The sequence below is a fragment of the Ptychodera flava genome, chromosome 10 (assembly GCF_041260155.1).
Source record: "Ptychodera flava strain L36383 chromosome 10, AS_Pfla_20210202, whole genome shotgun sequence".
Taxonomy (NCBI): Eukaryota; Metazoa; Hemichordata; class Enteropneusta; family Ptychoderidae; genus Ptychodera; species Ptychodera flava.
In genome coordinates this window covers 32,761,811-32,833,899 of record NC_091937.1, presented here as the reverse complement: position 1 = coordinate 32,833,899, position 72,089 = coordinate 32,761,811, and the positions used below count along the sequence as shown (strand labels likewise).

The 72,089-nt window shown below is 40.3% G+C and overlaps 2 protein-coding genes across 4 annotated transcripts; both read right to left on the bottom strand.

Annotated features, from left to right (window-relative positions):
- Nucleotides 1-11,741: 11,741 nt before the first annotated feature.
- LOC139142548 (frizzled-10-A-like) lies at nt 11,742-15,230 on the bottom strand. Its single transcript, XM_070712509.1, is given in 4 exon segments — nt 11,742-13,428; nt 13,431-14,273; nt 14,276-14,329; nt 14,332-15,230. Coding segments are annotated over 4 exon segments (1,710 nt in total). The 5' UTR covers nt 14,672-15,230; the 3' UTR covers nt 11,742-12,955.
- A 28,613-nt stretch (nt 15,231-43,843) lies between these two features.
- On the bottom strand, nt 43,844-65,574 carry LOC139142544 (5'-nucleotidase-like). Of its 3 annotated transcripts, XM_070712506.1 has the most exons (9): nt 58,021-58,470; nt 53,047-53,263; nt 51,380-51,565; nt 50,650-50,862; nt 49,600-49,848; nt 47,851-48,006; nt 46,891-47,091; nt 46,408-46,512; nt 43,844-44,253 (listed from the first exon to the last, which is right to left on the bottom strand). In XM_070712506.1, exons 1-9 carry the CDS (start codon nt 58,345-58,347, stop codon nt 44,246-44,248), a joined length of 1,662 nt encoding a protein of 553 aa, XP_070568607.1. In that variant the 5' UTR covers nt 58,348-58,470; the 3' UTR covers nt 43,844-44,245. The 3 variants fall into 3 exon arrangements, with proteins under 3 accessions (XP_070568607.1, XP_070568606.1, XP_070568605.1); XM_070712505.1 differs by lacking the exons at nt 43,844-44,253; nt 58,021-58,470 and adding an exon at nt 65,110-65,574 and having other exon boundaries at nt 45,443-46,512; XM_070712504.1 differs by lacking the exon at nt 43,844-44,253 and having other exon boundaries at nt 45,443-46,512; nt 58,021-58,493.
- Nucleotides 65,575-72,089: the final 6,515 nt, after the last annotated feature.

Sequence of the window (72,089 nt, the reverse complement as noted above, 5' to 3'; positions counted from 1 at the left end):
CTCGTCGAAATGTATGTTTCGAAAGTTCATGAATGGAAAATATGATAATTTCAAACGAACCACACTGCGGCGTCGCCTACTTGTTCTAACTCTAAAGGGGCCGGGGAACAATCAAAATCCTTGATCAAAACGGGGATTGCAACGGAATGCCGCCGTCTTCAGTAAGTTCAAACATTTATTCATGTAGAGGGGCTTTTGATAAGCAAGCCGTGCAACGCAACGACTGAAACTCGAGGCGCAAATGGAAAGGCCAGGGTCAATTGACATCGGTGTTTTTTGAGGCGGTACATTACCGTACCCATGGATGTAGGTGAGAGACCTCCATGTCGTACCATACACCGTAGATCAATGACGGGCTCCGCTAATGCAGGTGTGCGGGCGTTACTGAACGCTCCTTGTCATCACTGTCACGGTCAACTGAAACCCACAGCAAACAGAAGAGCATCTAATATCCCCCTTTGTTTGTCTACGCGTCCGCCCTTGGGAACACTCCCGGCGACGAGTACTCGCCCAGGCCGTCGCTAGGCGAAGCACAGCGAAACGACCACCTAGCACCTAATTTTCAACGCTACCGTAATAAACTATCGCGTGGAAAAGAGGTATGGAGTGCCCTCTCTGTTATTACCGATGTGGTTCTTTGGTCGTGAAGGGGGTTATCCGTCACACGCGGTTCAAATTATATCACAAAACAACTTTAACAATCTCGAAAAGTGACCAAAATGGCTCTCTTCACAATGGAGGAGTAATAGCGAGCGGTACACCAAACCTTCATTTAAATTCGAAGCCGAGTATGCGAACTGACTCGTGAACAGAACACGCATGATCAGTGAATGCGCAGGTTTACGGGTCAGTAATCCTGACTGGTCGGGGGCAGTTCAGTACGAGAAGCCCCTTCTCCTCAATGCTGCACGTTTGCAAACAACCTACAGGGCGTATTCATGCACAATTTACAAAAAAGGACACCACGAAAGTCGTAAAACTGTGGAAACCCTCCTGGCGTCAACACAAAAGGCAAGGCTGTGTCTCCTTGACTGAACTTTGCCGGTAGCCGGTAGATTAGTCGCGCAACACAGGAAGCCAACTAAGTAAGCCACAAGGACGTGATGAAAAAATGACCGATGACATTTTTCCTTTATTTCAAGCAATGCAGTAATGTAGTAATTTCTTCGCTATGCCCAACAGGGCACCCGAGAGACGAAGCAAGCCCGTTAGTGAAAATCTGGTGTTTTCTGTGTTGGAGAGTGTGTTGGTTTGCTTTTGACATTGGTTCTGCCTCAAAGGCGCGTAATAACTCAATTGTTCCCAGCAATCCTGTGGCGTAGTGATATTTCCATGATAATGTTCCTATGTGCTCTCGTCTCCTGAAAGCAGCTGAGAAGTCGGTTTTGTACATATCTTTCGTTTCAATATTACCTAAAGAGGCATTTTGATCGATATCTTAAAACTTGCTCGGGGAGCAGGGGACAAAACATTGAGCCAACATCAGTCCTGCTCACTAACACACAAACTTGCGGTACTTCACAGCACGGTTATTCTGTACACAACATATGCCTTAGGTGTCGAAGTTATTTAAGGTCGTTTCGTTTATGCGAAAACATTGCATTTACTAGACACACAAATCAAGTGACCAAGAACCTGCAACCTGTACAGTGAAACCATTCAGCTGTAACAAGGATGTGCGTTTCTCGCTGTAAAAGTCAGAGTTTGTTCCCCCTTTTGCACATCCCCTCGGCTCGCTCGCTTTTTGCCCTGCCAGGTCTGTTTCTTTCTTCTCCTAGGGTATACACACTGGGTATAGTATGCTGATACATCGCAGTACGAAGTGTACGCCGAAAAGAGCTCCCACACCATCATGTGTGAGGAACCAACCCCCCTCCCCAGTGCACGGAAACCTTCAAGCATGCCCAGAACGCTGTTGTCGTCCGCAGTAACATCCCATGCCGAGTATTTTTTGAGCTCTTATTCTAGCAAAGATCGGAGACTAAGTTTCAGAACGGCCAAGAAATGGATACGCAGGCCTACCTCCAGCAGCTGCCACTAGTGCGATAGCGCAATAACCTGGTGCTTTGTATGGACGTGCCCTGAAAGTGAAAACAGATCTCGCGAAATCCGTCCGCCTTACGTCCTGATTACAACATTTCACTTCGCACCAGTCCTATACGCTTCCAGCGTGGTTTTGGCCCTCAAAGTATCTAGGTTGAACACACGTGCTGAGTACACAACGGCAAGAAAATGATCAGGCCAGGCGCGATATCATTCCATTCGATGGAAAACCAATCTCATGATCTCTGGTGAGAAGTATCTACCCTGGGCGCTACTTTAAACGCACGCTGCGATCTCCAAGCGCACATCCGACTTTTATTTTTGCGCCTCATCGGGTATATTTACAGAATCACAGTTCCCTGGCTTACACGGTGGAGAACTAAATTTGATTCTATCTGCCGACCTTTGAGCTCAATAAGTGGAAGGTCATAACCTCATCAATACGGCAACAGGTGATAGTCATTTGTGCTCATGTTAAGTTAATAACCATGTTGTTTGGAAAAGATCGACTAAAACAGTAGGGGCGGGTAGAGCACTGATTGATTAGCGTGGTGCTGTCATAAAGGTAATTGCTCCGAGATACCATCGTATGACAGTTCCAACGTTCTCTGAAACACTCTTTAAAAATCTCGTCGAAATACATTTTCTTTACGAGAAAGCAACAACGTCACTCGGCTAAATTCATGATTCAAGCATAAACTGTGATTTATTTGACTGACTGGTGTAAATTACTTTTAGCGTAATTGAATTTATCCGTTTTGATATGAAGTTAAATAGCACCTTTTATTATCCCGTCAATGTATTGACGGCCTGCGACCTCTAACCCCGTGACGTAAAGTGTCCAGCGACTGTCACAGAACCCGCTTCTTCGACATTGGAGACGTGGGGACTTTATCTGGAAATGTAATTTATAACCAAATTTCATTAGATCTGATTGGCGATAACTCCACGTTGATATCAGGTGTCGTGTTGAAAATTGCCATTTTCTGATGTCCTTGGTTTGATTTGCCTAGGATAGCTTTCCTCACTGCTGATCCGAGTTTTATTTTGTTCAGTTTTCTTGCCCTGTTGCATGTCTCTATGCTGGCATCAGTTACCCTATCCCGTGTTAGAAACCTGGTATGGATAAATTATTTTGTCACGATTTAACGGTACTTATACTCGTTGAGGTGTCACCAATTATATATATATATATATATATATATATATATATATATATATATATATATATATATATATATATATATATATATATATATATATAGTATTATATATATATATATATATATATATATATATATATATATATATATATATATATATATATATATATATGCGTGTGGCCCCATTCTCTCTCTCCTCTCTCTCTCTCTCTCTCTCTCTCTCTCTCTCTCTCTCTCTCTCTCTCTCTCTCTCTCTCTCTCTCTCTCGTGTATGCGTAGGCCCACTAGTTTCATTGTACGAAATAAAAAGACGCATAACGCAGAGCACTGTCGGCCACGCATGCCCAGTACTCCGAACACTGCAGTGGCATTCATTCTATCTGTCTATCTGGTCCCGTCCAATCATCGTGGAGATTTTGTCGCTTCTCAGCTGAGGATGAACGTTTCGAGGAGAGAGATAATACCAGCTCTTGCGGATCAATGGGAAATGGAATGGCGACTCAGTTCAGCGGCACTGGCAAATACGCCTCGTCTAGTTGAGGGCCAAAACGCGCGTTGCACAGTATTATGCGCAAATAAATCAAAATGCGGTCGCGAAGAACGCGCTGTCTGTCCCAGCGTAACAGAAATAATGTCATGTTTTGCTTTAGTCTCGGATTTGAGGGCTTCATTTTAAATCTCTGAAGTGAAAGATCACCCCCTTTGTCAATTCTCTGGAGGTTGCTAAAAATATTATCCCCTTGACGTGGGTGAGACGAAGCTGTTGTGCGACAGCGCGTCTGCTGGCCTTCAGAATTAAAGCGACCTTCAGTGTACAGATTAGCCAGAACATATATGTAGATAAGCCTTCTCCCGGGGGATTTTTCGTTTTTAAAAATGCATTGAATTTCTACTTAGCTGTATAGCAGAGGTCTACGTTTGCTCGTTCTTATAAGCCTCGCTGCACCAGTAGTGTGTGAGTGTGCGTATGGCTTTAATTCTTCACGCTTTCCGATGATTGAAAAAATTTCAAATTTCGGCTTCGCGAAGCAAGTGAATATTTCTTCTATCAAAGTATTAAGGCCATAATAACTAGGACGAGAACGAATAATACCCGACGCAAGCAATCTGTATGCATGGGTCTTCGTATTTTCTATATATTTTAAAACGGTCTACTCAAACAACCGAAAAAAAAGACTAGAAAAATTTCCCCACGTTCGAAAGCGGGTCAAAGTTCGCGGGGTCAGCCTGGATCTTCATAACGACACAAAAGATGCAGTTTAAAATTCAAACTTGCATCAGCGCAGATGGCAACATGCATGGCAATAAATCACTGGGGGCTAGAGAATTGTAAGGTTTCCGTGGGGGCTTCGGCATTGTCGGTGCTCAGCACACATTCCAGTCCTGATTGAGGTATAAATCTCTCCCGGTCTTATTGTCTATACGCCCTGGAGGATCGCGCCAAATTTACGACTCCTTGAAGAAGAGTGCACCATGAAAGACTACTCTAAAATCAACGCGTTCGGCTCCGGCGATCGATAGCATTAACACAATCTTTTTATTTTCAATTTTCATGTTATAATATCAGTAAATATCATGTTTCCTGACGATGATGTAGCATCAGTGTGGATTGGTCGACACTTGTGCAAGGCATACTACCATCAGACGCGTCCAAGGGGAAGATATTTTCGATGAATATATGAATATACAATTTAACATTTCGTTTCCCAGTGAATTTGCATTATCTCCGAAATTTGTTCACGCGTAGCCTGAATAAACGTGGTGCCAGTGTTCCACGGCCATCACCAGATTACCGCCAAAATGTGATGGATTAAATCTTCGGAAAATTTACCTAAAAATGTCTTTAATTCATTTCTTTCTGTGATAGATACAAAAGAAAGCTTATTATTTTGACTTTATATCTAAAATAAACCCTTCGCATGACAGTGTGGCAGAGAAGACGAAACGCATCCCGAAAATTTGCTCCAGTCAAAATTGGACGGGTAGGTGACTGTTTACAAAGGGGTCAAGTCCGTTCAGTATTCAGGTAACGTAGACAGAATCCAACATATGCTTGGTGTGGTGACGTTTTAAGACTCGTAAAGTCGGATCGCAGTGAATTAATTTCTGTCGGCATCTTTTCCCGATCGCCGCTGTTGATACGCATCAAATAAGACATTAAAGCCCGACGTCCATAAGCCGATTTACGCTGGCAGCCCTTTGCGAACCACTCATTCTGACCCCACGAGCTTTCTGCAATTACCCGCGCTATTTTCAGCGCCAATATTACTGCCAGCCAAATTCGTTACCTAGATCACTGCGGTCAAATTAGGTTTTCGCGTTCGGTTCTAGTTGGTACTTGCCCGCCGTAGTCATGGAGCTGAGGCTCGACAATAACAGGCAGTGTAGGCTGTTGAATGTTCTCAATCGACTTGGCGAAAAGCCTGGAACACTGAAACAAAGTAAGGGCGGAGTATCTGCAAACTATAGGGAATGGGGCAGAGCGTAGCAGAGCGAAGGTTCTCAGCCCACTATGACACGCAAACGCATTAAACATTGTCAGCTCCAGTGTTTAACAAGCACGTCTTTATCTATTGGGCACACAACATCTTTCTCATCTCTCCAATTTTCTGCCTGGCGTACGTTACAAAATTGTGCGCCGACGAGCCCTGTATTGACAATCCAATTTTCGATTCTTCGGCGCGCATTCAATCAGCTAATTAAGCAAGCGAGCTGTGTGGCAGAATCGCCTCTTTATTTAATTTCCAGGAAGTCGGGTTCTCCTCGGAGCCACGTTAGAAATCCGTCGCAGCTGCCGGCCCGCCATGGGCAAGATCGATTGAACCACGGCACAGAAACTATAGTTCAGCTAAAAGTCACTTCGGGACAACCTCGCTACCCTTTTAAATAAATAAAAGAGCCCATAAAATGAAGTAACAGCCAGCTCACTTGTTAGTCACAATGCTTGGTCCCTGCTCATACATATTACATGTAATATTGGCCTTCTGTCCAACTTTTTCGCAATAATTGATGAAATGAGTCTGATGTATTAATTTAGTTTTAGTCAAAATCATTGATAGGAAAACTGGCACACTTCAAATCAGTCACCGTGTTTTTCTTTCTTTTTCTTTTGTAACTTTGGGCGACTTCTCGATATCTGCTCGTCCACTGGGGCAGTCAACTATCAGAAATCTGACAACACGCTCTCAAACACGCGATATCAAGTTGCGCGAGCTCGTAATATGGGCGAGTATATGGATGAAATTACCGGCATTTTCTCTCCACCTCGCGACAGGACTGGTTTCATTCTCCCATGTGGTCCGCCATTTGGAAACATGTCGCCGTGTGAGTTGGTCGAAGTTGACACTGCAAACTGTATCATATCTGTTTACCGACATTCCTTAGTCGAGTGTCGGAACATTATAGGCCTTCCCAGCAGCATGAATCATTACACACAAACTACCACTTCAACCTTGACAAGTCAAATCTTTATCCACCAAAAAACTGTTAATCTTTGTCGGGAAGACACATTCTTTCTTTCAAGGATACGACCTGTCTGTACGGCATTCGCAGTCGAACCTAAACGAGTATACCCTTTAGAAGTTAGTGTGTTGAAGTTGCAATTCATCGAATCCACTTAGCTAGACTGGCGGGGACAGCAGCGTTAATCTCTCGTGTCCTCAAATAAACTCCCGAAAACCTGGCGGCATACAGCTGCAGCTGTACAGCCGACATGGGGAAGTTGGCTTGATTATACTGTAAATATAGTCATTTGAAAGATCAAGGTCAGGTGGCGACGACGCGCCGTACGTGCGAAGGATCCCGTCTAAAACAAACGATTACCAAGCGACACAATGGCAAGACCCGAGATGTCGGTGCGATAACGCCGCAGCGCTTAAAAACACGGAGCTTCACTTCGAGGTCGTTTCTCGTGTCTTGCAAATTGAAGCGTATTTGTTGATACACTTTCTCTTTCTTGGGTCCCTGTTTGTGCTCTTAGCTTCTGTCTATTTAACTAGCTACTTGATCTATGTATACAGCGAATCTCAAATATTAGCTGCTAAGCACAGCGAACAAGATGTACAACAATGGCCGTGTTTACTGACGACAATGTTTTTCAACCACTGATCACGTTCGCTGTAAGAACATGAAAATGTAACCTACGCGCCGAATGTCGCACTTATTAGAAGTACATTGTGGCGTGTATGTTGTACTAAAACGTACACACTCAAAACGAGATTACAGGCTTTTTCGGCGAATTGGAATGACGTCATCATTTGCAACTATCGCCGTGAGTGCCATGGTCGTGATAAACGATTTCTGGCAGAGTTCAGGGAAGTTTAAGTGTTTGGTAAATAAAACGAATATTCTCGTAAACGGGTTTACTGCTTTCAACTGCTCATAAACTAAAATAGCTAACCTTAATAATGATTTGACACCGACCAAAAGAGAAATAAGACATCGAAAGATTTCCCAAAAGTTTACCGATCTCAAGATTGATGAATGGATTTTATCTAGGCATATAACTTTATTTATCTGTTGATGGTACCAATTTATATCTGAGCATGATGTGTTTGCGCCCTTCTCATAAAAATGAGGACCAAACAGTCGCTTGCTATATCATCACGCGAAGAAGACTAGTTTCTCGACATTCAAGTCCGTAATTGGACGCGCCATGCCAGAATATTGGTGGCGACCATGACGTCATGAGATTCGTTGGTGCGTTAATAAGTTGTTCCACAGTGTATCTTCTTCACAGGAAGTAGTTTCCAGTCGCTGACAAATGATAGTCTCCTTCTATTATACTCAAATTCACTTTCTTAATGTCGTTCGGACTGGCGTCAGCGTGTTTGGAGTCACAGACTTCCGTTTATTGCGCGCTATACAGAGACAAATTTGCATTTACGTACGCCATATCGCTGTCTAATCATTGCCAATTAATTAAAATAATACAGCATGCGCGGCATATACGATAATTAAATTTGTCAATTATAAATTAATTTTGTTTGCCCTCTTAGACCCTCCCGACCATGATATGGCGGACAGCTTATTAATATCCCACCAGGGAGTACACCATTTGGCTATGTTCCAAGACGACGGTTTCTCAATTGGTATAGCGTGATTGATCGCCCAGAGTTTTTCTTTCAAAATTTTCGTCACTTTGATGGATCGCTCCGAACCCGTTGTCTTTGGGATTTCCTGAACACTCACCATGTATATAGTTCATCTGTAGACCTGACATATGGTTGCTCATTGGCATGCAGTATGACGAATGACAATTATGTCCGAAAAATTGTAATTGTTTTCCAAGGCTACAGTGGCATGCTGCTACGACCGACTGGAGTTCATTTTGAAACCAAACTCGCGGGAAGGCACTGCAGCAGCTGTGACTGGGTACACTTGTCGGGCGTGAACCACTAGAGAAAAATACCTACTCTATTTTCCATGAGCAGGGTACATTGTTCAGTTGCTAGGCACGCCATACGCTGGGTTATTAGAATTGGCATACAATTAAGCATTAGGCAGATTTCAAAATAAATTAAAACAGAATATATTATCCTGCCTCTAATAACTATGAATATTAGTTACTAGGCATGTTGCAGAGCCACCTGAACTCGGGCGTTTCAATGTCTTTCCACCGGGCATGAACCTTTCGTACATTTACCGAAATTAGAAGGAAACGCTAAAGGTCACCACTGCTGGTAACACTGTGCAGAAAAATTTGGAACCTGTTTAAATTACGAGAGACCCCTGTCATATACAGCATGACTAAAGGTGACCGGGGCCGTCGCACGCAGAATCCGCCATTCCCTACAACTGTGACCAATGACAAAACTGCCATTGAAGAACGCATTGCGTGTGATATGTGATTTATTTGCCAGCGTTGGCGAATAAACATAACAATAAAAAAATATGAGCCGGAGCCATTGTAGCGGACTCGGGACTCGGGAGGTTGGCAAACCGACGTCCCAAATTCAACGACCGCCGCCATGAAGTTAAGATCGATAACGCCTGTGCACATCCAATTGACGTGTAATATATCGCGTATCAAAATATTTATCTTTTCAACTTGGACATTTATTTGCAGTTACCCTATTCGGCACGGGGGATTCAATGAACAGCGAGACCAAAGGGCAAAGATTATAACAACTGATAAAGCCGATGTATGCAACACGAGGCGAGGCTACCTGAACGACCTGTTAGATATCTTAACACGCATATGTACAAGGGATTATGACTACCGAAATATGTCGCGATTTTTCTATCGTGATTTGACGCCATGTGGGATTACAAAAAATGTGTAGTGTTCCACCCTTATTCGACCGTTCGTACACATTTGTCAAACACCTCCATTGTTCACAAGCAACAGTTTTTCAGTGCTGTATCAATAACTTTCACGGTGGACGGAGGCATGGCGGGTAAAATTCGACAACATGCTCTCGGGAAGTTAGGCAAAACTGTGCTAGACACGGGATGGCAAAGAAAAGTTATTTACTATATATATCGATAGAGGCTCGGGTTGAATAGCATACCCACAACTTATACCAGGCACTTCCTAAAATAGATGAACAATCACAGTTCAACAACCTGCACAAAACAAGTGATTATATAGAGAATATCATAGGCTAAAAATTCACACATTTTACCATCAACTGTTGCAAAAATAATATATCATATTCGGGAATTGAATAACTCTACTCCTAAAACATGAAATGCCAATATTTGCGATTTGAACTTTCCACTCTTAATTTAGATGACAAATGTTGAAAATCTACATGATAATAACTGCACAATCTTACATTGAAAATTATAAGCCCATAAACAGATCAAAAGCCACGAAAATGCTCAGTTATACGTCCTCAGACGCACAGGTACTTCTGTTTCATGTTTCGAAAGCTAACGATCCTGTTGCTTCATAAAAAATAAACCTGCAGACATTAAGTTTTGTGTGGAGAACCAGTCGTGTTACTGAACTCTCCGAGCAATTTTGGTATGCTTTGGCCTACAGCCGAACTGGGTGTGCAACTTAAAGTTCATTCCCCAATTGCCAGCAATTGCAACTAAACGACTCCATAAAATCCAGCCCCCAAATTCCAATTCTAATAAATGTACGCAGTTACACTAGCAGCAAACTATCGTAAATTTGATTCGAAGAAAATGCCAGGGAATCAAATTACCGGACGAGAATTTTTATAGTTTATACCTATGTCGTAATTTCGACTTACTCTTGTCGGTCAGCCTGGCTTTCCATCCTCACGACCGCCATCTTGGATATGACGCACACGACAGGACCGAGGAAATATGACACAATATACGACTTCTCGCGACAAAAAAACCCCGCGCTTTTCGTTTCACAATGTTCCGCTTACGGTCGCCTGTGGCGCCGCCAAACGACATCGTTCAGGTAATAGTTATTAACTACTTTGACTGGTAGGACGAAAAACGCGGAAACATACAATCACACATAAAACCCCCATAAAAGTTTCCTAATAAAGTGAATATATCCTAAAAGCCAGCTAATGCAAGGATGCATTCCGAACTCGTATATCATGAGGATTATTTCATAAAAAACAATCTCCCTTTTACGGCGATAGAATAAATGGAGTCGGGACCGTCTTGACAGATTACGTGAATAGAAAGACAAACACGCTTGCTGAAAAGCCAACATTAATTTGTCACATTACACTGCGCACAGTCTACGAATCTCACTCGAACCGTATTAGCGAGGTTACATAATTAACTCCTGCCTTGCTTCGACTTTCACCAAACATTAGTGATTTTGGATGGAACGATTGTTTTTAAACTCTAGAATCACCGGTCAGGTTTTGTTTTTAGCCACAATGCTAGCAATAGCACTACGTTTCACAACTTAAAACATTCCACCCTTTTCACAGCAGCACCGACGACAAAATTTGGTTACGTGGGGTTTGCTAGACAACTATTAAACCGGTCCTGTGGAACACAGCCTTTCTACCGCCGAGCTTTTTTACGAGGGACTGGCGAAAAACACAGCCATTAGTCATGTAACGGCGGCGACTTGGCCTTTTGAGTCTTCCACCCAACAATTCAATGAAAACTCCCAGAAGACCTATCAGAGTATGGCGGTGTGTTTTTCTCGCCACTAAAAGCAACTCGCAAACAGCCCAGAGTGCCACAACCAATTTCGAATCACTCTCTCAAAACGCTAACGCCTTTACCGTTTACAGTCGGAGGGAGTTCTTTTCTACATCTGTGGAGGAAAAATACGAACTCTTTCATGACGAAACATTTTTTGTGACCTTACTATATCCAAGTTACACCTATTAACGCGACAGTGAGGTATTTAAAAGATATAGTAGTCACTGAAAATAAGCTATCGCGATCATTTTACGCACACTCCTGAAGTTTACACCGCCCAAATGAATCCCCAGGTATACTGCCATTGACTGAAAGATGCGGCCGGCTGAGGGGAGGGGGTAAAAGGTTTGAGGCTGTAAAGGTTTTTAAAGACAGGCACATTACAATCGCACGTATCATGCGAAACAGTGGCGAATAAAATGCAGAGAAATAGCCACGTTATATACACCATCGGGTTGTTTTATTGCGTGAGCGGCGAACTATCAACATAGCAAGCCATACGGCTATTCACAATTCATGTCCTCACAACTCTTGAGGCAAAAAATTTTCACAACACATTTTTGATTGTTACCTGAAAATACTAATAAAGCTTGCCTCTGCCAATTTAAGAATATTTTTGATTGACTCAACACGGAAATTTGAGAATCTTTTGATATACAATATATATAATATGTAACGCATTTATTTCACTGGTACAACGGAGGTACAGTGAATAGACCCTAACGTTATAAAAACGCCGCCGATATAAATAACTAGGGCTAAACAATGGGGTCAGCTCTAGGAATGTAAAATGGGAGCTTTGAATCCCGCTTCAAACAAACACAGGACATAACTTGGTGAACTTTCGTAACTTTGAACAACATTTTCAAACTGCCGGCAAACACGAATGGTGCCAAGACTCAACAAAGGATATGAACAAAACTTGGAAAAACTCATGTTTTTTTTTCTCTGTTATGCCAGTACCAGCATTCAGTGGAACGATTTGGACAGTAGGTGAATTGTGAAGTCCGGTGAATACGTTTATCAGTGTATAACAGGTCCAGTGTTTAACTATTAACTTTATGTGTTTACACTGGCAGCCTAATACTTTAAAGTCTGTAGAGCGTTTGAGGTTTATTTGTCGTGGAACACCGAAAATATTTCCCTTATTCTCCGCCAAACCAAATAAAACTCTGGCTTTTTATGACTTACACGGACGTCTCTGAACGAAAAAAGCAGTCTCTTTCTTGTTCGCTTTAACAGTTTTTTGGAGACAAGTTCCCTCGTCCTTCAGTGCATTTTCCGTCTGACTGGCGTTCCTTGCTAGCTTGTTGAAGGGTGACACAAACTGTTTCCGTTTCCCTTGATCGGCGAAGCCGTTGTTCAAGATTCCTTTGGCACTCTCCGCGGACAAAAGACTCCTGTTTGGCATGTTTCTTAAGGGACTGCAGGCTCTCATTCAAATCAGCACCGGCTTTGCGATGTCCTATCCAAGGCTACTGACTCCGCCGCTGATTTAGGTTCAAAAGTCACGGGCGGCGCTATCATCGCGGCTTCCATCCCATCCCACACGTATGCCCAGTTGTGATTTGCTTCATATACATGGCGGTGGCGAGACAATCTCTTGAATCGAATCAATTTTTTTGCGATCGAACGACAATAGTCATGCCGCGTCAGACGGCAGTGTTGGGTCTTGCTGGGGTGTACGACGTGCCTTTACTGGAGACGTACTTGGCCCTGGGTGGGGAATGCGGTACCATGGGCACTTTGTAATTCATGTTCACTTTTTTGCGGTGAAAGCGCCTTTTAAAAAACTTCTGCCACGAATTGACTGTTTTTGAACTCCATATCCACATCCCGCTTGTGATCCCGACCACCAGGAGCATGAAGATCTTGACCACCAACACGGGCACGCTGGGAATGGACTGGATCAGTGTACATTCCTCGTCCACACAGGGATTGTCTTTGGCCAGCTCTTCCCAGTTGTCCATGTTTATATACTGGTAAAAATAAGTGGCAATAACACACGTTGCAGGCACAGTGTAAAGTACGGAAAATATCCCGATTCGTACCATGAGCCTCTCGAGCTTCTCGATGTTCTTGCCGCCGATCTTCATCACCTTGCGGATGCGGAAGAGGTAGACAACCCGGCGAGGATGAACGACGTCCCGATGACGAAGTAGCCGGACAGCGGTATGATGACGAAGCCCAGCAATGCCTTGTAGTCCTGATTTCCAACATAGCACATACCAGTTAGCTCATCGCCGTCGACTCGCCTCATGATTAACACCACAATAGTCTTAATGGCCGGTACTGCCCATGCTACCAGGTGAAAATAGCTGCTATGTGCGGCAATGGCTTCGTAGCCCCATTTCATGCCAGCGGCCAGAAACCATGTGAGCGTTAAGATGACCCACCAAATGGAGCTGGCCATATAGAAATAGTACTGTATAAGAAACACTAAGGTGCAACCCGTGCTTTCTAGACCTTCTTGAATTCTATATTTCACCCCATTGTTTGTCTCATCGCATGAAATAGCCTCCGGTCCTACCACCAATCTCACAATGTAGGCTATAGAATACACAAAGTAGCACATTGACAGGAAAATAATCGGGCGCTCTGGGTACTTAAAGCGAGCTCTGTCCACGCAGAAAGTTAATACTGTTGCAACTGCCGAGGCACAGCACAAAACACCCCATATACCAAGCCACGTTTCGGCGAAATCCTTGTCCGAACGCCGGTAAAACACGTCCACGTCGCACCTGGGTGCGCATTTGGCCGTTTTCTCGGCGTACACCCACCTTTCACTGTTGAAGCTACACGGGTCCTCCAGTTGGCCGTGCGTGGTCGATTCTTCGCCCGGTCGCAGAGGAAGGCCCCCTTCGTTCGTTCGCCAAATTGGCGGCTCGACGTTGGGATCTCGCGGCGCGAACGTGCCCGAGTTTCCGTTGTCGCTGGTGTTCGGAGCCACCATGCACAGCCACGCCGGTCGTCCTTTTCGGGCAGCAGACTACAATCCAACGAATCCGGCCAGCGAAAATTGAAACTTCCATGATAGGGCTACACAGCCGCCTCGCGTCCTCGCACATCGGCCGACAAGCCGGGATCGGCATGTCGAAATCCTCCGAACACATCGGCGCATACAGCGAGCACAGGAAAAATTTAAGATGCGACGCACAGCCGTATTCGACGAGGGGCGAAAACTCATGAACTTCGATGGCGGCTTCGCTTTGATCGCTGTGGCCCATCATATTAGGCATACGAGTGAGGTTGTATCCAATTCCCATACACATGGGTATCGTGATTCGCTCGCACCGACTGGCGGAGTCCACGGTAGCTGCAGCGATCACACACAACAAACACAGTAACGGTAATAGTTTTTGTTCCATGGTGAGGTTGCTGGTACCATTCAGCTCGCCACGGCGAGCTGCTTGTGAAGGAAAACACTGTTATGCCCAGCGAGAAACAGCACGACGCTCTCGACTCACTACGTAGTACAGGAGATCATGCCAGCGCTATGTAGCTGACACCTCTTTACATAATACATACTGTAATATATACCACTGCCACAATGAGTCCAGCTATACCGTGTAAACAGCTCCAAATACCACCGTCAAATCCTTACAATATAGTTAACGGGTTAAGATTTCGGGGAGACCTCCTTCACAGAGTACACAGAACGCAGAAATGGCCTAAATCGGTTGGGACTACTTTCTGCGGTGGCACGGATCTCAAGTTGTGGAAGTGCTTAGGCTTGTGGGCGGAGCACTTATAATGTGACGTATCGTATTAACTTTGAATCGCGTTAATACCGCCTCGGTTGTCAATCATTACCCGAGCTCGGCTCTTTCGTCCTTCCAGTACGACTCACGCACATTTTGTAAGTTTTCACCGAAGTACGAGGCAAAAAAGCAGAGGCTTCGGGGATATCCGGGTCCCAGCTCTCATGGCTAACGAGCTCGTTCAAGGCTGCCTTAGCCATGCATATAGATTAAAGCCACTTGTATCAGTTTTACCCCCGTGAAAAGAAGATGTTGAAAGAGCCAAAAAAACAATAGCCGCCTTTGTGCTGAAAGGGCGGCCTGTCTTATCTACCCAACAAGCTGACAATACTGTTCTTCTCAAGCTATTGTCATTGTAATTACAAACTTCTTACCTACTTATTTCGGCTTTGAATTTTAAAGTGTGGCCAACTGTGGCACTTAAAACGATACCCCCTTCTTCACCGTGTCAAGTGGCCGCATATTCCGTTTCGTATGTTTGGAAATAACATCAGACAGAAAACTTTTTTTTCTGCCGGGGCCACTTGACAGTGACTCGTAAAAAGGACCCTCCGTTCTGGAGTCAATTGCGGAGTGGTGTTGTTTTATGATTGTTTTGCAAATTCTCCGACAATTTGCGAAATGGCGCTAACATTGACAGAAACAACAGACGTGGACAAAACAGCGACGGCCGCTCAGGGCCACCGTCTCGCGCGTCTGCCAGCTGAAATAATCACAGTTTATTTGGGTACGTAAAGAGGGACACCGGCGAATAAAGGCAGACAATTACAGATTCTGTCACGACGTAGCAATAAACTTCTGACCCCGCTGTGACTGTCTGACTTCTGACCCCTGTTTGCAGTGACCTTTCCGACTTTCTACGACTTGCCAAAACAGTAAAAATCGACCGTGACAATTACAAAGTCTTTTAATGGGATTTACTGTTAAAGCTTGATTGCTGCTTGACTGACACTTAAAGTAGTTCCACTGTTTGTTGCGTCAACAAGGCAGTCAACAATGCAAGGGGTTGACCATTTGGTGTCATTTAGGCTTGGCGGATTTTTTCCTATTACCAGCTTCTCCACGGAACCCGTGTTTTTATTCCTGAATAAGAAAGCGGATTTTCACACCGCTCAGTTTTATCAGGTATTAAATAGTTTGTATTCCAAGCAAAAGTGTGACCAACTCACTGAATCATTACAAGAAACGACATCAACTAAAGACAAGACCTGCCCCTCCAGACGTTTTTACTTCGCTATCTCGAAAGCGTACATTACCGACAAGAATTCAGTCTCTGACCGAATACTAATTCCACCATTGTGACTGAACAACATTGGCCATGGACGTAACTTGTTCTTTATTTCCAGGCAGAGCATGTTTCATGACCTTTTAATGCGAGAACTTGAATGTGACCCCAATCAGATTTCGCAAGGCACTATGGGGGTGGCCGTTGGCTCAACCCGTCCACCACATATACAAGTGTGCTTTCAAATAATCGCATTTAGGAACTAGATATTTCCTACTTTGCTACCACCGCGAAAACAAACGCTGACAACATGCCTCTGTGTAACTTTATGTTACTTTCAAAACACATGGAAAGTTTGTCGTCATCGTAAACGAAAAAATGGCTCTTCAGACTGATAACTGGGTATTCGTATTGATTTAGTACAGTATATACGGCGATTGCAAACAATATAAACAAGTGATTTTGCATATAAAAAAATCACATTTCTAAACTGAATGAACAACTAATTATATTGTAAGGTCTGTAGGCGTTGCTTGTTATCATGGGTATTTTATTACATAAACTTCTTCAATTTTGCTCTTAATGTTTGACGTATCAGAGTGATGCCATCTTGTTCTAGCATAAGCTCAAAGGGCGCGCTGAATAATTAGATCAGATGCCGATACAACGTCGCGCCCTGAGGGCGCGCTAATAAATAAAGGGACATGTCATAATCAAGTTTTCTTCCTACGGTTGCGTCTATAAATAAAATGAAACAATAAGTTATTAACTGCTGATGTGACCTTATTTTTCTCTTCTGTGTGTCTTCGCCACATCTTTTTATTGCCCGCGACTGATCCCCCGAAGAATTCCCGGCAAATGAATTTTCTCACCAAAGAAACTTCCATTTTCGCAAGCATATGAAATCGACGGCCAATACGTGTGATCTGCAACTTTCTCCTTTTCCCAACCCCAGAAAATCGCACATGCGCACTGGATGGCGTCGACGCGACACTCTGAGATACAGTCAGTGAACCGTTATTACCTAAAACAAACAAGCAAACAAATCATAGCACATCTTCTTGTAACTAGAGGGGTTAATACTCTAGCGTATATCATGTAGAATTCTATTTTATTTTTTCCTTGTCGACAATTCACTATGTTTACACGAGCACTCGACTGCACGGATATCGCTCGGAGGAGAGTAAGCTTGAAATGTGTCAGGTTTCAATAATCCCCAAAGGTGAGGACTGATCTTTAAATCTTTAAGTCTGCTTTTCAGACATTTTCATTCGCCAAAACGGGCCACAAATATTGTATTTTTTTTAGCGCTTACTCCCGCCCTCTTACTGTATCTTTATATGATCAGTAAATTTCTGAGAAACAATATTGAACTAATGTGGTTTTTTTCAGTGAAACAGATTTGCAGTGATTGCACTATCAAATCATCGGGAAATTTACCACTTCGTAATCTAGAACATTTCTAGTAAATTCCTCTTAGAGGTAGATTCATACAGAAAAAGATGAAAACAAGGAATTTTTTACAAAACATTTCTATGTTGTAATGCATAGGGTCATCTTGCAGAAAAAACCATGAAATTTCACCCTCTTCTGTGCTCAGGAAGCAACAAGCAATAGGTGCACTGCTTTGACGTCATTTTCCCGCCAAATTAAGGTCAGACTTAATATACTTAGGCCTACCTCTTTTAAACACACGAATTGTCCTTAAACCAACATTTTTAATCGTTTCTGAGTTTATTTCAGATGAAAATGTGACAAAAACCAACTCGTCGGTGTCCGTGTTGTCTCCAACGTAGTGCAAGGAAAGTATCGCAGTGTCCAAGCACAACATTTTCTCTAAACCAGGTTATAATATTCTGTGCATGCATTCATGTGTTCAAGTGTTCAAGGCATTGCGCTATCCGACAGACAGACAGACAGACAGATAGACAGACAGACAGATAGAGACAGACAGAGACAGAGGCAGTGAGAGTAAGATATATACGCAGCGACAGACAGACAGCAATATACAGCAGTCAGACAAACATGTTACTTATGCTATTATTATATTCAACTGTTGTGTAATGTAAGGTGTGTGAGTACCAGAGTATCAGTGCTCGGAATGTCCGCCTTTGAACAGTGTTGAATAATCGCAATATTTCCTGTACCGCGGACCGAGTAATGGTATAGAATGGCGTTCTATCATCCCTGATTCCGGTGATGAAAGGCATGAAAACTTTAAAGAATCCGCTAATTAGATATCATACCAGACGTCATTGTGTAGTTTTAAATCCTATTGTTTTCTTTATCTGTAAGAGTAATTCAGTGATCGGAAGACGTTCAAGGCCAATCACTGTTCGATAGGTCGGCTAAATCAACCACACTCAAAGGCCCCCTCCTACACAGGAAATTTAATTATCTTAACAGAGTTTCATCAATGCCGCGAACTTCGGAAAAGATTTGTGACCATCCATCCGGATGAATTTACATAATTTTACATAACAGTAAGGAAGATAGTAAGTCTTTCAGTCAGTAGGTGAATGGTAAGTGAGAAAGTATGCTTTAGATAGTTAGGTAGGTAAGTGTAAATCAATTACAAATTTTGTAAGAGCCTTTGACTTTATAGAGTTTGCACCGAGCGCTACACAGTCAACTTTTGAAGCACAGGAAATTTGAACGGGGATAACATTGCGACAGTACATATGTTGAAATAGTCCCTGCATATCGGTGATACTCAATAACATGATAGAATTTGAAGAGCAGAGTGAAGCTAACTAAAAGCGCCTAGCCTATGGTCTGTTTTAGACTGGTGAGGTTTCGCACTTTCAACGTTAACGCAAAAACATATGAAACTTCTGTGTCTTCTGTTGGTCACCCTTGAGCGAAAATAAGAATCTAGAAAATTTCCGATGGACTTGGAGTGACTTGGAGGCATGTAGTATCAGAAACATTTTCCTATAATTTTTACGTTGGCTAGATTCTTTGCAAAGGCATCGAATGTAGAATGACCAGCTGACAATGAACACAAATCTTCAGTCTATTTTCTATATGACAACAACAGTAAACCGAACATCGATAGTTTACTCTGTGAGCTCACGAAAATTCTGTGTTGTTTCTGTTACGATGGTTATGAAGATGTAGTCTTTCAAAAGTTTTCTTATAATACTATTCACTTGTGCACTTGACATGAAATATTCGACCCTCTCCGTTTTCATAGGAACTTCAAGGACGGGTATCCGCTGGAGATTTTAACTCAACCGAAAGCCAATTCTAACGCAATTACCAAACTTATTTCAGGTGATGGGAAATGAAAAAAATATTTGGGTTGAAAATGTCCTCGGGTAAGTAATACCGTCCGGATATCGGAAAACTCATTCAAGATGAATTGTCTCGTTTAAGGAGATTTTTGTTTTGTTTGTTGTGTATCTGTCCGTCTTTACTCATGCTGTTATTGTCGAGAAAAGTGAAATATGACATAAGAAATTTATACTTCACTGATGTGTCTACGTGTTTCTGCCCTGCTATTTTTAAAGTAAAGTGAAATTTACTTAGGAAATTTACACTTCGATAAAAGGGTTGGTAATCCACACAAAGTATAGTAAGTCTTATGATATAGAATGGACGATGAACTCTTGGCGTGCGATGGTGGTGGGGTAGGGGGAAAGCAGCTCCGTCTTCTGCTTTTTCATGCGTATACACATCATTTTTGTTTTCTTTCACCTACGTACTATTATCCTCATAATTAAGGTGATGAAACATTCACTCATTTTACTTATTTTTATGTGGTTTAACATTTCACATTTCCTTTTTTCGATGATGATGATGATGATGATGATGATGATGATGATGATGATGATGATGAATACCAATAGTTATGGTGGAAGTCGATTTCGCGTTTCAGCAACTTACGGCATACAAAAATAACCCAGGTCATCATCAAGAATGTGTTTTCAACACATAAAAGTAGATTTTGTTCGGAAGAACATTTCGTTTCATGGCAGATAAAATTTGCAAGCACGTAATCGGAGGCTGCTTATACGGCAGTGACATTTTCAAATTTGCTCAAATTTAATTTTTATGGAGCCCTTTAATGTGAAATGGGAGCTGAACGGCCATGCAAATAGGTTGCCCAAACGAGTGTCATAATATATACGAGAAGAGCAGCTGTCACCGGCATTAGAGCCACTCAAATATTTGCAATAACAGGATTGTTGCTGGCAGAGCAAAACATGACCAGGCGAGGAAAAAGAAAGCTTGGTGTTCCCTGGAAACCGATAAACTGAATGCCGAATATAAGTTACACCTGTAATTATTTTAGAGTGTACTTCTATTAAAAATCAAGAGTGGCCATGGGATGTAGGCTAAACACGCCGTAGAGTGGAATGTACGGTAGGTTTCTGTTGGCAATCAGCAACATCAGAATCAATGGAATGGAAACGGAGAACAGAATGTGCAGGCGACATGGTCATTGGCCTGCTGTACATCGTCACCATACTTGAGTCTTTCGAAAGAGCTTCACTGTAACAGTTAAAGGGGCACCGCGGTTACAGTTGATTTTAGAAACTTTTGTGCTCCATGTATTATCCTTGCGTTTGTTTCCCTTAATTAACCCGATATGGGTATATGCTCTCGGACATGAACAGGTTTCAATAACGTTACACATTTCACATACGCGATGCAAATTTCTCGAAAATTCAAAGGTTCAAGTTTTCAACTTTGAACTTGAAAAGTTGATCCACCGCAGTGGCAATTGTATGCGTTGTGGTAAATTTAAGCGATCCCCTTCAAAAGTTAAGCAAGAACTAGCTTACGGGCCTGCTGTTGCATGTACTGGGATTACAGTGTGAAGGATTTATTGATCGTGATTTGTGTGCGAGCAAACCTTGTTTGAATTTGGCATGGAATCCAGTGACAATTTAAGGTACTATTTTCTTGACTTGATATTGTCTTTTCTTGACCTGATGCTATTCTCTCTCTCTCTCTCTCTCTCTCTCTCTCTCTCTCTCTCTCTCATGAACAATATCACTCTTCAGTGCAACAACGCGGTCCAATCCAACACCGCAAGGCGATCTCCGCTCAGTTTTAGCTCCCACCTTCTCCAGACCCGTGAGCTAATGCCATGCTCATTTCTGTCTGACTGTCTGTCTGTGTCATTGATAGCTCAAGATTTTCGTAATTGGATCGAAATCAAATCTGTACACGTATGTTATTTTATAATGGCAAGAGCTGATTAGTGTTTGGTAGGCATGGCCAGCTTCATTAATGACAAATTGCATAAGTAGTCATACGAATGTCAGATATTCTCAGAATAACCGCACCAAATGTGATGAATCTTGCTGTGGATATTGCTCATACAAACATATGACAATTAGAGATACGTAACCGGAACCGCTTTGCCAAACCCGATGAAACTTGTCACATATACATTTGAAAATACAAAGATATGACAATTGTGAAAGACATGTGCAGTTTTACCTAAGCTGTTACTAATCTGTATATTTACTGACACTTTTAATTGGGGCTACAATTCAGTGGTGGAAGCACCAAATTTAATGAAAAGGTATTACGGTATAGATATTGCGAGTAACAACATACTATTGCAAGTAAAGTGAAATAAATATTATAGTTTCATGTCAAATAACTGGTCATTGTTTTGTTCAAAACTCGAGGATTCATACAAAGTTGATGAAAGGTCACAGACACATATATATATATATATATATATATATAATATATATATATATATATATATATATATATATATATATATATAGCATATATATATATATATTATATATATATATATATATATATCAGATTAAGAGATGTTACTCAATTTTATTAAATGACAAAATGACTGTTTCACTTTTGCATATTTTTGCATATTTAACGAAACTTCGAATTGACCTTCAATATAGTAACGGTGACTACATCAACTGCGATGAAACTTGTTACAGATGTTGCTCATAACAACATATCATAAACTGAAAGGCGCGCATTGCCATTTCATTTCAAAGGACTGATATTATGCATTTTAAGTTAACGAACATCTATTTGCTTTCATCTCAGTAATGGTTGCATGAAATTTGACAAAATATCTCTTGGAATGGTGGTATCAAATTTGATGATCTTTGATTGTGATGTACATCTTAAGACGTAGGCAGATTGTCAGGGAAAACAAAAGTGTTAAATTACCGACAACTACACATACTGAAACTCGGGATTATTCTCGGTTTACATCTGGTTAATTGTTTTGCCATCTCAAAGAGTGTTACATGGAGAGAGAGAGAGAGAGAGAGAGAGAGAGAGAGAGAGAGAGAGAGAGAGAGGAGAGAGAGAGAGAGAGAGAGAGAGAGAGAGAGAGAGAGAATGTCAAATATAGGGATCTCTTTGCGCATGTCATCATTAATGGTAATGGATGAGTGAGATTTGATGCAAATCTCTGGTACTGGCAGCTCGTAATAGGTCTGTTTTTTAAGGTGATCAGTTATCCTTACAGCATAAACCAAAATTTTAGCTGAACAAAATCTAGCTCGTGTAAATCTTGGGTGATCTGGATTTCATGGGTCCTGCTGTAAGCTGTCTCGGCCTCTGTTTAGGGTCGTCCTTCCATCAAATAGGCAAAACACATCTATAAATGATTTTACCGCTGTGGAACAACTTAGAAGGCGGCTTCCGAAAACTAAGAGTTCGGATGGACAGAATACCGACTCTTGTGTGTTGCCTATAATCCGAACATTGAAACAGTCCTGCAGCCGGTAATGGAAAACCTCACCGGTGACAAAATCAATCACAACGACGTCGCTTGCGTGATCAAATGTCTCTTCTACGAATATTTCTGACGTAAGTCTGGCTGTACTTATCCCATCGGGATGAACGAACTGTCGGTCGTTTAAGTCAACAATGTAATCGCCTATTTCGATGTAAGTTCACCCACCGTCCGGAATCGAAAGTCAAGTGTAATGGTGATTTTAGTCAGTCACAACTCAATTTTATTGTGAAGAGTTTCGTCGGCTAACAAAGTCGATCCTCAAACGTGATGGACGTTGATAGATCGCCTTATTACATTTAAACATGCCAAGTAAATTGAGCCGAAATGACTACATCAACTATGTGCAAAGGCATCTGAATGTAGCTATTCGTTGTTGTTTCACCGGCCGACAGAATTTTGGCGCGAATCAGAAGTCAAAAGTCGCGTTTCTACAATGAATGACGATTATTCTGTTTTCGGAGGAAGAAATGCACGTCTTTTGCCAAAATATGAGATGACACTACCCAAGTTGACTTTTGTGTTAACGATAAAATGTATCGTCAATAGTTCAACTCTTAAAACGCTCAAATTCTGTTTTATTTTCTCCGCTTAACATTTACGAGGGTTCAAGAGTAAGCTTATTTGCGAGGCCAGAGTAAGAGTTGACATTATAAAACTCCAACATGACCATTTCACACTGATGTTTATCTCTAACATCTTGCACATACTTTCTTTAAGGACGGTAGTTCTCAGACTTCAAAGTTGAAATCCGGGCACTACAGCTACAATATCGAAAATACCTGGCCGCCATTGCTGTAATGTCGTCTACATATACAGCATTGCTTAACACGCGTCAACAACAAGATATTTTGAAAGAATGTAATTGTCGGGATTTTAGTCAGAAACTTCGAGTGGCATTACGCATCCGAATATAGATTTTATCCACATTTTAGGAAGTGGGCTGTTGGGGTCGTATTTGCAACGAGGGTTAAAAGCATAGCAGCAAAATGTATGGAGCTATACCGTGACATACGGGTCCTTACTTGTGTGAATAAAAATATCATCAATGCCAAAATGCACACGTTCGATGACGTCATGCCGCTCACAAAATTGACTGCTACGTGCTTCATGGTAACACAGCTGCATTTCCAGAAATCAAAAAAACTGACGCCGGATTTTCCATCGGATCGATTCCTTTTTTTGAAAGATGTCGCTCCACAAGATGATCTCAATGGAAAGACACAAAACTGAAAACAGTTCAGTGTCCAAAATCCCTCCCTCTTCCCACTGGACTCGCTTGACTTGTTCCTGATCTTCAATTTTGAAGTAAAGTCTTGAATGGCAAGATCTATCTCAATAAATTATTGAAGATTGAAACTAATCTTATTTTTCTTTTTCCTTTTGATGACAACAATTGATTGTCTGGGCGTCAAGTTTACCTTCTGGCACGACGCATGCGTAGTCAGGATATCTAGCATATGAGAAAGGACATGAGTACCAGAGGGGCTCATACGACCTGCCAACTTAATGTATTTTTAAAAGTAGTTTTTATTTTACTGGGAGCATTCATTGAAATGTCTATATTAATTTGGAGAACGGATTAATAAATGAAGCTGGTTAGAGAAAGGATATTAAATATTAGAAAATTTAAATAATCATTTAAAGTATTCAGAGAAAGCACTACACCTTTTAAAGACATCAAATCTTCCTGTAAGTTCGGACTACCATCAACTTCAATCTAAATCCATGATTAAACGGCCAAATTCTAACTTCAAATGATCTGCTGCATAGTTCGACGCTTGTATGCATGAAACTCTGAGATTAATACGCCAATAATCCGTTCCGGAAAGTATTCTTGTCTTGACAGATATTTCCCCACGTCTCAGTTCAAATCTTTTGATGGTTTCACAAATGGGCACGTTCGAATATCCATTCTTATTTCCTTTACCAAGGTACAAAGGAAGAGCCATCTTTGAGGTATGATGGCATATCATCAGAATATAGGACATCCTCATCCCCTAACTCAAGCGAACACGTATACACAAGACCGGTCATGTCCGGTCCGTTATTTTAATATCGCCACTGTATGGCAGGCGGAAATTCAAAGAAAAAGATTTCGAATGAAAAAAAGAGCCAATGGTTAGCTCTCAGTGTTGAAAATACGGCAATTTTTTATAAAATCATAGAAGATTGCGACGCTCCCAGTGTTGATATGAATGTTGCGAAATCATGAGGACGTGACAACAGCGTCTGTCTTTGATCCTCGCGGCTCTGAACTATCCAATGACGCCGACTATTTTTTTTAATTTCGCGCCAAGAGCATTTACCAAATTTTACCGAGTTTTCAATAATATACCAATTTGGAAAATTGTCAGGGTTCAGTCATTTTAAGGGAATAGAAATTATAGTGAATCACGCCGACAATTTATTGGGGCCAAAAGCACTCGCAAAATTTCCCCCAATTTTCAGAATTTCATATCGATTTGAAAAGAAAATGTCCCGTTTCGGTCATTTTACATAGCTTCTTTTAAACTGCAGTTGGCATTCTCCATTCCTCCTTTGATGTGATTAATTTGCAAGAAGAATCGTCGTATTCATGGCGACGGCAGTTCGTAGAATCCCTTCAAATCCGCGCGCTGCAAAAATAAGCCTAAGGCTTCGGCGGGAAGCCATCTCAGTCTGTCGCCGGTACAGAAGTCTTTCAGTGCTGCTATTGTTAAGGGCTGGCTCAGTAGGTTTTCATGGGAGACCTAACTTTTACACGAAACGTCGTTCAAGGAAAACAAGAAGCTTGTGTCAGGATTGTAGAGACTGAACACTATGTTCGCCCCATATACCGAACGACTGCTTCAACTATTTGCGCGCGCGCGATAGTAATTTTATAAATGAAACAAAACAATCGAATCTGGGGGACGGACACAGGGGTGTGACCAACATAGTACAGTGATAACAAACAGAAAACAAACGAGAATAAAGCTAGAACACTTTAATAATCATAAAAATAAAAAAATGATATTTTTAACGACGGAAATGTTATTGTTGTACCACGGAAATTTTACATTGTACTTTACCTTATGTAAAAACGACAATTATTTGAGACTAAAAATCAGGCATCTTCCTGCTCTAAATATCTATATACTGCTCATTACTGCCTTTTACACAACTCTTAGTTCCATTTGTTACGTGTCTGCCAGCACCCTGCGATGCAAAAAAGTGTAGAAAGTTGTCTCAGATTTCCGACGAGCAGCAGACGACACTGTCGAGAAATTTGAGCAGACAAAACGCGTGCCTTACGACACAAAGGACTGGGTACATAGAGAAAGCCGGGGGCACAGAACGAGACTGGCTGTCTCCATACCGAGACGACAACGTCGATAGTAATTTGTGACCTTAACTCCGATTTGAATCTACCTACGCCCGCTGAAACGACCAGACGATTCTTGATACAAGAAGGAACTCTTCAGAAACAGCGAAAAATAGAAGCGCGGGCTGTGTTGCCTGAACAACTCAAATATGCATTACGTAAACAATACTGGTATCTTAAAATGGCGCGAATGACCGACTTACATATCAAATATATAGGATGAAGAATGTACAAGACTTCGGGTATAGTATACCTCGAGGAGATACTCTTAGAAACTCTTAGAAAATTGAAAGCTATTGAAATCCGCACCTCTTTTGTCCTATCAGAATCTACACGGACCCATTTTTAAAAGCAGAAACCAGAATTCTGTTTCAGCTGTTCCAGTTTCATGAAAATCTACGGCGGTTCAATTTTTCTCCATAAACAAAGAGGACAGCCAGTTTTTAAAAAAATCAAATACCTTTAACTTCTTTACGAGTTTGTATTTCTCATAAAAAAGTACAGTGACCTATTTTCTTCTCGTAATTTTTAGAATGGATCGGTTTAAATTGATCAAATATTAGCAATAGTATGACTGAGCCACACACTCATTCATTTTCGAGCCACGTACAGTGCCTTAATATCGATATACTGCTCATTTTCGCTGTAGTCAATGGCCTCATGCATGGTAATATTATCAACAACAAATCGATGGTGAATCGTGTTTCAACATTATATAATGAAATCCGATAGAAGTTAGCGGAACGGAATTGAAAGTTTTCACGTTGCCTACATAATCGGACTCAAAGTCGTTTTGATGCTTGATGCCAGGTAAATAGGTCTTGCATGTGGCATGTGACAAAATGGCTGATAATACAGGAAAACATTTCGGGAATCAAATTTTGATTAATGTTAGGTAATGCAAAGAAAACATATAAGTTGTTTCCGACCCCAAGCAGTATCGAAGCCGTATTGTGTCCTCGTCATTACTGCTTCGTATGGGGAATAAATAGGACGGCAATCAATAATTCGCAAATTTGTACAGTCTGTCGAACGAGGACAAATGGTAGAGATATTATTTTGCTTACAAGTTATCATTCTTTAGCGAATGGAATTGTACAAGAGAGGAAGCCATACCATGTTTCTACTAATATAGGTATACGGTGGGTTCAAATATAATAGTACAGTCAGATTCGGGCATGGCTGCCATGTTCTTTCTTTGAGTTGAGATTTCTGCGTCCGTCTGTGTGACCGACTGACCGGGTGACTGACCGTCTGTCAGCCAATCTCCCCGATTACCTTAGGCTTGTCTCCTTTGCCGACACCCGATATATTGCTGAACTACCATTTGCCTTAACTCAGATATTTTCTTTAAAAATGCCAATTTCATGAATTTTACAATTTTTCCCTGCCTCACTTTTACAAAAGATACGCATGATTGACATATTTGAATAATGTATTCCTTGCAGCAAACATAGTCGGAACTACTTTCAGCTTCACCGACTCAATTTTCAAGCAACATTTACACAAGAAGGGACAACTCTGGCTTTCATTCGATGCAAAGAAAATGCAAAGAAACTTTTAGAGACACGAACCCAAATGCATTTTGTTGAAAGATCATGATGTGTTGTGTTGAAAACGTGCAAAGGCTGATGACACATTTCTGAGCGAAAATGTCAACTTTGAAGAATGTTAGTGTTGAAAAAGGAGTGGAAAGGCATATCACACAAACAAACAAGGAAACAACTCAGCAAACAAAACATACAAACAAAATAAAAAGTCAAAACCCCCATCATGATTTATCGCGCACAGACAAATATCATTAGTCTTAACGACGGATTTCTCGTTCACTGACCTAAAAGAAAGTGGTCGTAACAATTGAAGGCATGATGACCCCGTACAATGATTGGTCATCATGGATTCTTTACGGTCAATGCATAACAATGCAAATCTCTCTCTCTCTCTCTCTCTCTCTCTCTCTCTCTCTCTCTCTCCTCTCTCTCTCTCTCTCTCTCTCTCTCTCTCTCTCTCTCTCTCTCTCTCTCTTTCCCTCTCTCTCTCTCTCTCTCTCTCTCTCTCTCTCTCTCTCTCTCTCTCTCTCTCTCTCTCTCTCTCTCTGACATTTGGACATTTGACGATATTGCTGTTTCTATGCTTTCGGTCTGACATTCATCATTATAATTGTCATACCTTCGATCATCATGGCGTAGCGATGCTTTCATTGGCTTGACGATGTTTCTGCGCGCTTTCACTCATCGACTTCGCGCGAAATGTCGTTTTATTATCTTTTAGACACGTACTAGTACAGTCATTGGAAGCAAGGAAGTTCACACGATCTGATCAGATTTTCCGGATGTCTTCAATCACAGTCGACACTATGCGGCCAAAATATATCGAAATTAACTTTTCAAGACAAATATTTATGAAAGTTCATTAATCGATTGCCTACATTCAGCGTTTGCATATGCGGTTGAAATTTGCTGTATTTTTTATTTCAAGACCGTCATGTATGACGAAATATTGCCGGATAAATGACAGCAATGCGTATTGTGAATTCGGTAGTCTGAGTAAACTGGGAAACACTGTTCGTCATTGTTGTATTTTAAACTCGCGATATCATATCGGCCCGTCGATAATAAGTTTTACTTTTGCTATTAATTCTAATATTCTCACCAGTAAATCTAAATTGTCAAAAGTAACCGGTGATCTGTTCGCTATGTTTGTAATAACACTATATCAATGTCCTTGTGATTGGAATTTTTATGCGTCACGATTCTTACAATCTCGCGAGATGTCATGAGATTTTCTCGATATGATGTGAGATTTCGCCATACCGCTCGGAGTTGCTTTTCCGCCAGTCTCATTCTAAAAACTAATTTATCGGTATTTTTTAGTAATTAAAGATTCATTGAGAAGTGTGCTTTTTTCGGGCGACTAACAACCAGGGAGTTGGGTACAGAAACCGCGGTCACGGTACGCTCTCGTTATGCGAGAACCGATACGATATCCATCTTCCGTAATTGTTCGCGTTTACATCAGGCGGTAGATGATCATCGATTAAAGTCAGGTATGGTTGCCGTTTCTTCAGCGAAGCCATTGATCTTTATAATGTGATGCTAGGTGCGTAGTGACAGGTCAAATTGGTTGAAAATTGAAGTGCGTTCGCTGCTATTTATTCATGGTTAGCGAAGCTTTGGATGTCTACGAGATTCCACAGCAGACGATAAACCAATGGACTTGTTTCAAACGATCGATATATGCAGTATTTTCCATCCTTAGTTACTTCGCGCAGTACCGATTCTGAGAAGGATCGATCTGAGCGACCCTCCTCTCTGTCTTTTTGTTTAGAGTTTAAACAAAGGAATCAATCATGGGTAAAGCAGAACATAGAGCTACCGCGGAAAGAAAACCACAGCATTTGAATGAATGCAAGAAATCTATTTGGCTAGACTAAAAGGGCGGGTCTGAAGGTAGGCAAGTAGACTAGTACACAGACAAACAGAGAGACATTCTCATGGATCGGAGGGCCGACAGATCGGTTGATAGGTATATAGGTAGATAGATGTCAGACAGATAAATGGATGGATTGATTAATAAATAGAGTAACTCACAGCAGACAGACAGTCAGTTATGATAGAAATTCAAAATATTTAGGGACATCATCGATTTGTTTTTCTTAGTTTGTCATTGTTGGCGATCGGACAAAAAGTAGTTCTGGCATCGCCTTAATTATCGGTATATCAGTACAATTAACATAATGAATGAGGAAGAGAGACGCGGTAAAATAATTTGAATCAAAGCGGCCATATTAACCGTTCTATGTGTGTCCACAACACTAGTCCCCGATTCATTCACTCCACTGTAGAGATCAATCGGGAAAAAAATTCGCGCCGCAAGTCCTGCAGACTTGTTTCAACTCTGTTCAATGTAGTAACGTCTAAGCTCGTGTGAATCCCTGTGCCCCGCAGCTGGAGCGATGGGAACAGCCACGCATTGAAACCTTGTGTGCTCGAAAAGAATGGAGCTCTCTCAGTGAAAAGATTTCGAAATTGCGAGGTCACACGAGAACACGAATACACATTAATCTTTTCGTTGTTTCTCGTTGAGCGTGATTAATTGCGGCCACTTGTTGATGTGCCCCTGCATTACGCCCTCTAGCTACAAGCATCAGAGTAATGAAAGACGCAGCCTTGCAGAAGAGGACAGCCTTTGATGTTTCAATGTACTTTTGTGGTTTAAATGGCCCCTTTTTATAGGCACAGTATCTGAGATAGGCTGGAATGTTTTTATTCTGGAGAGCAATTTTAAAAGGAGACGAGAGTGTATAAAATGTAAAAGAAAGATATGCTGAGGACACAAGTTCTTACTTGGGGAAGGCAACTTCGAGTCTTGCCATTATTGTATGATATATTCCACTGCAAATGCCAAATTTCATGGCTTGGAAATATCCCGCAGAGTGCGCGGTAAATCTTTCTGTATGTGCGTCATTCTTAATAATAATGATACTAAACCACCCGTGGTGAGTAACGTTTTTGATATTTTTCCAAAGACTATCAGCGGGGAAGTAAATCTAACATGTTGGGTACGCAAAATGGCGCCTGTTTTACTTCCTAAAATGAATTTTAGGCGGGAAAGGGTGGCGGAGTGCGCTCAGAAGGCGCGAACAGAAATTCTTGTCACGTCATCCCATTGTGTCGTCTCCGCAAGCGGTGCTTGGTATCCGTGGGGACGGATTTGGGAGACCGCAAAGGGCGAGACGAAGCAAATCTGCCGACGATTTTGCTGGGCGCATTCAAACCGATGTGAACAGCTTAAAAGAGCGTACGTGTTCGGAATAGTCTGTCGCCATCGAAACAATAAGGCAGCTCGAGCTCGGTGAACTGTGCCGTAGAAAGCGGCGAGTCTTTTCAAAAATCGCAACAAGAACTTCTTCTTGTTTCAAGTGACGACGGTGAATATCGCGATATTTATAGAATCGTCATCCGCGATTATTTATATTAATTTTATTCATCGTATCTGAACATGAATAAGGGTTGGAATCCATTAGCCTGACACACTCCATTAAAATGGAATTGGATTTCTAGTATCTACCCGCCGGTGTCCATAACAATGAGATAGCTCTATGATTACAAGTAATAGTGGACTTTCCCATAGTTCTAATGACATACGTCATCTTCAGCAACGACAATAGTGGCGCACAATTTTAGTTTACCCTTCTGTTCCGATAACAAAGCAGAGAGCGTGGGAGAGTTTTCAATTTTTTTCACCTTAAGGCGGCATACTCTTATATATTCCTCCATGCACCTGGGCCATAGCAGTCAATGAGTCTAAAATTATCATTAACTTTAATATGAAGTTAATTATAATATGGGTTTTACACGGGTGAAAAGATTATGATCTTAATAATTTTGTACAAAAACTATGTGCCCAACATTATAATATAAGTCCGGTTTTTATTAAACGGTTGCATTCTGGAAAGCAGTTTATCTGACTTGAGCTTCAGTTCTCTCTCTGTCAAAGATAAAGAAAACGTCATGGTGCCCATGTTTGCATATTCATGCTTCTATGAAATTTTCATTTTGTTGTTCTTATGATTTTTTTTAGTCCATCACTTGTGTCACTAGCATATTCTCCAATTAATGTTGTACACTACATAGGGAGGGCGCCACATCATAGGGTGAAAGCGGCGCGGGAAAAAGCAACATTAGTGTCATAGGTAAATTTCTGATGGAGAGATAAGTTTTGGAGTATGGCTGCCGAAAGTGGGTCAGTGTTTTACGTCCAAATCAAAGAGACAACGACCGTCGTAGTTATTTTCCGAGCTAAGGAATAATATAAGGCTGATCTTTATTTCAATCACGTAATGGTCGATACGGAAGGTGACAAATGAATAAAAGAAATAATGAAAAATTAACAAAAATAAACAAAACAGAATCTTACAGCCAGACCTGACTTGGTAATTTCAAGACTCATCTTAAAGATTCACTGCATAGTAAACAGTTTGATGGTTTCTAGAACTGATTAATACAGTCTGTATACAGTATTCCAGTCCCCAGAACATCTCTGTGTTTCACTATGGCCAAGAAACAAACTCCAATTGAAAATATCATGCGAGGATTAAACCAGCAATTTCTACAGACATTGTGTCATTAAATTACCATGATCATGTATCGGCTGCAGCAGTTTCCCTTTCAATTGGTGATTACAATGCCCATCTCTGCCTTTCTTACTGGAAAATCAATATTATACTATTAATTTTGGAGATCTACTTCAAATCTTATTCACAGTAAATTTTCAAGAGCTTGATCATGAAATAACACACACACGATTTGCTGTTTCAATCACTAAAAAGTACTGAACAAAGGAGAGCTTCCTGTACATGTGGTTTACAAAAAGGAAATTAAGAGAAAAGAACTACCCACAAATATACGGCTGGCCAAGCAAACTCAATTCCTTGCTGAAAACGTAACTGCAAGGAAATGCTTAAGATTATTCGCAACTCTTTGAAACAGTTTTTCCACCGCGCAATGCATAATCGTGTTTATAACACCCATATGAGCTGATGGTAAAGAACCGGTCAACCCATGTTTCTTCCTCTTCAATCGTGACCTACTTTCTTATAGACAATTCACAACACTAGAACGTGAACGGTTTGAATTCTGGGAAGGGATGCGGACCAATCCTAACGATCTATGGTGTATACCCCTCACAGATCGCGTGATGTACTCTATTTTGAGAAGGTAGCATACACGACTTCAAATTTCTATCGATAGGTGAGAAATCAAACACTTCAATTGAAGAAGTAGCAGTGGCAGAACTCACGTCGAAAATCTCGCTCCCGTTTAGTTATACTTGAAATGTACACGATTTGATTGGGGTCGCCTACGAAAATCTATGACGTCACTCACTGTCGTCCTTCGACGTGATTATTTCCGCCGAGATAGCTGATGTCGTGATCAGGTTTCGTCCATCCCGCCAGTCCTGTTTATTAACCCTTTGAGCGCAAAAGTCAATTTTCGTCACTCTTACAAAATATACGTGAGTCAATTTTTGTCAGAATTTTGCCAAAATTTTGATAAAAAATTGTGGCCAATGAAATGTTGTGTTCAATTGGTCCAAAATTATCAAAAAAATTACAGAAAACTTCATAAAAATTGGCAAAATGTTGCACTAAAATTTTGGTGGGAAAAATAGAACACTCAAAGGGTTAAACACGGGCTGGATTTGCAATTCCCGCTTTAAAAATAAAAGGGCAGCGTCAACGCCTGTCTGGAAATGAAGTGATTAAAGCGGGATGGTTTTATCGCTGCTGTGGCCAACACAGTAAAACTTTACTGTCCGCCAAATGTTCGCCACATAAAACTCCAAGAGCGAAACGGGGATGGAATTTCGTCGCAGATCTCTTCCAGAATCTCAAAGCGATATCTCAGATATTCTGTTCATGGAGACGACGAGTCGAGTATATAACTTGAGCTCAGGGGCCCTTTTCGGTAAACGGTGAGTGAGTCTGTTTATGAGCCTGGGACCTACAGAGAACAAATGTACACTGGAAAATAGTCACAACGTAGCACTACAGAATAAAATATAAACTTACTCGGACAATTTTATTCTTCTTATTTGTAAGCATAAATCTTTTTGAATAAAGAACATTTCTATTTAATTTTCAATAGAGAATAGAGCGTTATGTGAGAACTAGTGTGATGGTGTGTATTCATCTATACGCCAAGCTGTGGTGTGTCCATATCATCCTCTGACGTCATCGTGACCTGCTTTATGTATATGCAGAGCGCCCTTGGATAACCAACTTTAGCTTATGTCGATTATTGACAGAAGGTTTTTCTGAAGTTAATCAACTGAACCCAACTAGCTAGCAAAATCAACATGGCATAAGGAATAGTCGTGTAGAAATATAAATGTTATGTATGTCAAACAATTGCTTTCTCCACAGGCGCTTGGTACATTGCTGGGTTAATAATCGTATTTAATATGTAGAATGTCTATATACGACTTGATTATTCAATAAAAGAATCACCGTACGTGATATTAGTGTAGGCCTATAGGCCTACATGTTGACTGGCATTATACCGAGTGGCTATGGCTGCCTGGCTCCGGCCCGGCGAACGCACTGCATAATTATCAATGTGTAGAATGTCTACATGACTTGATTATTTAATAAAGAATAACGGTACGTGATATTACTGTACACGTCGGCTAGCTTAACTGAGCGGCTGTAGCTGCAGGGCTTAAGCCCGGCTTGGGCCCGTTGTCCACTGCTGCACAAACATGAACTAAAGGTGAGAAAACTTTTCACAGCCCGATTTTATAAATCAGCAACATTCACGAACTCTGAGCGTTTCCGGTGATAAAAACTGGTCAACGGTCAGATGGTTGCATAAACAATCGATCGACTGGCCTCTTTTGCCTAAAATCATACCTACCCTATACTACTGGCGAGAAACCGTCCTGAAATCGGCTGGGCACACCAACCCAGCGCCAGCCATTTTGAATAAACTTCATGCAATGTACGCGTCCAATGAGAGAAGAGCAATTGAAAGACAATACGTCATCTGCCTACACTAATATCACGTACGCTGATTCTTTTATTGAATATTAAATCAAGTCGTATATAGACATTCTACGTATTAAATACGATTATTATCCCAGCAATGTGCCAAGCGCCTGTGGCCTTCTCCACATTTATTTATACATTATCGATACATTAAGGTACTATGCACCTTGAAACTGAAATACTAAATACAAATTACTTACAATTTACCGATATTTGAAATTCAACATGGCCGCAATCCCTGTGGTTAACTTAATTTTCGATTTTCACAAAACTAAGATGATCAAAACTTTCGTTAGTCCAAGTTGCCTTCACTGTAAATAGAAAACATCTTTATAACGTCGATATCTCGTAAGTATCAAAGCCTCATCCATATTCATCAGATCAGCAGGCTTGGACAAAATAACTTCAGCACAGCAGAAATTTTAACAAATCATATTAACTTGCTAACAGTACGTCATACTGGTCGTACACTTAGGTCCCAGTCTAGTGGTGCGATCATTTTGCATCAGCCTGTTTGCAACACGGTCACGGCTTTTTATGGCAATAGAGCCTTTTCTGTATGTGCTCCCCATTTGTGGAATGCTTTACCATTTGAGATAAGGCTTGCTAATTCTTTTAACAATTTCAGAAGTCAGTTAAAAACTTATCTTTTTAGATCATTTTATTCCTAGACACTTTTTAAAATTTTACCTCTTTGCATTTTATTGGTGTTTTCTCGTAATTTTTATTTATAATTTACCTCAGCTCTTTTTTAGTGTTGTGTAAAGCGCATTGAGATTTTTAAAATGTAATGCGCTCTATAAGAAATAAATATTATTATTATTATTAACTTGTTTTCGATAGGACACACACACCTGTGTGGTGATATAAAAAGCCAAAGTTGGCGCGGCTTAGGGAGCATTCAGTTATCATGGCCGGGGGTGGGCAAACAAATTCTTCCTGTACATCAGTTAAAATACGTGAACCCCCAACCCATTGCCCCCCCCCAAATTGATGACTCCCCCGTTTTATTTAATGATCCCCCCCCCCATTGCTTGAGTAAGTATTGATCCAGTTTGAATGATAACACTGGCCATTACCGGTGCAAAGATACAATATAACATCAGTTGAAAACAGATTTTTTCCCAAGATCCTGTTCTTCTTCCAGAACCTGTATACACTGTATACTGTCTCGGAAGGTTCAAAAAGTCCTTAATCACTTGCGCTGCCGCCAATTTCATTGATTGCCACATAATCACCCTCGTCCTCGGCATAAAGCTCTGAGTCTGATATTTCACTGTCACTATCTGTATTTTGAACAGTTTCCAAATAATGATCTTGCTCTGACTTTCCATGTTTTTCTGTTCTCTCCTGATGACATAACAGGTAACTGCCTTGATTCTGTCTCCTTTGTTACTTTTGGTTGAAAGATTGTGATGAATCAAGTATTTGTTTAGATTGGCCTCCAGTCCCTTGGCTTTTCTCGGTAGCAGTTACTGCTGGCTAGTGTGGGCCAGCGCGTTCGTCCAACTATCTATTGGAAAGCCTACTTCTTATATGACAGTCTGGCGTGCTGCTTTGATATTTATATGCCCACAGACCTCGAGCAAGTCTAGTATTTATTCAGTTCTTGTACGAATAATTACATATCGTGTGCTTCTTAACAGGCATTGAAGCAAAACCTATATGACCATTTCCATGATCCCTTCCTAGATCCCACATCCTGCCATTTATGTTGGTATATGTCTACCAGATTGATTGAAAACTCTGTAACATTCAACCACATTTCCAACGAGCCTCATTTCCAAGGGAAATTGTGCATTTTCATATAGATGCATTTTTTTCGGAGGAAAATGTTGCATTTGGGACTCACTCATATCACCAAAAATGCCAGGATATAAGGTCATGAAGGGGTCAAATAGCCAATTTACAGGCCTAGGTATCCACCGCTCCTGGGGAAAGGAGACGCAAAGTGAGCTACGGTAAAAGTGCTTGATCAGATGTATGCCAGATTTCAGTTTTAGCTTTCACCTATATAATCATTGCCATACCTCAGCCAAAGGGTGATAGGGATCGTTCACTGCCCTACTGCGAGCTCAATTTAAAAGAAGACAAGCATGGATAGAGTTGCCAAGGCAAGATGTTCATGTGACAGATAATACATATACTTTTACTCAGATTTACAGTGAAATGACTTCAGAGAATAAAATCACGCAGAGAATCATTTGTATTTCCCAGAATATTTTTCAACCCTCAAACTGCTTTTTGACGAATTAGATACTTAAAAACATTAAGTGACCTCCCTCTGTGCTGTTTAAAAAAAATACATGACCCCCCTCCTTTGTAGTTTTCGAATTTAGGGTGATCCCCCGGAGTTTGCAGGCCCGCCCCCGGTCGTAATAACTGAACGCTCCCTAAACGATCTGTGTTCAATGACTGTAAACATATTGTCATTTCTTGTTATGGTAGACGATATTGCAATTCAATAGCCCTGAATATAAGTGTTCCCTGTTACCTGACTTATGCGACGGCCCTTGACGTTTTTTTTTTCATATTTATCCAGACTAGTGTGCTGCAATTGCTAAGATTCAAAGTAAGTTGGGCGAAGGGCTGCGAAACGCGCACCTGAAACTTGTAAAGCACAGGAAAAAAAACTTTGCATATGCAAATCAATAAACTCGCTCTCCTTAAATATGCAAAACACTTAGTCTGTGTGGTGGCGGTATTCCGTAGCGATGTTCTGTTGGTTTCCACTTGCACTCATCGCGATGCAGAGTGATCGTCTAGGGGCCAGCAGATGTCACAAAAGTGTCTTTCAGTAGTGTGAATATCAAATCCGAAAAACTATAAACGTCATTTGCAGGGTGAAACAGGGAGACGAGGGGCGTTACTCTGACTGTGGGATGAGGAAGACAAAACTGAAACACCCTAGGGGCACTTCGCCGTGTTCCAACACTACCTTCTGATTGGCAGTGACTTTACGGGATGCATTAAAACGTCTCAGAAGTGAGTTTTACTTAACCTAGCCGCCTAATGCAGCTCCAGAGCTCCCGAGAAAGGCCCCTTAGGATGGCATTCAAATCCCCACTGACGCAGTTCAGGTCGGAAAGCAACTAGTCTTAATGGTTTAATAGCATTTTCCCGCCTAGCCAAACGATGGCCGCCGAGAGAAACCAACCCCAGGTTAGAATAAATCGTTCCGTGTGAAAGTTATTAGGACTTAGATGATTTTAAGGACAGGATATTTGGATATCATCCTGCAGCACTGATATATAAACATTGTATTGCATCTTTTTATCTGCTCTAAAAATAACTGGGATGGTTACTGATTCCAGGGTAAAGGCAACCTATTGCTAGAAGGTGTTATCGCTGGATAATCATAGACATTGATGTATTAGACTGTTGAAGCTGTCTCTATATGGTAATAGTGATGTAGTGTGTGGGGACACATCTGCTTGGTTAACATTTGTGTATACAAATATGACCGCATTCCGGTGTGGATATCAGGACCTGTTGAATACCATTGTTGTTTATACATTAAAGCTTAAGTTTCCAATATTCATTATTTCAAGCCAAGTCTTCAGATTGTACACGTGCGTAAGATATGCTCAAATGTCAGACCCTGGTATATGTCTGCGTGCAAATGCGTCACTCGTCTGCGCTGTATACGTGCAAGACGGAATTTATTTTTTAAAAAAAACAACTTGAAGGCGCAGTGTAAAATGCGCAATGTTCAAGCCGGCAATTTAATTCTCGTTCAGACTGAAATTCAAAGTCTCGACAATAACTGGACTTTGACAAATGCTGAATGTAGGTGTTCACAAGATACTTAGGCGATTTGACATGATTTTGAAGCAGAACAAGAAATGAACTATATTTTACAAACAGAGCTAAAACAATGGAAAATACATCATAAGTTACAGCTGATAGAGATTTCAGTGGATGCGATTCATTTTAACCCTTTGAGTGCAGTAATTTTTCCCTCCTAAATTTCAGTGAAACATTTTACCATTTTTTAATAATTTTTTCTGCATTTTTTGATAGTTTTGGATCATATGAGCATAACTTTCAATTGGCAACAAATTTTGAGCAAAATTTTGGAAAAACCAAAAAAAAAATTGTCTTTATCTTTGAAAGTTGTTGGCGTTATACTCTATAAGAGCGACAAAAATTGACTTTGGCACTCAAAGGGTTAATATAGTTGTAAAAGCATCAATGTTTGTTTTGGTACTTCTGTGTCATGTTATGTAGACCAAAATGTGTAAATGCTTGCAAGTTTTGCTGAGAAAACTCAAGTAGTGCGCGATGGATGTTTCAAAGGTGTGAATATTAAACATTAGTAATGTCTAGTGTGAATACGACTGGCAATTAGGTTGACATTTCGGCTCTTAGAAACTCGTCGTCATTATTGTAGGTGAACGTACATCATCCGTTTAAAATATAGAGCTTTCAACTCACTGCTAACATTTTCCGTTGAAAGGTACAGACACTACAAGCTCTGTGAGTTAATTTTAGACGCATCGATAAAAAGCAGCCGACTGTACCTTGAAGCGGGTAGCAACTGATCTATTCCATGGCTTGTTTGTGAACCCTAGCCGTATGTACAGCGATTCATCCTGCATATACTGTATTTGTCAATAGACCCTAAGGTCTATGTTTTGTCACCAAGCTCAAAGAAGACGCTGTCATACCTGAGGGAGCGCATGCGCAAATGTATATCTTGCTATATAGGCATGCACTCGTTTGTATCAGTTTCCGACAACATACCCAAATCCATCACCAGGCATCGATTTCACAAAACCACCCTATTGTTAGACGTGACTCATGAAATCTTTGTAGTGAAACAACTACCAACTATTGCCATAAGAAGATATTGAGAAAATAAGAAGAAACGTTGTTAACCTTCTACCATGCAAAGCTTTCTGTATTTATTGTACCATTTATTCATATTTTGATTAAATTTTAAGTTTGATTTCTGTACTGTCTTATGTGCAGTACTTCGTGTTACACCCAAGAGAATTGTTGCAATACAGCGATGTTAAAGGGGCAGTACCGGTAAATTTGATACTTTTATTGAATCAATGGGATCAGTCGGTGCCTGTCATCTTTAGCATTATTTTATATTAAGTCATCTAGACATTTTCGTGCCAGCTGTAAAATTGTTTGCCGATGTTGAACGTGGGGGCTGCGGAAAAATATTGATAAACATTTTCTTCTAGCCCCCCAGCTGTTAGTTGTGCTCGTTCCCTAACATGATTCCGAGAAAGGGTAGGCCGTTCTGTACTTTGTTTTCATTTCAAGTTGATATCGTGTTCTTAGTGACTCAAAGAAAGAAAATAAACAAACAAATAAGAAAGGAAGGGGAATTCATGCGTTAATTTTGAAATACAAAATGAAATTTCGAGTTGCGGGTGTGAAAAGGGATAGGTAGGGTTTCTAGTAACGCATCATGGGGACTTACTCGAAGAGTGAGTTGATTTCATGTTGAATCATGCAAATAAGGGCTCCCTAACTCTACTTAGAAATGCGATGTCCTCTAGCGGATTATCTGAAATATAGATATGGCTGGAATTATCAAACAGCTCGTATTGTTTCTTCAACATGGCGCCACTGATATCTGAATATATCTTGAGACAGAGACAGTTCAGCATGCGTCATGACGGAACGTACGGAGGTTTATTAGTTACACACTTTTTTCTTTGCTTTTTATCCGACGAAATTGTGTTTTTATCAGACTAAATGGTGTTTTTTATCCGGCAAATTTTATGTATTACAATTGTATATCCGACAAAATTTGTTTCTTTTATCGGACTAAAGTTGTTTTTTTCCGAAAAATATGTTTTTCATCGGAAAAAATATGTTTTTTTCGAACAAGATATTTTTTTATCTCACACAATTTGTTTTTTCATCAAACAAAATTTGTGTTTCCATCTGCCAATTTTTTTATCTGATAAAACTGTGTGTTGGTCGTTTGCGCCCTCTAGAGTTGTGGTTCAGGAACTCCACTTCTACATAACAATTTAAATAACGTTCTGCTAAATGTCAGTCGTTCCAACCTTTAAGAGTCAAATTGAACAGTAACAATAACAAATAAACAAACAAATATACAAAACAAGCCATAAAAATTAATAGACAAACAAACAAACGAAACTTGGACGATAAGAAACGAACGACAGGATCGGTGACCCATCCATACTAAGGCACCCTCTCCCTGTAATCAAATGGCGCCTCCCTAATTCGCAAACGTGACCGCATGAAAAGCGGGGTCAAGAATATTCAAACTGTGAATAGAAATTAACTAGTTCGTGACAGAACTAGTTCGTGACAGTAGACAAAGAAATGGAACTAAAGCGAATTTACACACTCACAGCTATTCAATTAAATAGGGAGTTCGCAATTCTGCCATTTCAGGATAAACTCATAATATAACAACCCTTGAAATCTAACCACCGGGGAGAAAGTAAAAGAAAAAGCTTGATTTTTTTAACATCAAAGGATGGCGGCTAATTATTCAGAGGGCGTGTATGAACCTTATTTACCGGGAAAATGACATCGTGCAGTTGTGGATAATATTGTCCACAAATGGCAGGAATCAAATAATTGATCACGTGTTCATGACGTGTCAAATATAATAATGAAACCGACTTGAGTAATGAAATTAGGATCTATTTTCAACTGTGATCATTTCTCTGCTTTTCTAAATGCAATCAAAACAGAGAAGCTTTTGAAAGCAGTTTATTAAAATCGGATTATTATTTTCTCTCCTCGGTAATGTCGCTATGTAATCTACATTATTAAATAAGAGGAGAATCGATTTCCATGAAATTGTTACGTTTGTTTTCGTTAGCCTCTAATATTCTGCAATGAGTGCGTAAATTATTGTGCTTGTTCATGTTCATGCCGATGGTATTGGGCACGCGGCTGTTCCATTTAGAGTTTGACTAGTAGCAACTCTGCTTCGCCCTCTTGTTAAAACGAGAATTTCTGTAATTGTGGTATAAGTGATGGCACATCTCGAAGATTCCACAACGGTGATGATTGTCTTAAATTTATTGAAAACCCCATACCAGCCACCAATAAGGTAAATCTTCATTTTACGTTTGTATCTCTTCGGTGAACTGTAGAGTACAGATAACCTTTCAGATTACATGTCTGTCTGTCTGTCTGTCTGTCTGTCTGTCTGTATGTAAGTGTATGTATGTATGTATGTATGTATGTATGTATGTATGTATGTATGTATGTATGCATGCATGCATGTATGTATGTATGTGATGTATGTATGTATGTATGTATGAATGTATGTATGAATGTATGTATGTATTTATGTATGTATGTATGTATGTATGTGTGTGTGTGTGTATGTATGTATGTATGTATGTATGTATGTATGTATGTCTGTATGTATGTATGTATGTATGTATGTATGTATGTATGTATTTATGTATGTATGAATGTATGTATGTATGTATGTATGAATGTATGTATGAATGTATTATGTATTTATGTATGTATGTTCGGCTGCTCCTATTTGTTTCCAATTTAATTCCGCTCGTTCTCTTGGTCTGTTGTTTTCTTTATCTTTTTTGATCTGTTGATCAGTTTCTTTTTCATTTTTCTTCATCTTCATCTTGTCTGTCCATATCAAACTATGCATCATTTGTATGCCTCTATCAGTCATTGTGGCAGCCCGTCAAATTTGTCTTTTCGCATTTGTGAAATTCATTTATGGTATTGGTATTGATCTGAAGTTTTAACTTCGCCTTTCCTTGTTACCCAACGTGTGCCTCTGCAGTTTTAAGAGAACTTTTGAAAACATACGCCCCCTAGCGGTAGCGCCAATGTCACGTTCTCCCTGCACTGGCAACGTATCGATTCTGTCAGCCATTCCAAGGAGACAGCTAAAAATCTGATTATTTGCAGCAAATCGCAGAAGTCGAATCCGTATTGCTGACACGTTCGACGAAATAAAATAAGAAATCGTAAGATTGCTTACCCGCGGCACCGTGCTCGTAAAGAAAGCGGGCCCGGGAAAAAACTTGAATCCTAGGCTTTGTCCGCCGCACAAAATGATTTCGTGTCGGCAGAATTCCAGTAAAGCGAATAGTGGCATGCAGTATATTACATGTTGTAAAAGTGAATTACGTAGTCGCATGGATTGTGTTATGTCGTAAAATAAAATTGGAAACACAGATAAGCAGAGACAGAAATCAGTTGCACCGCGCTTTGCAGTGTCATGGTTAGTTAGATGCTATTGCCAGGAACGGCGGTTTTAAGCCAATTTAACTGCCTATGTATCCACTTGCTAGCCAGCCGCCCTCTCTGTGATTTTATCGTTTGCGCGGTCGCCATGGCAACTTGAGATTAGTATTAACGTCGTCGTTATCTGTCCTCCGTGTTCACGACACATTTGAAAGCCCAGAGCGCCACGTTCTGCATGTTGTCATGTCTGGGCCCGCATGCACGCCGGCGTTCGTGTGTGGAGGGCCAGCTGTATGCTATATGATTATCGCTGAAATAAGGAGTTATATACTTACGCTCCTTCCTGACGAAAAAAATCACGACAAAAGACGGAGGTTTCCGAAATCGCGTATCGCCGACTAATCTCTACAATTCACTTAATTAGGTCTTTGAAGTGGATTTGATGTCCAGATCCCTTTATTAGTGGAGTTTATATTCTCGTTCAGTGAGAGGCAATAGGTATGTTGTCGACGGATATTGGCTGAACGTGACGTGACAGGAATTTGGAATTATCCAATGTGTCAAATGTACGAATCGGCTTCTTTTCATTTCATGTTCTTCTTATCATTTTCCCCTCAGGCCGAGAAAAGTGCGGTTAAAAATTATCTAGGTCACCTTCGTTCAGGAGATTCTCCGTCTTTCTACTCGATGGGTGCGTATCTTTAAAAAGGAATAGTTTTTTCATATTCATTGTTGAAAATGTTCATTTTTTGCTAATCACGCATTTAGAGATATCTATTGTGCTATAACCGTACAATGCCGACAGTAATATGTAACGTTAGTGGTCATGGAAAATGGATGATAATTTTACACTCAGAGGAAATGGCCATGATAGGCCTATGAAAAGCGGGCGAATTATCAAATATCGAAAAGAAAGATCAAAAATCAAAAATATTGTATACTTGAATTACAAAAACATGTGCCAAAGGATAGAGCTGTTTCCTAGATCTGATTTGAACCATGCTCTGTACTTGGGCATTCCGATGCTGTGCACACAAGCTGAGGACAGTTCGACAGCGCCACCCACGACAAGTTTCCCATTTTCTATGTAGAGGGCGCCATATCCACAAATCAAGAATATTCTCTTGTAAGGTCGTTCACGTACCTGTGTGAAGAAAATAGACAAACAAACAACACACGGACAAAAAAATAAATTATGGAATGTTTTACTCATGTTAGATAGGAGCTTTAAAAATTATAACATACAGACATGTGAAATGTTTTTAAGGTGACATGATACAAAACTTTGGCCTTAGAAAAAATTATCTTCTTCGACTCACATCAGTCGTTGTTAATGCCAACTGAATTCTTCAAGACCTGGAATTTCGCAGATGCAAGTTCAAGAATCCCCAGTAAATAAAGTTCTAGGCCTTGTGAAGAGATAAGTTTCCTTATCTTACCCATCTTCGTCATTTCTATCATTTTGATGTTTTAAGATTTCGCTGAAATAGAGTTCTGGGGAAACATTTAGAACAGTGAATGCATGGGTAAAGTAAGAAATTGTCGTTGAATGTTATTACTGTGCCCGCTGGTGGTATTTCCAGGGAAAATTAGTACCTACACGTATCTCCAAATCACGGAAAAGGACTTTTTAATTCATCATCACGGTGTGTGAAAACGAAATAAAATGGTACTTTGTTGCGTAGGTCATCTGTTAAAGGTTAAGAATATGCCTTTCAACTTGATAAATAATTTTCTTTGGTGTAATCATGAAATTGTTTAAAATAATTCCGTCATGATGGACAGTATTATTTCAAAATTTATCATATTGCTTCAGACTGTAATAAAGGTCAGCTGATTTTACAACAACGATATACTAAATTGATGAGATTAAATAATCTCAGAGATCTATACAAAGTATTTTTGAAATATTCTCTCCCTCTCCAAGATTTTGTAATTTGTTGTTTTTTTAATTTCTCCAATATTTCCCCAAATAAGGGTGTCCTTTCTTGTTGTAAAATCGCTTATAAAGGGTGTTTTGAAATTTTGCATCGTTACCCAGCCACTCTGTGAGTGCCAATACTGGGATTCTTCCGTCATTTAGTATGGAATTCCTTATCAATTAGCATTAGGTGTGTTGCTGCTTAAAAAAGCTTCAAGTTTTCCATCGCAGCACGCGAACGCGAGATGCTCCGCAAAGATTATTGAACAGCGCAGCCAACCTTAAGAATAGGAGAATCTTTCAGACGAACAAAGTGGTAACAAATTTACTTCATATATTTCTGCTGGCTCGAAAGACAAAGTATTGATTGTACTTTTTTGATAAAACAAAACTCATCCAGGATAGATAGAAATATATTGTTCCTGTGTTATTTAATATTCATCAAAACCTTCAAACGTCAATTCGATAAAATGATAAAATTGCTTCCATAAGCTCAAAATCAATTTGTATACCACCAAGAAACGTGCTACATTTGCACAACAGAAAAGCATGTTCAATGTTATCTTGTAATGGCCATGTTAAAGCCTTTGTATGGGATCCCGGGGTCTAAGAGTGGCTGTAATGAATATATTTTGCGAAGCCATGTTTTACATCGGGTAGAAGGTGTTATAAACTTAGATAAAAACCTACTTCTTCAGGAACTTCTTACACAGACAGTAGTCTTTGAACAAAACAGTAAGGTAACGTATCAGGCGTATCAGGCTGATAAACATTTGAGAATATCTATCCAAACTATGGCAAGAATTAAAAAACGTATACACTGAACCATATACAACTTAATAAAACGAAACCTTTATATAGAACATTTACAGAAATTAGAATACATATGAAATGGTAAGTGTCTGAAAAATTTAAATTACCATAAATACATTCCATGTGTACATGAACTTACTGAACGACATACATTCAAGTTATCAACATAAAGATGATAGGTTAAATGTCATAGTTTAACTGTAAGTATATTACTAGTGCAAGTTAACATTAAGGCTTGTGTATTTAATAATGAAAATAAAGTATTTAAATCAATGGGGCAGATAATTGATTAAGCACAACATTGACGATAATTATTTGGAGAACTTGAATTCTCAGTGTTCGAATATATCTCAACTGTAGAGGGCGCGCTCAGAGGCACTTGGATCGCGTAAGACAGCTCGGACAACTATCATGGTTGTTCAAGAATCAAGACAGTGTGGTGCTATTAAAGAAGGCTACATGATCACTGTGTCGTGCAAATTGCATAGGCAAGTGACAAAATTACTAGACTAATGTTGATGTCTGCGAGCCATATTGCGCCACTTATGGGATCCATACACTCACTTCCACCGTTTGATGAATCGAAGGTGATCCTGCCTTCTACACCAAGCCGTACGGGAGAAATGGCCCTGATGTATTCCTCCAGGATGTCGTCTGTCTGTTCCTCTCCTGAGAGAGAGAGAGAGAGAGAGAGAGAGAGAGAGAGAGAGAGAGAGAGAGAGAGAGAGAGAGAGAGAGAGAGAGAGAGAGAGAGAGAAATGAGAGAGAGAGAGAGAGAGAGAGAGAGGGGAAACAAATATTGATGCGTGGTTTAATATCACATAGAAACGAACAATTATGTCATAAAATATCGTACACCAGAAAACGATCACAATCTATTGACGAATGGTAGATATTTATAGAGTTGCTACAGGCTGACATTGGTACAGATAGCTGGAGGGACACGGTGAAATTGTAAAAAATAACAACATCGGCAATGTTTTTCTTGTTAAGATATTTTACGCGTATGAGTCAATAATATAAACTCCACGTGTTTTAATTTCTCACCAATGACATGAGACAGTCTGTTGTCGCCGATCATGCCATAGCCACTGCCTCCACTAGCCAGGTAACTGTTCGTCGCGAATTTATATACAGCGTCATCGTCAAGTGGCTTGTATTCTGGCACTCGACAGGTGGCGCAATTCACCAACACTTCCTTCACTCTTTGCCCTGCTGGTTTGCTGATGTCATAAGTTACCCTCACACCTGTAGAAAATGCAAAGTCAATGACAGAGGGTAAAAACTAAAGGTCAATTAGATGCGCTTTGGGGACAGATATTTGGACTAAGTTTTGCAGTTCTTTACTTATCTACTGCATATGAGGGCTCATTTTAAAGCTGTTGGAGTAAGAAAAATTGTCACCATCTTATTTTTCTCCGTAGAATTAACACATTAATGGCGGCCATTTTGAATTTCAACTATCGGTAAATGTTAGGTATTTTGTTTCTCGATTACCCAAATTTGCAAGGTGAACCCCGATTTTTATTCTTGATTTTATAAGACAATGGTTGAAAATTTTGTTGAAGGAACTTAGTGCAAAGGGTTGAATATTTCACTTTCGAGGCGCATATACTACCTTAAGATATGAACGACAAAAGACTGGTCTCGAAGCGTTGGAATGTAGCTCGCTATGAAAAGTGTTTCGTCAATGGCGCTGTCACAATATTTATTCAGCACTTAAATACTGTTCGTTCGCTGACAAAACCCAGTTTATCATAAGATTTGTCTGACAGGAAATCTATTTAGTTGATAAAAATTTCCATGGAGGAAAGAAAATTGTCAATATACACATTACTAATCCGAGAACAAGGGATTAGATGAGGCATTTGATTAACACAAGAAAAACATATTGTGACGACAATTGTTTCATAGGCATTCAGTTTAGTCACATTGATTTGTGTATGGTAAATATGTAAATCTAATTTTCCGGGCGTGAGAGCGCCAACATGCGATGATCGAGCTTACCCGATACTTGCAGGAAATATCTGATTGGTTTCTCGCCGTCGTATTCTTCCACAGACCTCTCGAAAGCTTCCCTGATGTATCGACCCCCAAGTTCTACGACATCCATGGTCTCCCAGTAGAGCATCACGCTGCGCAGGTCTCCGAGGGTTACCGTGCCTGAGAGGTGAATGCATGCGGACATTTCTTGACAAGTGGCTGAGTAAAAATATCTGGGAATATTTGCCCTTTCTAGAAACAGTATACTGATCAAAAGTCATCCCCAGCTCAGTCCGTTGTCTCTTATCTGTCTGTTTTTGGAATATTGCAAAAAACTCAAAACGTTTGATTATTCTTGTGCAGTCTGTGAGTCCTAGATCGGAAGATTCGTCGCTCGAGGGCCATCATCTCCTCGATTTGTCTTCTTTTCGCAAGAGATTTTCCAAGACGCCTAAAGCTACTATGAAATTTTACCAAGTTTTTTTTTACTGGATGAAACGCCTCCGTTTTACGATAGATTGGCATGCCAGTATGGATCAGCTTATTTGACACAGAAGTTGATGATAAATCACAGAGTAACATACACAGAGTGGCAACAGCTATTGTTTAAGGCGTGAAGCGGTTACGTAAGCAATCCATGTTTGCCTCGCCTAACGAAGCTCTTGGCTCTCTTTTCCGAAGAGTGCCGACCATGCACCCTTCGGTAGTTTTCGGATTTTCACCAATTGTTAAGCGAAAGTATGTTCGACAAAGTTTGTGTCGTTGTTGTCGTGTGGTGCTGATCGGAATTGATGTGCTGGCAAAAACGGGAGTGTTTTGAGCTTCAGGAAAGTGGGTTTTACCGTTTTAAAAATTCCTCTCATATTTTTATGAATATATAATGAGTGTGTTTGAACCAAATTTGAAAGTCTTTTATTGATACTGTCTGGTTTTACTCAATGGTTTACGGTCAGTCATACCGTCTTTTACACGTGCGTCAAGAAAGGACATGTTTATGAAACTGCTGGCGTGTTATGTTTTGATTGGCGTGAAGCAGTGTTTCTGGCCTGAGAGCTCACAAAGTAACTATGGTTGCTACGCGACTGGCAGTACGATGCCATCTCGTCGTATGTTTCGCATAATCTCGTGTAATTATCAACCACAAACAAAGCCTCCAAAAAGTTTAACACCTTTGAAGCTCATTTTAATATGAAAAGCCAATAGTCTACCGAGACGACCATGGAACAAAAGGCATGCAAGTGTTGCCACTCTTCCTATGTTACTCTGTGGATAAATCAATAGATTGGGTCAGAGACGTGTGACCTGCAAAAGCTTTACTGCATTTCATATTTTCCACACATTCGTATATTGTTCAAAGCTCAACAAGTTAATTTTTGATATACATGTATTTCAAGTTTCTCTTTCTCCCTGACTTACTTTCCAAATCGTGTCAAAACGACCAATGTTCGATTTGTCAACACATCAATTATTTGTGTAATATCGATGTAAAGTGTGCAGTATTTTGTTGAAAATTGAACCGGACTATAGAGTTCATTGGTCAATGATGACATCAACATTATACTCAATGCGTTGGCTTTGCAGTGTTTTTCGTTTGTATTTCGAAGAACGTAAGGAAGAAGACAGACTGAAAGATCTAGCCTCATGCGGGCGCTAAAAGCTAAATCTTTCAGTCGAAGAAGAAGAGGAGAAGGTAACAAAACCGACGAAAGGACTGCGAAATAACTGCAAAACCTTAATACAGCTACTACTGATTGTTCCTGTAATATTCCTTACCTGAACCAGTTTCGTTTATGTAATTGTCGTAACTATCTGCGTTCACGATTGCCATGGAAATATCCCTATGACCTCGTTTTGCGTAGTAATGAACCACTGCGTCCATCAGCAGACTCTGAAAGTTACATTCATGCAGGTAACATGTTTCTGCGCTTGCGTCGAGTAGAACGTGAGTTTGGCCGATTTCTCTCGCGAGACCTTCGTTCAGTTCTTCTTTCCATTCGGTAACTTCCGACAAAACGTCGGCATCTAGATACGGCCATTTGGAGAAAGAAGAGGTGACATCAATGGGGCTTCACGACAGGCCTTGGTTGGACACAGCATGCATGTTGAGTGCCAGGTTTTGAGTTTGAAGTATACACATACACCACATCTAAATCAATGAGACTACCTTATATATATATATATATATATATATATATATATATATATATATATATATATATATATATATATATATATATATATAAATTACTTCAAGTACAAAGTAATGAAATCTATTACTTAAGTTTCATGCATCTTGCAATCCTCATATAGAAGTGAAAGGATTACTAGCGTGACACTCTTACATATATGTTTGGACGAACCATTCTATTTGTAGGTGGTGTTAAAATTTGATAAATAATATTTGTTTGGTGGCGACATTTTGAAACCAATTCAGAGCGTTTGTTTAACGGTGTAGATTTGTCAGCATTGATAATGTGCAACTTTCTGATATACAAAGATTACATCGCTTGCTTATGCTAGAGTAGCTCGATGCTTTGTCATGATTGGCCACGAAATGTCAAAGATTTGATTCTTAAGTTCCATACAAACTTTGACAACTCGGCTTTCACTTCTATGTGAGGATTGCAGGATGCATGAAACTTAAGTAATAGATTTCAGTACTTTGTACTTGAAGTAGGCTAATTTGTTTATTTATAACGCTCTGCTTGGCATCGAGCACTGTAATTCTGTAATTTCCCACGAGGACATCTGTATACTTCGATATATATATATATATATATATATATATATATATATATATATATATATATATAAAGTCTGTACCTTGCTGTATAGATGTTTTCATCAATAGAGTGTTTCCCGTCCAATCTACAACTTTGCCGTCTTCATCGAACGACACATTCAGGTGTCCCAGATATTTGCCCCATTTGTAGGCGCTCACCAGCAGAACAGTGACATTGGGGTCATATCCGGGGTTCATGACCATCGGGTAGTCGCCAGCCACTATATTCTCGTCCTCCGGAGCCTCGGGTACTCCTGCATTCGAGGGATCAAAACGAGGTAATAATTAGCATACTGTTGTCTCGACAATAAATATTCTCTTTTTCTCTGGTGCAAACATAGACCATGAACCGTCTGGGTCTTTGACCTGAGTAGACTGGCGTAAAAAGGTGTTTTTTGGGGGCAATGATGATTTAAAAATATTCATAATTTTGTGTAACTTGTCATGGACTTGACATTTTTTTTCTAAAATATCAGTAATAGAAATTTGCAGGGATTCGCGTTCAGCGAAACGTTTTTTTCTTACAGGAGCTCAGAGAAGCACAGTAACTTTATAATAACTAAAATTGCTGTTCATGCCTATACGAGGATGCGGTATACACTGACTCTTACAATATCTTGCACGTTTGTGACGCAACTTCCGGCAACTCACTCGAAATTGCAGAATTATTGCTACATCGTCTGTTTTATCTCAAGATCTGTAAAATATCAGCTGCCGGAAAACCGCCCTAAACGATCTAACCTGCTCAGCTTGCCATACTGAATACCCTACCGTTGTGAAGTAAAGTCTTCGGGCCGCCATAGACGATAACATCAACTCCGACAACTTCTTCGACGACTAGTTTATGGAGTTCTGTGCTGCCAAATCCCAGGGCGATGATTCTATTCACGCCTTCGAACTCTAGACGAGCGACCTCATCCTGCATCGCTGAGATGACGTCATCGAAAATCAGCTGACCTGAAAAGTCACGGGGATATTGTAATGATGCATAATATGGATCAATAAGGGGAATAGGTGGTGTACTCATGGAAAAATGTGTAGATAGAGATACCTATGTCATCAAAGTATGGTGCACACGAGCTATTTTGAGGCAGAAATCTTTTGACCTATTCAAGTCTGTTCAGTGTGTAGAATTCGATAATTTATCCCATCGTACTATGAAATTAAAAATCAAATGTTTTGAAAAGTGGTGACACTTTCCCCTAAACGTGTTCTTTTTCCTGTAGGTTATTTCTAATTCTCTACTTACAAAATGTTGGTTTGGTGATAAACTAAGAATGCTCATCGAGGTAGCACACTAGATTTTAGATCCACACTAAGTACAGTGAAAGGATGTTAAAGAAAATTACCAAAAACTGTTTACACAAGCATTCATGACCTTGTAATTGGAAAGGGATACCACCCTTGTCAAAGAATCCAATTCACTCAACGATACTGTAATAATTCTGACCATAGGGAATTCAGGCTCCGATGATGATGATCAGATGGTGACGATGATGATGATTAAACATTAAAAATGAAGGAAAATAAAAATATAATCGGACTCAGTAAAGTTGTTGTTGTTGTTGTTGTTATTGTTAAAGTATGGGTTGCAAATTCAATACAGCCTAACATTAGGCTGTATTGAATTTGCAACGCACATGTATAGTTAGGCTACAACGCACATGTCTAGTTAGACTGTATTGAATTTGCAACGCATAGTATAGTTAGGCTGCAACGCACATGTATAGTTAGGCTGTATTGAATTTTGCAGCGCATGTGTATAGTATACTATAAAGGCTGTATTGAATTTTGCAGTGCATGTGTATAGTTTGGCTGTATTGAATTTGCAACCCATACTTTGTTCTTTTCATCAAATACTATCAACAACAACAATAACAACAACAACAACAACTTTACTGAGTCCGATTATATTTTTATTTTCCTTCATTTTTAATGTTTAATCATCATCATCGTCACCATCTGATCATCATCATCATCGGAGCCTGAATTCCCTATGCTCTGACACGTACAGTATATGAGATAAAATGTAAAACACCTATCTTGTTCGCCTTTCATAATTTAAGTTCAAACAAAGAATATCCTCGACAAAAATAACACTTCTCAATCAATTTACCCAAAACTACCTACAAACCAGGAATCATTTGATGACAAAGGGGTAGGATTTTTATTGTATTTTACAAACTCTGAATTATTATTATTATTATTATTATTATTATTATTATTATTATTATTATTATTGTTGTTGTTGTTGTTGTTGTTGTTATTGTTGTTGTTGATGTTGTTGTTGTTGTCATCTTCGTCGTTGTTGTTGATGTTGTTGTTGTTATTGAAATTGCCAATTATTTTTGTGTGACATATTTATTGTCTTAAAATGCACTGTAAATCATGTAATCTTTATGAGCAACCAACAACATACAACTGTTATCGTACCTTACCTGTACGAAAAGTGTCCGGAATAGAATCGTCGCTGTAGCCTACGATGCCGACTCTTTCGCCGTCCGACATGTTCTTGACGATCGACGGCAGGAGGTGGTCGGTAAAACCGGGTTCGTCCGTGATGTTGATGTTGCATCCAAGCGACGGGAATGTCGTGTTTTGCAGAAACGAGAGGACGGTTTCTGTGCCGTGTATAAAATCGTACTGCCCAAGACTCTACAGAGGAATGAAACAGAAAATATGTCGGTGCTGTTTTACCAACTTAGACACGTAAGTGACAAGGTTTGGAACTATGTTTAAAGGACCAGTTGCTGAAAGTTTTGATGACACTATCTATGAACTGCAGTTTCTTGTTCCACTCCCGGCATACACAGTGTTCAGCTTGTCAACCAAGCCCGTACCCATGTAGTCTAGTATCTCGTCTCCCTCCTTTGACCCTCGTCCATACTTGATGTACGGACGAAGGCCAAAAGACGGAGACGGAAATTCTAGACTAGTACCCATTAGACCGAAAGATCAAGTAAAGTACGGCTCCCCGCAAACTCCAAGCCGTGGTTTGGTGTTGAGTTTGCGGAGACCCATGCACGACTGGATCCGTCAGTCAAGTGTAGACTGCATTGTTATCGCTGAATTCTCAGTCCGGGCCAGAATTCAAATAACAGTCAGTGCACTTTACACGTAAAGACGATGTGTTGAAAAACTAAATAAAGAAATTGGCGTATAGGAATGCATTAGGGAGAAGAAGAACTTGCAGTTGACATGAAACACAAAAATGGTGACAAAAATTATCATAAAAATTACAGCCACTGGCCCTTTAAAGTTTCAAATGGAATTGGTGGTCAACATGGCAACACAAACTCTTCGAAGCAAAAGTCGTACCTTCTTGTTGCCATGGTGCCCAGGCAAGAGAATTTGTACATAAACCTACAATGGTGTTGAATTCAAGAAAATGTCAGCATGCTTTGTCTGACCGTGTCATAAATTGGAGAAAAGAAAACGTGCATATTATACAGTGGACCATTCTATAGCAAGGTGAGTCAAGTCTGTTTCATGGAAGTCTCACAACTGATCCGTCAGTCGTGTTTTTGTTAACTTATTTTTGTTTGTTTTTCCCACTTGTTTTGCTTATTTGTTTGTTTGTTTTCGTTTAGTCTGTCTATTTTTTCTTTTTGACCCTTTTTTCTATTTTTTTATTTTTCTATTATTTATTTACTTGTATACTGTTATTCAGCCAGAGTTCTCTGTGCATAAACAACTGAATCTTCTCCCTGCCTGTTAGCATGGTTTTTTCCCCTAAAGATGGCCGCTGAATAACCGAATACTTCACCCGCTAACGACAAAATCGCCAATCTGCACGTTCGCATCCGCTGATATCGTGTACCTTTTGGTAATGATTGACGAACAAGGTTGATGTCATGCACTCAGGTTGATGAAGATATACTTGAACGGTTGATAACCTGTTGGCTATTAGACAATAATTTTTTGTACAGAAGATTTGGTGAATTGTACAGTGAGGGGATGATAAGACGGGATGACATAATTAAGTAATCTTGATAATTATCTGATCGATGGATTGTCCAATTTGAAGCGTGCATGGTACCGAGTCGGATGCCTGGACGGTCGGATGATGAAACTGCCAACGTATGGTGAGGAATGGATAAACAAACTCACATATCATTTTGATTTTGAATAATGACAGCATCCTCGACGAAAGGTTAAGCTGCTAGTTTACGAAAGAAATCAGGTCACAGGTGGACGAGTAAATGACAAACAATCCTAACTTGTCAACGCCTTTTCTAGACGAGACCTGGTAGGGCGATGTAATGTCATATGTAATATGCAGCTCACTACGGAGACTGGAGCAAAGAAAGTATGGATCAATGTTAATGTGGCAGATCATTGTCTAATTGTTTAGTATCATCCACTTTCTGCATTTTCTACATTTTCTGCTTCTTAGCTCAGTCTAAGTCGGAGCGATGAATTGAAATTGCTTGTTAGAGCCTATCGTGGATGGTTATTATTTCATCCAAGGCTATTTTGGTTAGCGCTAGTTAGCAGTAGTCTGATTAGTTTATCATCAAAACATGACGAGTGTGCCAGAGTTGATTCTATGCACTGTGAAAAGCACGAAATTACCCTACCTTTGATGAAATCTGTGATATTTCTCATAAAGAAATGTAGTTTCTATCAACGGTCCTTCTTTGATTAAATATTTCAATTGCAACCTCTGATGACTTGACCACACACTGTCGTTGTTATTCCATTAAACATTGCCTAATCGCCCACCGGTGTTGACCTTGTACGGGATTAAATCAATCAGTCAACAGCTCGCGATTAATAATACTGGTACATTTAGTGTGATAACGTTGCAAAAATTGGGACCGAAAAGGCACGGTATTGCAAGCGTATTGCTACCAGTCTGAGAAAAGCTTTTAACCGTGTAAAAAGGTCAGCAATCCTGGCAACGTCCTCTTTTAGTTGATGCGATATCGTGTCAAGTACATGTATTTCCTCCGGGCAGTGGTCAAATAGTGTAAAAAACTGATGAGTCACCCGGCTGTCTCATCATTCAAACGGGATTTGGCGTCGTGTTTCTATTATGTGATTGACATACGCTTATTCCAGCTTCCACATACTGTTACGTGTACGCACAGACAATTGAGCGCTCCATTTTGTCTGAGTTAACCTTTGAACAAACCAGTCTGCAGTTATCAGGCCAATTACCTGACGTGTTCAAAAACTGAGGAAAAGAACACTTTATCAATTTGAAGAGTTTGAAAACCTCCAACATCCCAACCAAGTACCTTTCCAATATGATTTGTATTAATGGCTGCTTTCAATTTAAATTCGTTCAAATGTTATCGTACGCATAGATAAGGCAGAACAAAAAAAATTGTACTGTTCCGATAACCCTATTTTTTGCCTGCCGACCCCAATCTTTTTAGAGCTACGTAAACACGGAAGTAAAAAAGAAAGAAAAACGTAAAATCACGTGTTCGTTACTCGGCATTTGATTTTTGCTTAAATCATAGACCCTAAAAACGGACGTTTTTAGGGTCTATGCTTAAATGAGGATGTCTTTGATGTTTTTTTATCCTTTTATATGTATGATACGTTTTTCTGGAAATGTTGTGGCCAGTGTTTGATTGCCCTGAACCCCTGAAAAATGTACATTTTAAAAATAAAAATATTTGGAAAAAAATTACTGCCGACCTACCTACCCTATTTTTGAAAACCGTGTTATCGGAACAGCATAATTTATTGTTTTAGCCAAAGCACCATAGTCGATGTCTTTTCGTTTTGTACACGTAACTAGAGCGTGATGTCTGAATCCGCTTTTGTATATATGCGTGGTATCATTTGCATACAGACGGCTTGCTATTCCTAACGAATAATTTTGATTGTTTCTCACCAAATCTTCAACAAGAATATTTCATGATCGCAAATAGAGCGCCATCGTCTCCCCCATCTCCAGAAAGGGGTTGGGGGCACTGCAATTTGAAGTTAGGCTTCACTGCTCATATTCTTGGTACGATTTTGTGAGCTTTCGTGCCACGTTTTCGCTGTCCAATTCGACATGTAGACATTTACAATGGAGGGAAAAATAGGATTGTGTTGCACGGACGAGACCAAAAGAAGCAAACAATTGACAGACCTTTGGCATGCGTGACAGATATGAATGGCGAGAAATGTAAGCCGTGCAAACTGTTTTGTTTGTCCCTAGGACAAGGCCGTATTCCTTCGACCGTTACAGGTTATTCAAAGTTCGGTTTTCTTACACAATACTTGTTTCATGAATAGAGTCTAAAGAAAGATTCTGTCACTGACACACCAGTGCCAGCAACATATCGGTACAGGGTTCAAGAGCGCTCTTGTACCCCGCTCGCCCAAGTCCAACAGAATTGACACAAGTCGTCGCTGTAGCACACATGAAACTAGAGTCATGCGTTGAACCATCCAGTGCTAGGTCACCTTATCAGTTTTCAGATGTTTTCAAACCAATTGGCACATTCCCCGATTTCTATTTTTCACTATTGTGTAGGAACCAGGCTATTATTCGTTTTGAAGTTACGTTTGAAACTTTGAAATTGGATAAGTACCAAATTTAATATATTTTCGATATTACTTTATAAAAACAAACCTTGAGCTTCCTTTGGTATGGTTTTCGTCAACATTAATTTACAAAAGCGGGAAATAATTCTGCGATGTGTTTGTTTTGAGTCCAGATGATATGATGTTGGAGAAATAAAGAGGTACATGAAAATATTTAGACTCTGCCTTGGTGATACCGTTTCCATTGCATCGGCTCCAGTGGTAAAAGACATTATTATTTTGTTATTCAACGGTCTACCCACAGATATATACAGATATAAACAGACAGAATGTGCAAAAAAGCAGAACTCGCTTGGAATGGCACTTTTATATCCTTTTTCGTAGACCTAGTTCAGGAAATATGGGCATAAGTACCTTGCGATCGAACCACTTGAACTATACGGGCAGATTTTTATGAGATTTTATCCACTCATTGCATAGTGTTTGGACATGTATCTGTCTTAAGTTTCTAGAATGTCGAGATCTGTCTCTATATTTCTCTATCTTTAGTATGATCATTTTGGTGCGACCGCTTTTGTCAAAGTTGAAGGGCCTCTATCGACGTAAACCCTTTATCTCGCGAAGACTTTTGTGTCCTGCTGGCGATTGTGCTTTTCATATCAGACATTGTATATCTCCCGAGACCCGCTTACAAACGTGGTAAGCTACGATCTCAGACACCATGATTTTCAAATTTACACGTGAAATAGCTTATTATTCTCCTTTTGTATCGTATATTTATTCACGTGGTTGCAAACCTCAGACAAGTCATTGTAACAATTAGTGGTGGCTTTCTCAATCGTTGATTAAGCCATGGAGGTACCACTCTAAGATGTTAATTTGCTTATTTGGATATTCAAGGTGCATTGACTTCAACTCACCAGGGCCGTGTAATCCAAAGAGTTCATGAAATGGGCTGATTCCTGTCCTCGAAAAACCGCGTACCAGTCCGTTCCGGTGAGGGTGTCCCCGGCGTCCAGAAGTACACTGTCCCGGACGACCGATCGGATATTGTCGATTGCGGTCATTCGACGGGCGACTCCCGCGTAGCACCGTTCAGCCTGCACGTCGATGTCCGAGCATGTCTTCCCACCGGCATTGAATTCTTCGATATGGGTTAACTGAGCGTTTGTGTGGAGGATGTGCAGTTCAGCTCCTAAAGTTGGCCCAACCGAAGCGACCGCTAAAACAGTGAAAAGCCACAGCATCGTGAGGTAACAAGCAGTGCTGGGATTGCCGACGAAATCTTGTTTGATAAAAGATCACAACCGGGTGGGTTAGTGGATAAAAACATACGCTGGCGTTCTGGCGCAGGTCACACGCAACATTACAAAAGCCTAAGGCAGGTAAGGCTGCGTTCACAAATAACGGGGGGGGGGGGGGGGGTTAGAGGAATCGCGATTGAAATCTTATGCTTTGCAGAGCGCCCCTCAATACCCTAAAAATTTCAAGTCCCCCCATCGATATGATCAAAGTTTTTCAAGATCCCCCAAATAATCATATAGCCGCATATTTATTAGGGATGCACACAAAGAAAAAAATAAGCATGTATTGGGCAGTTCTGCTCGCAGATGTTCAACACTACCTGTAATTAACAGTTTGTAGAGCCATATTCCTTAGACATGTTCTTAAAATTGATTCATTTTTCAACACATCAGTGGACATTTTTGATTTGTCAGTTAAAGTCGACTTGAGTTTATCCAGTTTTGGCCAGGTCAATGGCACCTGCTGAAGAGCACACAAAATGACGATAATGAGAGAATATGCAAATTGGGAATTCCTGGCTACATCAGAGCTACTGATAAAAGTTTTACAAAAATTGACAATACTGGAAGGTTAAAATATTCCATCAAATAAACGTTTTGATCTCTGAAATTTTTCGTGTAATAATGGCAAATTTGGTGAAATCAAAATAATTCCATTTAGCCACACATCTTTTCATTCAAATTAGAGTCTCTCATGTACAAATTCAAGTTTTACTTTTGTGTCATTTTACGATGAGAATGTGAAAATTTAGTGAATCAAGCATGGTAAACCAGTCTTTTTTCTTGAATATTTGATTATTCTCATATGCCAGAATTCCAAATCCCTCATCTCCTGGTCTTCCATGTGTTGCTCTCCGGCCTGATCTTGTGTACAAGTACGTTTCACTATCATGAGCGTCATTTGACCCAAACGCTTCTGCAACTACATCAGTGTCAGAGCTATCGCTGTCACTTCCGGTATGCAATGACAGTGACACTGCCTGTAGGCAGTAGCAGGGCAGTAGCTAAGTTAACTTTGATAATTTTGACAATAATTTTGTTCAGTTTATACAACTGCATTATTGTTCTACTCCCTACAACGTGTTGAACTGTCCAGTATTCAACTTGCCACCACAGCCTGTGAATATGTACCGCGCATTTGTATCATTGACAAATGACGTTCAGTCTGGACTCTAATTCAATTATCCTCCACTAATTATATATGAAGGGTTTTCTCGACAAACTGAATACTGTTTTTTTTTAGCATGATGTAGGGAGACCGTAAGATACTGTATTTGATTGCATACAACTAAATACTGAAAAAAAGTTTATCAACGGTTGCAGCTTCTGCCCAGATACTAGGCCTACTTGTCTGAGTTTTTTTTCACGAAAATTCACACATTTTTAGATTTTTTCGAGTCAAAAGTAATGAAATGCGACAAAATGCTTCTAGATCTTGTTTAATTATTACTAATATTAGAACAATTGGATGACATTAAAGTGTAAGTTATTAAATTTTCATTGAATTACCCACCAAGCTTTGGAATCATAAAAGTCTATGGAACCAAACAATTTTCAGGTCCCCCTATAGGCAGAACAAAACTTTAAGTCCCTCCTCTACCACCTCCAAAGTTTTGAATCCCCCCCTGAATTCCTTCAGCCCCCCTCCCGTTTTTTGTGAACACAGCCTGAGGTGACGGTTAGTTGCAGCTCAGTATAGTTTGAGTGGGCGTCCGACTGAAAGAAATGTAATCAATCGTCACCCCAAAGATCCAACCAATAAAAACTCAGGAAAAAGAATATGTAAAAGGCATATTTGAATTGTTTGAGCAACATAATTTGCATGGCGGATAAATAGTCAAGTTGACACCTAACCAAACAGCGGATTTCGTAAGGTCAGAATACGTGTTAATAGTGTGAATATATTGACATAGGTTATGCTCAAACATCCCGTCCCTTTAACCCCTCCAATCTGAGCAAACAGAAATTAAGCAAGCATAAGGGCCAAGTTCAGAGAGGAAATATGTATGACCACGCCATGTGGGTAGCACACGGACCACTACTTATATCGCCACAAGGTCAATAACCTATATACTCGCCTCTAGAGTAGTGTTGAAATACAGCTCACTGATAAAACAAACAAACAAACAAACAGAAAAGGAACATAGCAATGACAAACCGAACGTACACCAAGAAACCCATGTCTGAGCACCTTTCATATGCAAAGTGTTATGTTGGTAGGCCCAAAGGGTAATGCATACATTTATCCTGAAAATATACGCCTGTATACGTGAGGATACGAATGCCAGAACGCATGAAGACTAAAGTTATATGTTAGTTTTCCCGCCAATTTGAGGTGCAACTTTGTCAGGACATAATTTTGTTATCAATGCAGACATCTCCTGAACTTTATATCCGGCATGAACGTGTCCTCCGCTGATGAAAAAAATCGTTACCTGAATAAGCCTCTTTCAAGTAGATTTGAAAGGTATCAGCAATCACAGCTTTTACATGAACAGAATTTCATCCGCCCGATTTATTTCGTTGAACTGATGTCTGGCACCTGTTGCGTGGAGTTTTCAACTGTATGATGCGCTCCCTCCGAGGCCGCCTAGACTTTATTCACTCCGTTTGAAGCTAAGGCAGCAAATTACCTGTGTCCTGTCATTGCTGCCTTCGCGGATTGGCACAATCGTGTCAACACATTCTCGAACGTCATCGACACGTCAGGGTTAGCAGGAAGACAGTCAAATCTCTGAATTCTTCCGATGTGATAACCAGCGACAAAATTGAACGCCATTCTTAACACAACACTTGTAGTAAAGTTTTCGTGAAACAATTATCTGCCAAGTCCACCTTGTAACTGTTTCTCTGTTGCGGCCATACCTAGTTTTCAAAGTATACCACCATCCTTTCAGACGATTGTGTTCGTGCAACTCCTCAAAGAATTCTTCACAAACATATCGGGAAGAAACTATACGAGCACGTTTTTACATTCGCAGAGAAAAAAGTAAAAAAAATAGTTTGTAATAAACTGAAAAAACCGATAGAATTAAATAACGGAATTATATCAGTGGAAAAAAATCATAGGTTTGTTTACCTGCCATTTATAATAGTTCAAAAATGGGAGCTGTACGCATGTGCAAGATGTCACCTGTTTCGGCAAAAAACCCCCACAATTTGTTAGTTTTCAAGGCTGCCAATACGCGGTGCAGAATTCTGGTACTCATAAAAAGTGCAGATGATTGACCCCAACGTGCATTCAGCCGATGGCTCTTATAGGGGTCTCTTCATACTTAAGGTATAGTTCGCGCCTCGAAAGTGAAAGACTTTCGCTAAACTTACCTCAAGGGGACTTTCAACCACTAAAATATTCTCTTACAAAATCAATAATAACAGTCGGGGTCACCTTGCGAAGGTCGGTCCTAGGGAAACACAGTGACCGAGATTTACAATATTTAGAAAAAAACAAAATGACTGCCATCTATAGGCCTGTGTTCACTGCTTGGGGGAAATGTAAATTTTCGACTTTTCATAAGAAGGTCGGTGAAAACTTCATTTAAGAGCTTGAAAAGGCCATAGACTATAGACCTGAAAAGCACGTTCTGTGAGAGTCTGACTGTCTACCCCAAAGGCGCGTTCACCTCAAGCAATAGGTAATTTGTTTCACCGTGCTCTTGGCTTTCTTCAGGCTTACAATCACAGTTTATTTTTCAGCCAAATTCATTCTAGTCAGCGATCGCATGTTTGCTGCCTCTGTATGAATCATCTTTGGTACAAATATGGGACACTTGTATCAGTAGGACTTCACAGCTAAAGGGCCAGTAGCTGAAAGGTTTTATTATTATTTTTTACTATTTTTGTTTTGTATGTCGGTTGCAAGTTATTGTTCTACTCCTCGAAGCATATTGAAACACCAACTATTTCATGTATTTACTAGCCAATACAGCGGCTATGTGTGTATAATAGACTGTTTACAATTCTATTCTTTTTCGGATGAAGAATTCGCTTGTCAACGATAACAATACAGATTAGACAGGCTGAGTTGACAAGATGAATACTCAGTGTGTATATTAACATGCTTAAGGAAATAGAAAAATAAAATGCAGCTGACATTAAAAATCACATATAGTGAAATCACGTATTGGCTAATTTGGATTCTCATAATTGCGTGAAATTGGCCGAATTAAAAACTAGTATTCAGTGGTAGTACCGAAAACTTACAAATTACAAAATTCGAAAGCACGCTAATCGAATGTGGAAATACCGGGCAACTTTTGACAGGAACTGCATATCTGATATATCTTTACGAATACAGGCACAGAGAAGAGAACGGGGCTAGCAGTATGTGACTTCTAGACCGAAATATGAATTAGCAGGTGTCACACTTGAAAACTGTCTGCCAGTACTTTGTTCATATATGTCGACGAACTGTCCTCTGCATAGGAGCAGAAGATGCAATTTTCGTACATGCAGAAGACACATATCATACGTCAAATAAAGATACACAAGCGGAGTTTCAGCAGACAAATGTTTTCATTCACCGCCTTCTATTAGACTCTATGTCGTCATCATCGTGCACACCTATGCACGATTGGATCTTTCTGTCTACGTCTTCTACGTAAATCAACTGAAAACAAAATATTCACACTTTGAGTGCTGTAATTTTTTTTTTGATAATTTTTCATCAAATGGAAATCACATCCTTTTAGAGCTACGTAAACACGGAAGTAAAAAAGAAAGAAAAAACCCGTAAAATCACGTGTTCGTTACTTGGCATGTGATTTTTGCTTGAACGAGGATGTCTTTGATATTTTTTTTTATCCTTTTATATGTATGATACGTTTTTCTGGAAATGTTTTGGCCAGTGTTTGATTGCCCTGAAGCCTTAAAAAATGTATATTTAAAAATACAAATATTTTGGAAAAAAATTACTGCCGACCTACTTACCCTAGTTTTGAAAACCGTGTTATCGGAACAGCATAATTTATTTATTTTGCCTAAGCACCATAGTCGATGTCTTTTCGTTTTGTACACGTAACTAGAGCGTGATGTCTGAACCCGCTTTTGTATATATGCGTGGTATCATTTGCATGCAGACGGCTTGCTATTCCTAACGAATATTTTTTTTATTTTTGATTGTTTCTCACCAAATCTTCAACAAGAATATTTCATGATCGCAAATAGAGCGCCATCGTCTCCCCCATCTCCAGAAAGGGGTTGGGGGCACTGCAATTTGAAGTTAGGCTTCACTGCTCATATTCTTGGTACGATTTTGTGAGCTTTCGTGCCACGTTTTCACTGTCCCGTTCGACCTGTAGACATTTACAATGGAGGGAAAAATAGGATTGTGTTGCACGGACGAGACCAAAAGAAGCAAACAAGTGACAGACCTTTGGCATGCGTGGCAGATATGAATGGCGAGAAATGTAAGCCATGCAAACTGTTTTGTTTGTCCTGAGGACAAGGCCGTATTTGACCGTTACAGGTTATTCAAAGTTCGGTTTTCTTACACAATACTTGTTTCATGAATAGAGTCTAAAGAAAGATTCTGTCACTGACACACCAGTGCCAGCAACATATCGGTACAGGGTTCAAGAGCGCTCTTGTACCCCCCGCTCGCCCAAGTCCAACAGAATTGACACAAGTCGTCGCTGTAGCACACATGAAACTAGAGTCATGCGTTGAACCATCCAGTGCAAGGTCACCTTATCAGTTTTCAGATGGTTTCAAAGCGATTGGCACATTCCCCGATTTCTATTTTTCACTATATTGTAGGAACCAGGCTATTATTTGTTTTGAAGTTACGTTTTAAACTTTGAAATTGGATGCGTACCAACTACAATATATTTTCGATATTACTTTATAAAAACAAACCTTGAGCTACCTTTAGTATGGTTTTCGTCAACATTAATTTACAAAAGTGGGAAATAATTCTGCGATGTGTTTGTTTTGAGTCCAGATGATATGATGTTGGAAATAAAGAGGTACATGAAAATATTTAGACTCTGCCTTGGTGATACCGTTTCCATTGCATCGGCTCCGATGGTAAAAGACATTATTATTTTGTTATTCAACGGTCTACGCACAGATATATACAGATATCAACAGACAGAATATGCAAAAACGCAGAACTCGCTTGAAATGGCACTTTTATATCCTTTTTCGTAGACCTAGTTCAGGAAATATGGGCACGTGTACCTTGCGATCGAACCGCTTGAACTGTACGGGCATGCGTAGACTTTTATGAGATTTTATCCACTCATTGATAGTGTTTGGACATGTATCTGTCTTAAGTTTCTAGAATGTCGAGATCTGTCTCTATATTTCTCTATCTTTATTATGATCATTTTGGTGCGACCGCTTTTGTCAAAGTTGAAGGGCCTCTATCGACGTAAACCCTTTATCTTGCGTAGACTTTTGTGTCCTGCTGGCGATTGTGCTTTTCATATCAGACATTGTATATCTCCCGAGACCCGATTACAAACGTGGTAAGCTACGATCTCAAACACCGTGATTTTAAAATTTACTCGTAAAATAGCTTATTATTCTCCTTTTGTATCGTATATTTATTCACGTGGTTGCATTCCTCAGACAAATCATTATAACAATTAGTGGTGGCTTTCCCAGTCGTTGATTAAGCCATGGAGGTACCACCCTAACGAAGCTTGGTGTAGATGTTAATTTGCTAATTTGGATATTCAAGATGCACTGACTTCAACTCACCAGGGCCGTGTAATCTAAAGAGTTCATGAAATGGGCTGACTCCTGTCCTCGGAAAACCGCGTACCAGTCCGTTCCGGTGAGGGTGTCCCCGGCGTCCAGAAGTACACTGTCTCGGACGACCGATCGGATATTCTCGATTGCGGTCATTCGACGGGCGACTCCCGCGTAGCACCGTTCCGCTTGCACGTCGATGTCCGAGCATGTCTTCCCACCGGCATTGAATTCTTCGATATGGGTTAACTGAGCGTTTGTGTGGAGGATGTGCAGTTCAGCTCTTAAAGTTGGCCCAACCGAAGCGACCGCTAAAACAGTGAAAAGCCACAGCATCGTGAGGTAACAAGCAGTGCTGGGATTGCCGACGAAATCTTGTTTGATAAAAGATCACAACCTGGTAGGTTAGTGGATAAAAACTTACGCTGGTGTTCTGGCGCAGGTCACACTCAATATTACAAAGCACGAGGCAGGTAAGGCTGCGTTCACAAATAACCGGGGGGGGGGGGTGTTAGAGGAATCGCGATTGAAATCTTATGTTTTGCAGAACGCCCCTCAATACCCTAAACAATTTTAAGTCCCCATCTATATGATCAAAGTTTTTCAAGATCCCCCAATGATCATATAGCCGCATATTTATTAGGGATGCACACAAAGAAAAAAATAAGCATGTATTGGGCAGTTCTGCTCGCAGATGTTCAACACTACCCGTAATTAACATTTTGTAGAGCCATATTCCTTAGACATGTTCTTAAAATTGATTTATTTTTAAACACATCAGTGGACATTTTTGATTTGTCAGTTAAAGCCGACTTGAGTTTATCCAATTTTGGCCAGGTCAATGGCACCTGCTGAAGAGCACACAGAATGACGATCATGAAAGAGTATGCAATTTGGGAATTCCTGGCTACATCAGAGCTACTGATAACAGTTTTACAAAAATTGACATTACTGGAAGGTTAAAATATTCCATCAAATAAACGTTTTGATCTCTGAAATTTTTGGTGTAATAATGGCAAATTTGGTGAAATGAAAATAATTCCATTTAGCCACACATCTTTTCATTTAAATTAGAGTCTCTATGTACAAACTCAAGTTTTACTTTTGTGTCATTTTACGATGAGAATGTGAAAATTTAGTGAATCAAGCACATGGTGACCCAGTCTTTTTTCTTGAATATTTGATTATTCTCATATGCTAGAATTCCAAATCCCTCATCACCTGGTCTTCCATGTGTTGCTCTCCGGCCTGATCTTGTGTACAAGTACGTTTCACTGTCATGAGCGTCATTTGACTCAAACGCTTCTTCAACCGTAGTACATCAGAGTCAGAGCTATCGCTGTCACTTCCGGTATGCAATGACAGTGACACTGCCTGTAGGCAGTAGCAGGGCAGTAGCTAAGTTAACTTTGATAATTTTGACAATAATTTTGTTCAGTTTATACAACTGCATTATTGTTCTACTCCCTACAACGTGTTGAACTGTCCAGTATTCAACTTGCCACCACAGCCTGTGAATATGTACCGCGCATTTGTATCATTGACAAATGACGTTCAGTCTGGACTCTAATTCAATTATCACCCACTAATTACATATGAAGGGTTTTCTCGACAAACTGAATACTGTTTTTTTTAGCATGTTGTAGGGAGACCGTAAGATACTGTATTTGATTGCATACAACTAAATACTGAAAAAAGTTTATCAACGGTTGCAGCTTCTGCCCAGATACTAGCCCTACTTGTCTTGGTTTTTTCACGAAAATTCACACATTTTTAGATTTTTTCGAGTCAAAAGTAATGAAATGCGACAAAATGCTTCTAGATCTTGTTTAATTATTACTAATATTAGAACAATTGGATGACATTAAAGTGTAAGTTATTAAATTTTCATTGAATTACCCACCAAGCTTTGGAATCATAAAAGTCTATGGAACCAAACAATTTCCAGGTCCCCCTATAGGCAGAACAAAACTTTAAGTCCCTCCTCTACCACCTCCAAAGTTTTGAATCCCCCCCTGAATTCCTTCATCCCCCCCTCCCGTTTTTTGTGAACACAGCCTGAGGTGACGGTTAGTTGCAGCTCAGTATAGTTTGAGTGGGCGTCCGACTGAAAGAAATGTAATCAATCGTCACCCCAAAGATCCAACCAATAAAAACTCAGGAAAAAGAATATGTAAAAGGCATATTTGAATTGTTTGAGCAACATAATTTGCATGGCGGATAAATAGTCAAGTTGACACCTAACCAAACAGCGGATTTCGTAAGGTCAGAATACGTGTTAATAGTGTGAATATATTGACATAGGTTATGCTCAAACATCCCGTCCCTTTAACCCCTCCAATCTGAGCAAACAGAAATTAAGCAAGCATAAGGGCCAAGTTCAGAGAGGAAATATGTATGACCACGCCATGTGGGTAGCACACGGACCACAACTTATATCGCCACAAGGTCAATAACCTATAGGTTATGCTCAAACACCCCGTCCCTTTAACCCCTCCAATCTGAGCGAACAGAAATTAAGCAAGCATAAGGGCCAAGTTCAGAGAGGAAATATGTATGACCACGCCATGTGGGTAGCACACGGACCACTACTTATATCGCCACAAGGTCAATAACCTATATACCCGCCTCTAAAGTAGTGTTGAAATACAGCTCACTGATAAAAACAAACAAACAAACAAAAAAGTAACATAGCAATGACAAACCGAACGTACACCAAGAAACCCATGTCTGAGCACCTTTCATATGCAAAGTGTTATGTTGGTTGGCCCAAAGGGTAATGCATACACTTGAAAATATACGCCTGTATACGTGAGGATACGAATGCCAGAACGCATGAGACTAAAGTTATATGGTAGTTTTCCCGCCAATTTGAGGTGCAAATTTGTCAGGACATAATTTTGTTATCAATTCAGACATCTCCTGAACTTTATATCCAGCATGAACGTGTCCTCCGCTGATGACAAAATCGTTACCTGAATAGCCTCTTTCAAGTAGATTTGAAAGGCATCAGCGATCACAGCTTTTACACGAACAGAATTTCATTCGCCCGATTTATTTCGTTGAACTGATGTCGGGCACCTGTTGCGTGGAGTTTTCAACTGTATGATGCGCTCCCTCCGAGGCCGCCTAGACTTGATTCACTCCGTTTGAAGCTAAGGCAGCAAATTACCTGTGTCCTGTCATTGCTGCCTCCGCGGATTGGCACAATCGTGTCAACACATTCTCGAACGTCATCGACACGTCAGGGTTAGCAGGAGGATAGTCAAATCTCTGAATTCTTCCAATGTGATAACCAGCGACAAAATTGAATGTCATTCTTAACACAACACTTGTAGTAAAGTTTTCGTGAAACAATTATCTGCCAAGTCCACCTTGTAACTGTTTCTCTGTTGCGGCCATACCTAGTTTTTAAATTAATACCACCAATCTTTCAGACGATAGTGTTCATGCAACTCCTCTAAACATTCTTCACAAACATAACTGGAAGAAACTATACAAGCACGGTTTTAGGGACCGTTCAGTTTTTACAGCCGGGGGGGGGGGCCCGGCAAAATCCAGGGGGGGGGGTCATCATAATTTTGGAATCCGCAAAGGGGGGGTCATCGCTTTTTCACTGGTAGGAAAGGGGGGTCACCACATTTTCAAAAACATAATACCAACAATAAAGTTCACTTTATGCCATGGCTATGATCGACCCTCTTACCGGCGGGCCGCCTTTGGCGGCCCACTACAATAAATATACATTATGTATTACCCATGACCCTCTTAACGGGCAGACGCCTTTGGCGGCCCACTCCAATTAGGTTTACTTCATGCGATGGCCATGATCGACCCTCTTTACCGGCGGGCCGCCTGCGGCGGTCCACTACAATAAATTGACTTAATGTAATACCCCATGGCAATTTTAATGGCCTAACGCCTTCAGCAGCCCTGTCCAGTAAAGTTTACTTTATGCAATAGCCATGATCGACCCTCTTTACCGGCGGGCCACCTTTGGTGGCCCACTAGAATAAAGTTGACTTTACGTAATGGCCCATGACCCTCTTAACGATGCGACTCAGGTTCAAAGGTCAATTTTAGCAATTTTTTTTTTATTTCAAATTTCGAACCACTGACACGTGGTCTTTCTTTTGGGGAAAGGTGTTGGGTCACATCGTACCGGGAAATTCCTGAAATATTACTAAAATGGCAAACTATCAGCTACACCGCGTGCCATTATTTCCCTTTTGTCTTAACGGTCGCGGATTACCGACCACGATATCTTTGATAAACACGCAGAGATTATGTATAGGCTTTGCGGTATAGTGCGCATGCGCTAGCTTCAACGTTAGGCTCAGCGTTTTGAACTCCGCATGTATCGGTACGGCAAACACGTCGAGCAGACCAAAGCCGGCGCTTGCGCTCCTTACCGTCGAAAAAGCAAGCGAGGTCCACAAAAGCGGACCTGAAAAAGACGGCAACGTGCGCAAAGGTCGATTTAAATGTAAAACAGTCCGACTTTGGCTCATACTCCCTGCAATAACGATCAAGAATGCAGTGAAGAGTCAGATTTGGCCGAGGACGCAGACGATAACGGAGACGTGCTCAGTTCAACAACTATGAAAGTATTTGACACGCTGCTTTTCGAACATATTAGGCTATGCTGATTACATACCCGAGTCCAAAAATTAGCCTGAGCGAGATGAAACTTCTGTTAGTTGCGATAATTTTATCACTCTTGCTGTACATGCTTGGTGTTAGTATCGTGTTCTTTTATATTTTTAAACTCGAGTTTTCTATCGTGCAGTCTTTTCGTGTCTGCTGAAGAAACCTTGAACAACACCGTACCCGACATCACGCGACATTTATGTCAAGGAGTTTCCCAAGCCAGTGCAGGAGTTCATACACTAATAATGTAGATTCACAAGAGCAAGTTCACCGATCTGCTAATTTTTCGAAACGAAATGCAAATATTTTTTTTATTTCATGCCTTTTCTTCTTTAAATATAACCCAAAATTAAATTACGTCAAACGTGAATTGCGAGGGTTCACAAATGATTCTTGTGTGCGTGTTGTCTAAACTTATCAATTACCCGCAGACTCCACAGCTGCTAGCTGGACCTCAACACTGAACGTAAAACAAACCCGGCTCAACTTCTAGAAGTGCTGAAACTAGCAATTTTGCTATATGAGGTCAGTCATCGAAAGTTTGACTAAAAGTAAACATCTCCGAAATAATTATGTGTGCGCTGGTATTGCGCAAGTCGAGCGACTCCACTGTAGACTAGTCGATACTCTGTCTCTCGGAACACGCTGTCGATGACAGCCTGCACTGATCTACGCTACGGCGTGATTATTATTAGTTGATAAAATCGGTACAAGAACACATATAAATAAAGTTTGAAAAAATAACACGAGTCAATCTCTCCCGTCGTACGAAGGGCGACAAGTTTGCAGTGCGGTGCAAAAGCTAAGAAAATACGACAGACATTTTATGTTGTCAAGAGTTACATGTGTTCGTCTCATCTTGAGGTAGGAAAACTAGCAAGTGACGTCCCGTTCGCACAGTGTCGGCGCTAACATGAACTTGACAATCACTTTTCACAAAGAACATGCATAAATTGCCGATCGCGAGACAGGAAGTAGACAACTTGAGTCAAGAACAAGTGAATGCCCGACGCGATCGCGCGACGACAGCACATAAGTCTCGATCGGATAGACTTTTTTACGCAAGTTTCGACGTCTTCGTCTTGACTGTGAACTCTGGTAACCAGATTGTAACCGTTGAGACAACAGTATACAGTTAATCTACTAGTTAAACGTTCCAAAAATGGATTAAATCGCTAAGTACCCCTCTGTGTTTGTTGTGTAAATACCACCCACTGCTGGCACTAAGCATTTGCCAGTTCAGTGTATAATTTCTTTCTATTTTCACACGATCTGCAATCCTAAACATATTCAAAATTCCCAAAACTGACTCTAAATATTTCAACTTAGTCCTGGTGTAAGAAAATTCGCAGAAAATAGTGCGCGAGTCGGACTTCTTGGTCACAATGTGTGACGCATAGGTCGTTTACACAAATCGTCGATTTTCTCAGTTCCGTTTTTGGCAGTGCGTACATTATTCAAATAAGTATAAGTCGGCGGCGCCTGGACAGACTAGCCTGATTTTTCACCTGTGGACAGTGAATGAATATATCTGAAAGACCGTGTCTCAGATTTCCGATAAAGGGCCTGGAAGTGAAGATATCCTGACAAACGTGAACAAAGGCCGATAATTTATGCAAAAAACGTCAAGTTGACACTTTGAAGGTGCATTGTGCGAAAACAAAAGCGAATTTCAAAAATCCGGGACACGGTTTTTTGCCCAGTATACCCAGCCGTCGATTGCCGTAAACAGATCACCAAGGCCGATTGGAGATTTGTACTTACACTTTTTTGAGTAAAAAAACTAAAAAACACGTGTTTTTGAGTAAAACAGCCGTATGCGCACTGTTTTTAAAAAACTAACAAATTTTCTGAACTCTTCGGTGACCGAGCAGATAAAAAAGTACCACATGTCGGGTGTGTGACCACGTCTTCTTTGTGAAAATGAGGATTGAAAATAAGTGACAATGAACCCGAGTCGCTACCTTAACCGGAGGGCTGCCTTTGGCGAACCACTCCAATAAAGTTTACTTATACAATGTCCAATGGACATAAGTTGTCTGTGGAATGAAGTTAAAAATTGCCTTACAGTCGTCCTAATTAACAGACGTTTCAATGGATGTGGCTGAGAAGTTTGTGCACTGGCATCTCTGAATAAAGTGCGCCACGTACCGTAGTTCAAATCCAACCATGCGGGTAAATTTGACATATGGGTTTTGGTTATTTTTCAGGGGGGGGGGTCATCAAATTTTTTCGTCTGACAAAGGCGGGGGGGGGGTCATCTTTTTTTCACGAAAAATGCAGGGGGGTCTATATTTTTTTGAACACCGGCGACAAGATTTTGCCGCCCCCCCGGGCCG

Excerpts from the sequence above, each read along its gene's own strand:
- LOC139142544 (XM_070712505.1), bottom strand. The coding sequence starts at position 65,436 with ATGCTGTGGCTTTTCACTGTTTTAGCGGTCGCTTCGGTTGGGCCAACT. Across the intron at positions 53,264-65,109 it reads CTTTAGATTACACGGCCCTG|AGTCTTGGGCAGTACGATTT; the intron begins GTGAGTTGAAGT and ends ATTCCTCTGTAG. Across the intron at positions 46,513-46,890 it reads CAGACTGTCTCATGTCATTG|GAGAGGAACAGACAGACGAC; the intron begins GTGAGAAATTAA and ends TCTCTCTCTCAG.